The sequence below is a fragment of the Lolium perenne genome, chromosome 7, assembly GCF_019359855.2.
Source record: "Lolium perenne isolate Kyuss_39 chromosome 7, Kyuss_2.0, whole genome shotgun sequence".
NCBI classification, from domain to species: domain Eukaryota; kingdom Viridiplantae; phylum Streptophyta; class Magnoliopsida; order Poales; family Poaceae; genus Lolium; species Lolium perenne.
In genome coordinates this window covers 246,452,743-246,524,831 of record NC_067250.2, presented here as the reverse complement: position 1 = coordinate 246,524,831, position 72,089 = coordinate 246,452,743, and the positions used below count along the sequence as shown (strand labels likewise).

At 42.5% G+C, this 72,089-nt stretch overlaps 2 protein-coding genes and 2 long non-coding RNA genes across 4 annotated transcripts; 2 read left to right on the top strand and 2 right to left on the bottom strand.

Moving 5' to 3' along the window:
• Positions 1 to 29,047: 29,047 nt before the first annotated feature.
• LOC139833243 (uncharacterized) lies at positions 29,048 to 31,130 on the bottom strand. Its single transcript, XR_011748649.1, has 2 exons — positions 29,873 to 31,130; positions 29,048 to 29,423 (listed from the first exon to the last, which is right to left on the bottom strand). It is a non-coding gene; the product is annotated as an uncharacterized lncRNA (long non-coding RNA).
• A 61-nt stretch (positions 31,131 to 31,191) lies between these two features.
• Positions 31,192 to 32,285, bottom strand: LOC127313181 (uncharacterized). Its single transcript, XR_011749715.1, has 3 exons — positions 32,140 to 32,285; positions 31,512 to 31,682; positions 31,192 to 31,421 (listed from the first exon to the last, which is right to left on the bottom strand). It is a non-coding gene; the product is annotated as an uncharacterized lncRNA (long non-coding RNA).
• A 4,712-nt stretch (positions 32,286 to 36,997) lies between these two features.
• LOC127313180 (protein NDL1) lies at positions 36,998 to 41,146 on the top strand. Its single transcript, XM_051343733.2, has 11 exons — positions 36,998 to 37,169; positions 39,043 to 39,142; positions 39,272 to 39,369; positions 39,467 to 39,555; positions 39,637 to 39,697; positions 39,772 to 39,858; positions 39,949 to 40,026; positions 40,128 to 40,184; positions 40,277 to 40,332; positions 40,416 to 40,551; positions 40,633 to 41,146. Exons 1-11 carry the CDS (start codon positions 37,107 to 37,109, stop codon positions 40,852 to 40,854), a joined length of 1,047 nt encoding a protein of 348 aa, XP_051199693.1. The 5' UTR covers positions 36,998 to 37,106; the 3' UTR covers positions 40,855 to 41,146.
• A 2,959-nt stretch (positions 41,147 to 44,105) lies between these two features.
• On the top strand, positions 44,106 to 59,021 carry LOC127313179 (protein SHORT ROOT IN SALT MEDIUM 1). Its single transcript, XM_051343732.2, has 23 exons — positions 44,106 to 44,254; positions 44,361 to 44,502; positions 44,600 to 44,710; positions 45,662 to 45,958; positions 46,047 to 46,067; positions 46,155 to 46,213; positions 46,485 to 47,246; positions 47,342 to 47,387; positions 47,857 to 47,949; positions 48,070 to 48,125; positions 48,242 to 48,350; positions 49,544 to 49,758; positions 49,827 to 49,890; positions 50,511 to 50,684; positions 50,774 to 50,804; positions 50,897 to 51,900; positions 51,979 to 52,053; positions 52,304 to 52,378; positions 56,553 to 57,008; positions 57,552 to 57,809; positions 57,909 to 57,950; positions 58,043 to 58,105; positions 58,677 to 59,021. The coding sequence occupies exons 2-23, from the start codon at positions 44,425 to 44,427 to the stop codon at positions 58,764 to 58,766; spliced, it is 4,179 nt and encodes a 1,392-aa protein (XP_051199692.1). The 5' UTR covers positions 44,106 to 44,254; positions 44,361 to 44,424; the 3' UTR covers positions 58,767 to 59,021.
• The last annotated feature ends 13,068 nt before the right edge of the window (positions 59,022 to 72,089 follow it).

The following is a 72,089-nucleotide window of genomic DNA, read 5'->3' as shown; positions in this document are numbered from 1 at the left end:
GGTTTGTGGGCGTTGATGCTCTTGTTATCTTTAGTTTGAGTACTTTGCATCTTTATGGCATAGTGGGATGAAGCGGCTCGGACTAACTTTACATGACCGCGTTCATGAGACTTGTTCCTCGTTCGACATGCAACTTGTATTGCATAAGAGGCTTTGCGGGTGTCTGTCTCTCCTACTATAGTAAAGATTCAATTTACTCTTCTATTGAAAACATTAGTATCAACGTTGTGGTTCATGTTCGTAGGTAGATTAGATCTCTCTCGAAAACCCTAAACCACGTAAAATATGCAAACCAAATTAGAGACGTCTAACTTGTTTTTGCAGGGTTTGGTGATGTGATATGGCCATAATGTGATGATGAATATGTATGAGATGATCATTATTGTATTGTGGCAACCGGCAGGAGCCTTATGGTTGTCTTTAAATTTCATGTTGAGTAGTATTTCAAAGTAGTTGTAATAGTTGCTACATGGAGGACAATCATGAAGACGGCGCCATTGACCTTGGTGCTACGCCGACGATGATGGAGATCATGCCCGAAGATGATGGAGATCATGTCCGTGCTTTGGAGATGAAGATCAAAGGCGCAAAGACAAAAAGGGCCATATCATATCACATATGAACTGCATGTGATGTTAATCCTTTTTATGCATCTTATTTTGCTTAGATCGCGACGGTAGCATTATAAGATGATCCCTCACTAAAATCTCAAGATAATAAAGTGTTCATCCTTAGTAGCACCGTTGCCAAGACTTGTCGTTTAGAAGCATCTCGTGATGATCGGGTGTGATAGAATCAACAAGTGCATACAACGGGTGCAAGACAGTTTTGCACATGCAGATACTAAGGTGGCCTTGACGAGCCTAGCATGTACAGACATGGTCTCGGAACACGTGATACCGAAAGGTAGAGCATGAATCATATGGTTGATATGATGAACACTTTGAGTGTTCGCCATTGAAATCACACCTTGTCTCGTGATGATCGGACATAGGTGCGGTGGATTTGGTTCGTGTGATCACTAAGACAATGCGAGGGATATTGTTTTGAGTGGGAGTTCACCTAGGTTTTTAATTATGTTGAATTAAAATTTGAACTCAATTTGTCATAAACTTAGTCTAAACTATTGCAAATATATGTTGTAGAGATGGCGTCCCCAATCAATTTTAATCAGTTCCTAGAGAAAGAGAAACTTAAGAGCAACGGTAGCAACTTCACCGATTTGGTTCCGTCATGTGAGGATCTTCCTCTACGGCGGAAATCTGCAATTTGTGCTTGATGCACCGCTAGGTGACCCTCTGCAGAAGATGAATCCGATGAAGTAAAAGCTATTTACGCGACTCGGAAAACTCGGTACTCTCAAGTTCAGTGTGCCATCTGTGCGATGCGGAATCCGATCTTCAAAAACGTTTTGAGCACCATGATCCTCATGAGTTGATGAATGAGCTGAAAGCTATATTCGAGACTCATGCGGCGATGGAATGCTATGAAGCATCGAAACATTTCTTGGTGTATGATGGAAGAAGGCAGCTCCGTTAGTGAGCACATGCTCGCCATGACCGGGCATGCGAAGAAACTCAGTGACTTGGGAATAGTGATTCCTAACAGACTGGGGATTAATCGTGTCCTTCAATCACTGCCACCAAGTTACAAGAACTTTGTGATGAACTACAATATGTAGAACATGAACAAGGAGTTACCTGAACTCTTTGGCATGCTAAAAGCTGCTGAGATTGAGATCAAGAAAGAGCACCAAGTGTTGATGGTCAACAAGACCACCAGTTTCAAGAAACAGGGCAAGTCTAAGGGAAAATTCAAGAAGGGTGGCAAGAAAGCAGCCACGCCTCCTATGAAACCTAAGAACGGCCCTAAACCTGATGCTGAGTGCTATTCGCAAGGAGAAGGGACACTGGAAGCGTAATTGCTCCAAGTATCTCGGCTGATCCGAAGAGCGGCCTTGTCAAGAAGAAGAAAGAAGGTATATACGATATACATGTTATAGATGTTTATCTCACCGGTTCTCGTACACAGGTATTTGATCTTGGTTCGGTTGCTCATATTTGTAACTCGAAAACAGGAACTAAAGAATAAACGAAGACTACCGAAAGATGAAGTGACGATGCGCGTTGGAAATGGATCCAAAGTCGATGTGATCATTGTCGGCACACTTCCTCTACATCTACCTTCGGGATTAGTTTTAAGCCTAAATAATTGTTATTTTGTACCCGCGTTGAGCATGAACATTATATCTGGATCTTGTTTAATGCAAGACGGTTATTCATTCAAGTCTGAGAATAATGGTTGTTCTATTTTTATGAATAATATCTTTTATGGTCGAGCACCACAAAAGAATGGCTTATTTCTGTTAGATCTCGATAGTAGTGATACGCATATACATAACATTGATGCTAAGCGAATTAAACTTAATGATAATTCTACTTATATGTGGCACTGTCGTCTTGGTCATATTGGAGTGAAACGCATGAAGAAACTCCATACAGATGGATTACTTGAATCACTTGACTTTGAGTCACTTGATAGATGCGAAGCATGTCTAATGGGAAAAATGACAAAGACTCCATTTTCTGGTATGATGGAGCGAGCCATCGACTTATGGGAAATCATACATACCGATGTATGTGGACCAATGAGCGTAGCATCGCGCGGTGGTTATCGTTATGTTCTAACCTTCACAGATGATCTGAGTAGATATGGGTATATCTATTTCATGAAACATAAATCCGAAACTTTCGAGAAGTTTAAGGAATTTCAAAGTGAAGTAGAAAATCAACGTAACAAGAAGATCAAATTTCTACGATCTGATCGTGGAGGTGAATATCTGAGTTATGAGTTTGGCATGCATTTAAAGAAATGCGGAATACTTTCACAATTGACACCGCCGGGAACACCTCAACGAAACGGTGTGTCCGAACGTCGTAATCGAACTCTCTTAGATATGGTTCGTAGTATGATGTCTCTTACTGATTTGCCGTTATCATTTTGGAGTTATGCATTAGAGACAGCCGCATTCACTTTAAATAGAGCACCATCAAAATCCGTAGAAACGACACCGTATGAATTATGGTTTAATAAGAAACCTAAGCTGTCGTTCTGAAAGTTTGGGGTTGCGAAGCCTATGTAAAGAAGTTACAACCGGACAAGCTAGAACCCAAAGCGGAGAAATGCGTCTTCATAGGTTACCCTAAGGAAACTATAGGGTACACTTTCTATCACAGATCCGAAGGCAAAATCTTTGTTGCTAAGAACGGAACCTTTCTTGAGAAAGAATTTCTCACTAAAGAAGTGACTGGAAGAAAAGTAGAACTTCGATGAGATTGATGAATCTATACTCGTTGATCGAGTAGCGCGATCCGGAAATTGTACTGCACCGCCTACACTGGCAACGAGAGGAAGCTTATGATAATGATCATGAAACTTCGAACGAGGAAACTATCGAACCTCGCAGATCGACAAGGGAACGTGCCACTCTGATTGGTATGATCCTTGTCTAAATGTCATGATTGTAGATAACAATGATGAGGACCACACGACGTATGAAGAAGCGATGATGAGCCCGAGATTCCAACAAATGGCAAGAAGCCATGAAATCCGAAATGGGATCCATGTATGATAACAAAGTATGGACTTTGGTAGACTTACCTGATAGCCGAAAGGCTGTCGAGAATAAATGGATCTTCAAGAGAAAAACAGATGTTGATGGTAATATTACTGTCTATAAAGCTCGACTTGTCGCAAAGGGTTTCCGACAAATTCAAGGAGTTGACTACGATGAGACTTTCTCACCTGTAGCGAAGCTAAAATCTGTGAGGATTTTGTTAGCAATAGCTGCATTTTTCGATTATGAGATTTGGCAGATGGATGTCAAAATGGCGTTCCTTAATGGAGACATTGAGGAAGAGTTGTATATGGTACAACCCAAAGGTTTTGTCGATCCTAAAAATGCTGACAAAGTATGCAAACTTCAGCGTTCAATCTATGGACTGAAGCAAGCATCGAGAAGTTGGAACCGACGCTTTGATAAGGTGATCAAAGACTTCGGGTTTATACAGTGTCATGGAGAGGCCTGTATTTACAAGAAAGTGAGTGGGAGCTACGTAGCATTCCCGATATTATATGTAGATGACATATTATTGATCGGGAATGATATAGAACTATTAAGCAGTGTTAAGGGTTATTTGAATAATAGTTTTTCAATGAAAGACCTTGGTGAAGCATCATATATATTAGGCATCAAGATTTATAGAGATAGATCAAGACGCCTAATAGGGCTATCACAGAGTACATATCTGGACAAGATTCTAAAGAAGTTTAGAATGGACGAAAGTAAGAAAGGGTTCTTACCTATGTTACCAGGCAAGGTATTGAGTAAAACTCAAGGACCGGCTACGGTAGAAGAAAGAGAAAGGATGAGTAACATCCCCTATGCCTCGGCGCAGGATCTATCATGTATGCCATGCTATGTACTAGACCGGATATAGCACATGCTTTGTTAGTTTGACTAGCAGATATCAAAGTGATCCGGGAATGGAACATCGGACAGCGGTCAAGAATATCCTGAAGTACTTAAAAAGAACTAAGGATATGTTTCTTTGTTATGGAGGTGACCAAGAGCTCGTTGTAAACGGTTACACCGATGCAAGTTGGAACACTGATCCTGATGACTCTAAGTCACAATCTGGGTACGTGTTTATATTGAATGGTGCTGCGATGGCTGGGCAAGCTCGAAGCGGTGCACGGTGGCGAAGTCTTCAACAGAATCGAGTACATAGCGGCTTCAGAGGCTTCATCAGAAGCGGTATGGATGAAGAGGTTCATTGTAGAGCTCGGTGTGGTTCCTAGTGCATTGGACCCATTAATCATTTACTGTGATAACATGGGTGCCATCGCCAATGCACAAGAGCCAAGGTCACACAAGAGGCTAAAGCATATCAAGCTGCGTTACCACTCGATTCGCGAGTACATCGAAGATGGAGAAGTAAAGATTTGCAAAGTACACACTGATCTGAATGTAGCAGATCCGTTGACTAAAGCTCTCCCTAGGGCAAAGCATGACCAACACCAGAATGCAATGGGTGTTAGGTATATTACAATGTAATCTAGATTATTGACTCTAGTGCAAGTGGGAGACTGAAGGAGATATGCCCTAGAGGCAATAATAAAGTGGTTATTATTTATATCTTTATGTTTATGATAAATGTTTATATATCATGCTAGAATTGTATTAACCGAAACATTAGTACATGTGTGATATGTAGACAAACAAGAAGTCCCTAGTATGCCTCTTAAACTAGCTTGTTGATTAATGGATGATTAGTTTCATAATCATGAACATTGGATGTTATTAATAACAAGGTTATGTCATTGTGTGAATGATATAATGGACACACCCATTTAAGCGTAGCATAAGATCTCGTCATTAAGTTATTTGCTATAAGCTTTCGATACATAGTTACCTAGTCCTTATGACCATGAGATCATGTAAATCACTTATACCGGAAAGGTACTTTGATTACACCAAACACCACTGCGTAAATGGATGGCTATAAAGGTGGGATTAAGTATCCGGAAAGTATGAGTTGAGGCATATGGATCAACAGTGGGATTTGTCCATCCCGATGACGGATAGATATACTCTGGGCCCTCTCGGTGGAATGTCGTCTAATGTCTTGCAAGCATATGAATGAGTTCATAAGAGACCACATACCACGGTACGAGTAAAGAGTACTTGTCAGGAGACGAGGTTGAACAAGGTATAGAGTGATACCGAAGATCAAACCTCGGACAAGTAAAATATCGCGAGACAAAGGGAATTGGTAATGTATGTGAATGGTTCATTCGATCACTAAAGTCATCGTTGAATATGTGGGAGCCATTATGGATCTCCAGATCCCGCTATTGGTTATTGGTCGGAGTGAGTACTCAACCATGTCCGCATAGTTCTCGAACCGTAGGGTGACACACTTAAAGTTGGATGTTGAAATGGTAGTACTTGAATTATGGAATGGAGTTCGAATATTTGTTCGGAGTCCCGGATGAGATCCCGGACATCACGAGGAGTTCCGGAATGGTCCGGAGAATAAGATTCATATATAGGATGTCATTTTATGTGAAATAAAATGTCGCGGAAGGTTCTATGGAAGGTTCTAGAAGGTTCTAGAAAAGTCCGGAAGAAACCACCAAGGAAGGTGGAGTCCACAAGGGACTCCACCACCATGGCCGGCCAGCCCTAGATGGGGTGGAGTCCCAAGTGGACTCCACCATAGGGGGCCGGCCACCCCCCACATGGGAGGTGGGAATCCCACCTTTGGGTGGGAGTCCTAGTTGGGCTAGGTTTGCCCCCTCCTATGGAAGGTTTTGGTTTCGGGTCTTATTCGAAGACTTGGACACCAACACTTGGGATCCACCTATATAATGAGGGGCCAAGGGAGGGGGCCGGCCACCCCCAAGACCATAGCTTGGCCGCCCCCTTGAGTGGCCGGCCACCCCCTCCCAAACCCTAGCTTTGCTCCTCCACTCCATATTGCCCGCGTAGCTTAGCGAAGCTCCGCCGGACTTCTACACCGCCACCGACACCACGCCGTCGTGCTGTCGGATTCAAGAGGAGCTACTACTTCCGCTGCCCGCTGGAACGGGGAGGTGGACGTCGTCTTCATCAACAACCGAACGTGTGACCGAGTACGGAGGTGCTGCCCGTTCGTGGCGCCGGAACCGATCGTGATCAAGATCTTCTACGCGCTTTTGCAAGCGGCAAGTGATCGTCTACCGCAGCAACAAGAGCCTCCTCTTGTAGGCTTTGGAATCTCTTCAAGGGTGAGACTCGATACCCCCTCGTTGCTACCGTCTTCTAGATTGCATCTTGGCTTGGATTGCGTGTTCGCGGTAGGAAAATTTTTGTTTTCTATGCAACGTTATCCTACAGAAACTAACCTTGTTCTTAATTGGGAGAAATGCCACTTTATGGTTAATGAAGGAATTGTATTGGGACATAAAATTTCTGAGAAAGGTATTGAAGTTGATAGAGCTAAAGTTGAAGCAATTGAGAAGATGCCCTATCCGAGGGACGTTAAAGGTATTCGTAGTGTTCTTGGTCATGCTGGGTTTTATAGGAGATTTATTAAAGATTTCTCTAAGATTTCAAAGCCTCTTACTAATCTTCTTCAAAAAGATGTACCATTTGTTTTTGATGATGATTGTAAGGAAGCTTTTGATACTCTTAAGAAAGCCTTAACAACTGCTCCTATAGTTGAACCTCCTGATTGGAACTTACCCTTTGAGATTATGTGTGATGCTAGTGATTTTGCTGTAGGCGCTGTTCTTGGACAGCGAGTAAATAAAAAACTGAATGTTATTCATTATGCTAGTAAAACTCTTGATGCTGCTCAAAGAAATTATGCTACAACTGAAAAGGAATTATTAGCTGTAGTTTTTGCTTGTGATAAATTTAGATCTTATATTGTTGATTCAAAAGTTACTATTCATACTGATCATGCTGCAATTAGATACCTAATGACAAAGAAAGATGCTAAGCCGAGGCTTATTAGATGGGTACTTCTTTTGCAAGAATTTGATTTACATATTGTAGATAGGAAAGGTCTTGATAATCCTGTTCTTGATAATTTGTCTAGATTGGAAAATATTGCTTATGATCCTGTTCCTGTTAATAATAGTTTTCCAAATGAACAATTGGCTGTAATAAAGGTGAGCTCGCGAGACAGGTCCTTGGTATCTTGATTATGCTAACTTTATTGTTTCCAAGTACTTGCCTCCAACCTTTTCAGCTCAGCAAAGGAGGAAATTCTTTTACGATTTGAGGCATTATTTCTGGGATGACCCACACTTATATAAAGAAGGAGTGGATGGTATTATGCGAAGATGTGTACCCGAATATGAACAACAGGAGATATTGAGTAAATGTCATGGTAGTGCTTATGGAGGACATCACACCGGAGAAAGAACCGCGCAAAAGGTTCTACAATCAGGTTTTTATTGGCCAACTCTCTTCAAGGATGCGAGAAAGTTTATTTTATCTTGTGATGAATGCCAAAGGGTTGGTAATATCTCCAGACGCAATGAAATGCCAATGAATTATACTCTTGTTATTGAACCGTTTGATTGTTGGGGATTTGACTTCATGGGACCTTTTAGTCTTGAAGGTAACACTCATATACTTGTTGCTGTTGATTATGTTACTAAATGGGTGGAAGCTATACCTACAAAAAGTGCTGATGGTGAGACCTCTTTAAGAATGCTTTTAGATATTATTTTTCCTAGATTTGGAGTACCTAGATATATTATGACTGATGGAGGTTCTCATTTTATTCATGGAGGTTTTAGAAAAACTCTTGCTAAGTATGGTATTAATCATAGAATTGCTTCCGCTTATCATCCTCAAACTAGTGGGCAAGTAGAATTATCAAATAGAGAGATTAAATCTATCTTGCAAAAGACCGTTAATAAAACTAGAAAGAATTGGGCTAGTAAATTAAAGGATGCACTATGGGCTTATAGAACTGCTTATAAAAATCCCATGGGAATGTCACCTTATAAAATGGTTTATGGGAAAGCTTGTCATTTACCTTTAGAACTAGGGCACAAAGCTTATTGGGCTGTTAGAGAATTAAATAAAGATCCTAAACTTGCCGGTGATAAGAGGTTGTTGCAATTGAGTTCTCTGGATGAATGGAGAAGTGAAGCGTATGAAAATGCTAAACTCTTTAAAGAGAAAGTTAAAAAATGGCATGATAGGAGGATTATCAAAAGAGAATTTAATATTGGGGATAAAGTCCTATTGTATCGGTCTCGTCTCAGATTCTTTGCAGGGAAATTACTCTCGAAATGGGAAGGACCATATGTTGTCGAGGAGGTGTATCGTTCAGGAGCAATCAAAATTAGCTCTCTCCAAGGCAATGCTACGCAAGTGGTGAATGGACAAAGACTCAAGCATTATATCTCGGGTGATTCTTATAATGTTGATGTTGATATTATTCAAGTGGAAACACCGGAAGCTTTCATCAAAGGGCAAATTGACAGTCCGCCAGAACTCGACTTTGAATAGGTAACAGTACTGGTAATGAAAAGCACGCAATTTATTTTCCGAACTATATTTTTGCTGTTTTTGGAAAATATGAGAAATTACGAGTTCGAAACGGAGTGAAAAGGAGGCACGAGGGGGTGCCACCATAGGGCGGCGCGGCCTGACCTGGGCCCGCGCCGGCCTATGGTTTGGCCGCCCCGTCGCCCCTTTTCGACTCTGGTTCGATCTGGTACTTTCCGTTTGTCGTGAAAATTTTTGCTATATAATCCCCCGGACCCCTGGAGGTCCGTATATCGTGTTTTCGACGTGTTTTGTTTCGAGCTGTTTCTGCCAGGATCTGTTTTCGGTTTAGAAGCACCATGGTCTCCAAGAACAAGGGCAAGGAGTTTCCGGATGAATATGATCGAGATCTTGGGTGGAAAGAGGAAGACAAGGACGTCAAGGAAGAAGATGAAGAAGAGGTGGAGGAAGACTCGCGCGCACGCCCGCGTGCTACCATCGCAAGCATCAAGGTGGTGGACAACCCTTTTAGTGCAAACAAGAGCGCAAGAATTCACACTGGAGGAGCGGTCCCACGTCATTACCTAGCTCCGAAAACATCTCCATTAGGCACTCATCACCCCTTCCACAATCTAATTTTCAATAATCAAATTGAAGGGACTCCCAAGGCAGCATTGCCTAGCCAGTGGGATATAGATCGTTCTAACACTGCAGGAGAGAAGGAGCCTGAGGCTAAAGAGTGGGGAAATAACTCCAAGAGCTGGGACTCGCCATCAGACAGACTCTTTAACCGCGTCGAGCACAACTCAGAGATGATTCGCAATCTCATACACAGGATTGACGAGCTTCAGGAGCTTATTGAGAAGCTTGTCAGGAATTCATCACCACCATCGCCAAAGGAGTAATGCATCATCGGTATTGGCATCCCCTTGGTTTGTTCCAAGCTTGGGGGAGTGCCGCGGTATCACATTATCACTACCTTTTACTTTTATTGTCAAGTAGCGTCATATCATGAGTAGGGAAGTTATCATATAAGATGGGTTGCGTTTGGAAGTATCTCTCCTTTAGTTGGTTGTCTATGTATCCCTTGGTGTGAGTTATCGTTATGGAATATTAATGAGAAGTCTTATCATTTACATATTGCACATCTTATTTTAGTTTGCAATCTCTACTATATGATTCACCTTGTTGATAGTATTGGTATCACTTTGGGAGCATTGAATAAATCTATTTGGTTTTGGCAAACTTAGCATTGGTCAATAGCAACAACACTTTGAAGTTTAAATAGAAAAGAGAAATACATGTAGATGTTTCATTGTCTTTCTTGTTAGCTCATAGCTTATTATTCTGAAGTTAAAATTGTTTGCGTTTGCAAGGAAGATGCATGATTGTTTCTATCATATGTATATTTGTTTGTTTCCCTCGACTCTTATGCTTGCTAATTAACCTTGCTAGCCAAAGACCTGTACTGAGAGGGATTACTTCTCGTGCATCCAAACCTTAACCCAAACCTATGCCATTTGTGTCCACCATACCTACCTACTACATGGTATTTTCTGCCATTCCAAGTAAATACTTCATGTGCTACCTTTAAACAATTCAAAAACTTAGTATCTCTTATTTGTGTCAATGTTTCATAGCTCATGAGGAAGTATGTGGTGTTTTATCTTTCAATCTTGTTGGGCAACTTCCACCAATGGACTAGTGGCTTCATCCGCTTATCCAATAACTTTGCAAAAAGAGCTGGCAATGGGATTCCCAGTCCCAAATTAATTAAATTAAATAGACACTCCTCCATGGTATGTGATTGATGGACGGCACCCGAAGGATTCGGTTAGCCATGGCTTGTGTAAGCAAAGGTTGGGGGGAGTGTCATTATCATAATAAAACTAAAATAAAAAGGCACTCCTTCATGGTATGAGATTGTTGGCAGGCACCCGAGGATTCGGTTAGCCATGGTTTGTGAAAGAAAGGTTGGAAGGAGTGCCACACAAAATGAAAATAATATGGGAGCCGCTCTTAGGAGGTTGTCTGGCAAGGGGGTTAGAGTACCCGCTACCAGTCGTTGACAACAACAAACACCTCTCAAAATGTTACTTTTTATTACCTCTATATGATTGCAAAACTGAAAAAGCTCTAGCACATGATTTAATCCCTGCTTCCCTCTGCGAAGGGCCTGTCTTTTACTTTATGTTGAGTCAGTAAACCTATTTCCCTCCATCTCAAGCAAGCATTTGAGTAGTTGTGATCAAACCATTATATTGTGATTTGCTACATCATGTCTTTTATTCTTCCTTGTTTAGTACAAGTTTTATCTGAATGAATATAGCTTTGCAAGTTATCAATGATTATGAGAAGACCATTATGATTGAGTATGCAAGTTGTGCCTTATAAACTCTAACATGAGAGCGCTGCTCAATAGGATAAATATAATCTGTTAATTGTTCTCTGACCAAGAACGAAGTTTGCCATCACCAATCATGATTTCTCATGCACCTTTACTTGTGATTACCTTATACTTGTTTCAATATGAGTTATAAGAGGTTGTTTACTATAATGTCCTGTGTGAATGAATATGATGCTTCTTGTCCGTATTTTATTTATCGACTCTTCACTCCATAAACATGTGGTCATGTCTATCGAGTTCAGTTTCGCTTGGGGACAAGCGAAGTCTAAGCTTGGGGGGAGTTGATACGTCCAATTTGCATCACTATTTTATATCATAATTTGCTGTTATTCATTGATATATTTCATATTGGGACACAATACTTATGTTATTTCATCTATTTTGCATGTTTCATCATTATTGGAGGATCAAGCACCGGAGCTAGGATTCTGCTGTAAAAAGCACCGTCAGAACTCAATATTTCGGAAGATCAACTCTGGAAGGAAATTATACCAAAAATCCTATTTTTCAAGATGACGAAGGAAGCCAGAAGGAGGAGCCAGGAGGAGCCAGGGTGGGCCCACACCCTAGGGCGGCGCGGCCCAGGCCCTGGCCGCGCCGGCCTATGGTGCAGGGGCCCACGACCCTTTTCGCCTCCTTTTCTTCGCCAAACCCTTCGTCCCGAAGACCTAAGCCACGAGAGGGTACCTCGCGAAGAGTTCTGACCGCCTCTGCGGGCGGAGAACACCGAGAGAGAAAAGAGCTCTCCGGTGGGCGGGGAATCACGGGGAAATTCCCTCCGGGAGGGGAAATCGACGCCATCGTCACCGTCATCGAGCTGGACATCATCGCCATCACCATCATCATCATCTCCACCATCATCACCGCCGTCATCACCGCTGGACACCGTCACCGCCGTAGCAATTTGGGTTTGATCTTGATTGTTTGATAGGGGAAACTCTCCCGGTATCGATTTCTACTTGTTGTTGATGCTATTGAGTGAAACCATTGAACCAAGTTTATGTTCAGATTGTTATTCATCATCATATCACCTCTGATCATGTTCCATATGATGTCTCGTGAGTAGTTCGTTTAGTTCTTGAGGACATGGGTGAAGTCTAAATGTTAGTAGTGAACTATGGTTGAGTAATATTCAATGGTGTGATATTTAAGTTGTGGTGTTATTCTTCTAGTGGTGTCATGTGAACGTCGACTACATGACACTTCACCATTTATGGGCCTAGGGGAATGCATCTTGTATTCGTTTGCCAATTGCGGGGTTGCGGAGTGACGAAACCTAAACCCCGCTGGTATATCGATGCGGGGAGGGATCGCAGGATCTCAGAGTTTAAGGCTGTGGTTAGATTTAATTCTTAATTACTTTCTTGTAGTTGCGGATGCTTGCAAGGGGTATAATCACAAGTATGTATTAGTCCTAGGAAGGGCGGTACATTAGCATAGGTTCACCCACACAACACTTATCATAACAATGAAGATTATTTAGCCGTATGTAGCGAAAGCACTAGACTAAAATCCCGTGTGTCCTCGAGAACGTTTGGTAATTATAAGTAAACAAACCGGCTTGTCCTTTGTGCTAAAAAGGATTGGGCCACTCGCTGCAATTGTTACTCTCGCACTTTACATACTCGTACTTTATTCAACTGTTATATCAAAACCCCCTGAATACTTGTCTGTGAGCATTTACAGTGAATCCTTCATCGAAACTGCTTGTCAACACCTTCTGCTCCTCGTTGGGATCGACATTCTTACTTATCGAAAATACTACGATACACCCCCTATACTTGTGGGTCATCAGTGTTGTGTGGGTGAACCTATGCTAATGTACCGCCCTTCGTAGGACTAATACATACTTGTGATTATACCCCTTGCAAGCATCCGCAACTACAAGAAAGTAATTAAGATAAATCTAATCACAGCCTTAAACTCTGAGATCCTGCGATCCCTCCTGCATCGATATACCAACGGGGGTTTAGGTTTCTGTCACTCCGGCAACCCCGCAATTGGCAAACGAGTACAAGATGTATTCCCCTAGGCCCATAAATGGTGAAGTGTCATGTAGTCGACGTTCACATGACACCACTAGAAGAATAACACCACAACTTAAATATCATACCATTGAATATTACTCAACCATAGTTCACTACTAACATTTAGACTTCACCCATGTCCTCAAGAACTAAATGAACTACTCACGAGACATCATATGGAACATGATCAGACGTGATATGATGATGAATAACAATCTGAACATAAACTTGGTTCAATGGTTTCACTCAATAGCATCAACAACAAGTAGAGATCGATACCGGGAGAGTTTCCCCTATCAAACAATCAAGATCAAACCCAAATTGCTACGGCGGTGACGGTGTCCAGCGATGGAGACGGCGGTGATGATGGTGGAGATGATGATGATGGTGATGGAGATGATGTCCAGCTCGATGACGGTGACGATGGCGTCGATTTCCCCCTCCGGGAGGGAATTTCCCCGGCGGATTCACACTGCGGAGAGCTCTTTTCTCTCTGGTGTTCTCCGCCCCGCAGAGGCGGCTGTAACTCTTCGCGAGGTACCCTCTGTGGCTTAGGTTTTCGGGACGAAGGGTTTCGCGAAGAAAAGGAGGCGAAAGGGGCTGTGGGGCCCCCACACCACATGGTGGCGCGGCCAGGCCATGGGCCGCGCCGCCCTATGGTCTGGGCCCACCTTGGGTCCAGATGGCTCCTCCTTCTGGCTTCCTTCGTCATCTTGAAAAATAGGATTTTTGGTATAATTTCCTTCCACAGTTGATCTTCCGAAATATTGCGTTCTGACGGTGCTTTTTCCAGCAGAATCCTGGCTCCGGTGCTTGATCCTCCAATAATGATGAAACATGCAAAATAGATGAAATAACATAAGTATTGTATCCAAATATGAAATATATCAATGAATAACAGCAAATTATGATATAAAATAGTGATGCAAATTGGACGTATCAACTCCCCCCAAACTTAGACTTCGCTTGTCCCCAAGCGAAACTGAGCTCGGTAAACAGGACCACATGTTTATGGAGTGAAGAGTCGATAAATAAAATACGGACAAGAAGCATCATATTCATTCACACAAGATATTATAGTAAACAACTTCCTCATATAACTCAACTTGAAACAAGTATAAGGTAATCACAAATAAAGGTGCATAAGAAATCATAGTTGGTGATGGCAAACTTCGTTCTTGGTCAGAGAACAATTAACAGATTATATTTATCTCATTGAGCAGTGCTCTCATGTTAAAGTTTATATGGCACAACTTGCATACTCAATCATAATGGTCTCCTCATAATCATTGATAACTTGCAAAGTTATATTCATTCAGATAAAACTTGTACTAAACAAAGAAGAATAAAAGACATGATGAAGCAAATCACAATATAATGGTTTGATCACAACTACTCAAATGCTTGCTTGAGATGGAGGGAAATAGGTTTACGGACTCAACATAAAGTAAAAGACAGGCCCTTCGCAGAGGGAAGCAGGGATTAAATCATGTGCTAGAGCTTTTTCAGTTTTGAAATCATATAAAGAGAATAAAAGTAACATTTTGAGAGGTGTCTGTTGTTGTCAACGACTGGTAGCGGGTACTCTAACCCCCTTGCCAGACAAACTTCAAAGAGCGGCTCCCATATTATTTTCATTTTATGTGGCACTCCTTCCAACCTTTCTTTCACAAACCATGGCTAACCGAATCCTCGGGTGCCTGCCAACAATCTCATACCATGAAGAAGTGCCTTTTTATTTTAGTTTTATTATGATGATGACACTCCCCCCAACCTTTGCTTACACAGGCCATGGCTAACCGAATCCTTCGGGTGCCGTCCATCAATCACATACCATGGAGGAGTGTCTATTTAGTTTAATTAATTTGGGACTGGGAATCCCATTGCCAGCTCTTTTTGCAAAATTATTGGATAAGCGGATGAAGCCACTAGTCCATTGGTGAAAGTTGCCCAACAAGATTGAAAGATAAAACACCACATACTTCCTCATGAGCTATAAAACATTGACACAAATAAGAGATACTAAGTTTTGAATTGTTTAAAGGTAGCACATGAAGTATTTACTTGGAATGGCAGAAAATACCATGTAGTAGGTAGGTATGGTGGACACAAATGGCATAGGTTTGGGCTAAGGTTTGGATGCACGAGAAGTATTCCCTCTCAGTACAGGTCTTTGGCTAGCAAGGTTAATTAGCAAGCATAAGAGTCGAGGGAAACAAACAAATATACATGTGATAGAAACAATCATGCATCTTCCTTGTAAGCACAAACAATTTTAACTTCAGAATAATAAGCTATGAGCTAACAAGAAAGAAAGACAATGAAACAACTACATGTATTTCTCTTTTCTATTTAAACCTCAAAGTGTTGTTGCTATTGACCAATGCTAAGCTTGCCAAAACCAAATAGATTTATTTAATGCTCCCAAAGTGATACCAATACTAACAACAAGGTAAATCATATAATAGAGATTGCAAACTAAAATAAGATGTGCAATATGTAAATGATAAGACTTCTCATTAATATTCCATAACGATAACTCACACCAAGGGATACATAGATAACCAACTAAAGGAGAGATACTTCCAAACTGCAACCCATCTTATATGATAACTTCCCTACTCATGATATGACACTACTTGACAATAAAAAGTAAAAGGTAGTGATGATGTGATACCGCGGCACTCCCCCAAGCTTGGAACAAACCAAGGGGATGCCAATACCGATGATGAATTACTCCTTCGGCGATGGTGGTGATGAATTCCTGACAAGCTTCTCAATAAGCTCCTGAAGCTCATCAATCTTGTATGTGAGATTGCGAATCATCTCCGAATTGTGCTCGACGCGGTTAAGAAGTCTGTCCGACGGCGAGTCCCAACTCTTGGAGTTATTCCCCCACTCTTCACCCTCAGGCTTCTTCCCTCCTGCAGTGTTAGAGCGATCTATATCCCACTGGCTAGGCAATGCTGCCTTTGGAGTCCCTTCAATTTGATTATTGAAAATTAGATTGTGGAAGGGATGGTGAATGCCTGATAGAGATGTTTTCGGAGCTAGGTAATGACGTGGAACCGCTCCTCCAGTGCGAATTCTTGCGCTCTTGTTTGCACTAAAAGGGTTGTCCACCACCTTGATGCTTGCGATGGTAGCACGCGGGTGTGCGCGCGAATCTTCCTCCACCTCTTCTTCATCCTCTTCCTTGACGTCCTTGTCTTCCTCTTTCCACCCAAGATCTTGATTATCTTCATCCGGAAACTCCTTGCCCTTGTTCTTGGAGACCATGGTGCTTCTAAACTGAAAACAGATCCTGGCAGAAACAGCTCGAAACAAAACACGTCGAGAAAACGATATACGGACCTCCAGGGGTCCGGGGAATTATATAGCAAAAATTTTCACGATAAACGGAAAGTACCAGATCGAACTAGAGTCGGAAAGGGGCGACGAGGCGGCCAGACCATAGGTCGGCGCGGGCCCAGGTCAGGCCGCGCCGGCCTATGGTGGCACGCCCTCGTGCGTCCTTTCCACTCCATTTCGAACTCGTAATTTTTCATATTTTCCAAAAATAGCAAAAATATTGTTCGGAAAGTAAATTGCGTACTTTTCATTACCAATACTGTTACCTATTCAAAGTCGAGTTCTGGCGGACTGTCAATTTGCCCTTTGATGAAAGCCTCCGGTGTTTCCACTTGAATAATATCAACATCAACATTATAAGAATCACCCGAGATATAATGCTTGAGTCTTTGTCCATTCACCACTTGCGTGGCATTGCCTTGGAGAGAGCTAATTTTAATTGCTCCTGAACGATACACCTCCTCAACAACATATGGTCCTTCCCATTTCGAGAGTAATTTCCCTGCAAAGAGTCTGAGACGAGACCGATACAATAGGACTTTATCCCCAATATTAAATTCTCTTTTAATAATCCTTCTATCATGCCATTTTTTAACTTTCTCTTTAAAGAGTTTAGCATTTTCATAAGCTTCACTTCTCCATTCATCTAGAGAACTCAATTGCAACAACCTCTTATTACCGGCAAGTTTAGGATCTTTATTTAATTCTCTAACAGCCCAATAAGCTTTGTGCTCTAGTTCTAAAGGTAAATGACAAGCTTTCCCATAAACCATTTTATAAGGTGACATTCCCATGGGATTTTTATAAGCAGTTCTATAAGCCCATAGTGCATCCTTCAATCTACTAGCCCAATTCTTTCTAGTTTTATTAACAGTCTTTCCCAAAATAGATTTAATCTCTCTATTTGATAATTCTACTTGACCACTAGTTTGAGGATGATAAGCGGAAGCAATTCTATGATTAATACCATACCTAGCAAGAGTTTTTCTAAAACCTCCATGAATAAAATGAGAACCTCCATCAGTCATAATATATCTAGGCACTCCAAATCTAGGAAAAATAATGTCTAAAAGCATTCTTAAAGAGGTCTCACCATCAGCACTTTTTGTAGGTATGGCTTCCACCCATTTAGTAACATAATCAACAGCAACAAGTATATGAGTGTTACCTTCTGAAGACGGAAAAGGTCCCATGAAGTCAAATCCCCAACAATCAAACGGTTCAATAACAAGAGTATAATTCATAGGTATTTCATTACGTCTGGAGATATTACCAACCCTTTGGCATTCATCACAAGATAAAATAAACTTTCTCGCATCCTTGAAGAGAGTTGGCCAATAAAAACCTGATTGTAGAACCTTTTGCGCGGTTCTTTCTCCGGCGTGATGTCCTCCATAAGCACTACCATGACATTTACTCAATATCTCTTGTTGTTCATATTCGGGAACACATCTTCGCATAATACCATCCACTCCTTCTTTATATAAGTGTGGGTCATCCCAGAAATAGTGCCTCAAGTCATAAAAGAATTTCCTCCTTTGCTGAGCTGAAAAGGTTGGAGGCAAGTACTTGGAAACAATAAAGTTAGCATAATCAGCATACCAAGGACTGTCTCGCGAGCTCACCTTTATTACAGCCAATTGTTCATTTGGAAAACTATCATTAACAGGAACAGGATCATAAGCAATATTTTCCAATCTAGACAAATTATCAGCAACAGGATTTTCAGCACCTTTCCTATCTACAATATGTAAATCAAATTCTTGCAAAAGAAGTACCCATCTAATAAGCCTCGGCTTAGCATCTTTCTTAGTCATAAGGTATCTAATTGCTGCATGATCAGTATGAATCGTAACTTTTGAATCAACAATATAAGATCTAAACTTATCGCAAGCAAAGACTACAGCTAATAATTCTTTTTCAGTAGTAGCATAATTTCTTTGAGCAGCATCAAGAGTTTTACTAGAATAATGAATAACATTCAAATTTTTGTTTACCCGTTGTCCAAGAACAGCACCTACAGCAAAATCACTAGCATCACACATAATTTCAAATGGTAAGTTCCAATCAGGAGGTTCAACTATAGGAGCAGTTGTTAAGGCTTTCTTAAGAGTTTCAAAAGCTTCCTTACAATCGTCATCAAAAACAAAAGGTACGTCTTTTTGAAGAAGATTAGTAAGAGGCTTTGAAATCTTGGAGAAATCTTTAATAAATCTCCTATAAAACCCAGCATGACCAAGAACACTATGAATACCTTTAACATCCCTCGGATAGGGCATCTTCTCAATTGCTTCAACTTTAGCTCTATCAACTTCAATACCTCTCTCAGAAATTTTATGTCCCAATACAATTCCTTCATTAACCATAAAGTGGCATTTCTCCCAATTAAGAACAAGGTTAGTTTCTTCACATCTCTGCAAAACTTTATCAAGGTTTCGCAAGCAACTATCAAAAGAATTCCCATAGACGGAAAAATCATCCATGAATACCTCTACAATACTCTCACAAAAACCATGAAAAATAGCAGACATGCATCTTTGAAAAGTAGCAGGAGCATTACATAAACCAAAAGGCATACGTCTATAAGCATAAGTTCCATAGGGACAAGTAAAAGTGGTTTTCTCTTGATCTTTAGTTTTAACAGCAATTTGTGAAAATCCAGAATAACCATCAAGAAAGCAAAAATGAGTATTTTTAGACAATCTTTCTAGCATTTGATCAATAAATGGTAAAGGGTAATGATCTTTCTTAGTAACTTTATTAACTTTTTGAAAATCAATGCACATTCTATATCCTACAACTACTCTTTGAGGGATGAGCTCATCATTATCATTAGGTACAACAGTCATTCCTCCTTTCTTGGGAACGCAATGCACAGGACTAACCCATCTACTATCAGCAATAGGATATATAATACCAGCTTCAAGAAGTCTTAATACCTCATTCCTTACCACTTCCTTCATCTTCGGAATTAGACGATGCTGAGGTTCAACAACAGGCTTCGCATCATCTTCCATATTAATAGCATGTTGGCAAATAGAAGGAGAAATCCCTTTCAAATCATCAAGAGTATAGCCAATAGCTCCTCGGTGTTTCTTCAATATTTCCAATAACCTTTCTTCTTCAAACTCTGTAAGCTTAGAACTAATAATAACAGGATATATTTTCTTATCATCAATATGAGCATATTTAAGATTATCAGGCAAAGGCTTTAATTCAAAAACAGGATCTTCCTTTGGTGGCGGTGTTGTACCCAAATCTTCCACCGGTAAATCATGCTTGAGAATAGGTTGGCGGAGAAAAATTTCCTCAAGCTCATCTCTTTCTTTCCTAAAAACTTCACTCTCGCTATCCTCCAAATGTTGCTGCAAAGGATTGTTAGGAACAAGAACAATAGATGCACATTGCTCCATTTTAAAATCATCACTAGGCAAATCAGCTTTATAAGGAGTTTTGGTAAATTTAGAGAAGTTAAACTCATAAGATTCACCAGCAAATTTAGTCAAAATTTTCTCTTTCTTGCAATCTATAATAGCTCCACAAGTATTTAGAAAAGGTCTACCAAAAATAATAGGACAATAATCACTAGCAACGAGAACCAAGTACCAAAAAGTCAGTAGGATATTTAATCTTACCACATAGAACTTCCACATCTCGAACAATACCAATTGGAGAAATAGTTTCTCTATTAGCCAGCTGAATAACCACATCAATATCTTCAAGTTCACAAGAATCAATTTCGTGCATAATCTCCGTGTAAAGCTCATAAGGAATAGCACTAACGCTTGCACCAATATCACATAATCCATAATAGCAATGATCACCAATTCTAACAGATAGCATAGGAATACTAACTTGTTTGGGTTTATTAGGATGTGAAACAATATTAGAAGCATCTTCGCAGAAAATAATATGACCATCCTCCACATTTTTGAGTCACAAGATCTTTAACTATTGCAACAAAGAGTTCAACTTTTATTTGTTCTTCGGGTTCTACGGGTTTCTTTTCACTTTTATGAACCGCACTATTTATAACAGAGTACTCCTTCATTTTAGCGAGGAAAGGAGTTTTTTCAATATAAGCTTCAGGAATAACATGATCAGCGGTTTCAACTACAACGCATTTATTAATAGATGAATCAATTTTATCTTTATAAGGTTCATGATACTTATCAAAATTCTTCTTTGGCAATTCATAATGAGAGGCAAAAGCTTTATAAAGATTTGCAGCAACTTGAGAATCAAGACCATATGTAGCACTCATATTACGAAATTTATCAGTATCCATAAAAGCTTCAATGCATTTATAATCATAAATTATACCTGATTCTCTATCCTTGTCGTTCTCCCAACCTTCAGTATTTTCTTGGATCCGATCAAGAAGGTCCCTTTTAAACTCTTCTTTGTTGCGTGTAAATGATCCAGAACAAGAAGTATCTAGCAAGGTCTTGTCTTGAAAAGAAAGTCTTGCATAGAAATTATCAATAATAACATTACCAGGAAGCTCATGAATGGGGCATTTGAGCATTAAAGACTTCAATCTCCCCCAAGCTTGGGCAATACTCTCTCCATCATGAGGCCAAAAATTATATATGCGATTCCGATCCTTGTGAATTTCACTTGGAGGATAGAACTTAGAATAAAACCGGGGCACAATATCATTCCATTCAAGAGAATCCCCATTATCCAGTAATTTATACCAATGCGCCGCCTTACCAGACAGCGATAAAGAGAATAGTTTCTTCCTCACTTCATCCATATCAATACATTCAAACTTCAATAAACCGCATAATTCATGTAAGAACAATAAATGATCTCCAGGGTGGATAGTTCCATCCCCTTCATAGCGGTTATCCATAACACGTTCAATAATTTTCATAGGTATTTTATATGGTATCACTTCCTCACCTGGCGCCTCATCCACTACCGTTGCAGTAGTAGTAGATTTCCCAAATAGAAATTGAAGAGAAGATCTCTCCATAATGACTTATAGCGAGCAGAAATAAAATTAGCACAAACAGTAAAGGTTTTCCTTACCAATTCCACTTACCAATAGCGCTTCACTCCCCGGCAACGGCGCCAGAAAATAGTCTTGATGACCCACAAGTATAGGGGGTGTATCGTAGTATTTTCGATAAGTAAGAATGTCGATCCCAACGAGGCGCAGAAGGTGTTGACAAGCAGTTTCGATGAAGGATTCACTGTAAATGCTCACAGACAAGTATTCAGGGGGTTTTGATGTAACAGTTGAATAAAGTACGAGTAAGTAAAGTGCGAGAGTAACAATTGCAGCGAGTGGCCCAATCCTTTTTAGCACAAAGGACAAGCCGGTTTGTTTACTTATAATGACCAAACGTTCTCGAGGACACACGGGATTTTAGTCTAGTGCTTTCGCTACATACGACTAAATAATCTTCATTGTTATGATAAGTGTTGTGTGGGTGAACCTATGCTAATGTACCGCCCTTCCTAGGACTAATACATACTTGTGATAATACCCCTTGCAAGCATCCGCAACTACAAGAAAGTAATTAAGATAAATCTAACCCACGACCTTAAACTCGAGATCCTGCGATCCCTCCTGCATCGATATACCAACGGGGGTTTAGGTTTCTGTCACTCCGGCAACCCCGCAATTGGCAAACGAGTACAAGATGTATTCCCCTAGGCCCATAAATGGTGAAGTGTCATGTAGTCGACGTTCACATGACACCACTAGAAGAATAACACCACAACTTAAATATCATACCATTGAATATTACTCAACCATAGTTCACTACTAACATTTAGACTTCACCCATGTCCTCAAGAACTAAACGAACTACTCACGAGACATCATATGGAACATGATCAGAGGTGATATGATGATGAATAACAATCTGAACATAAACTTGGTTCAATGGTTTCACTCAATAGCATCAACAACAAGTAGAGATCGATACCGGGAGAGTTTCCCCTATCAAACAATCAAGATCAAACCCAAATTGCTACGGCGGTGACGGTGTCCAGCGATGGAGACGGCGGTGATGATGGTGGAGATGATGATGATGGTGATGGAGATGATGTCCAGCTCGATGACGGTGATGATGGCGTCGATTTCCCCCTCCGGGAGGGAATTTCCCCGGCGGATTCCTGCCCGCCGGAGAGCTCTTTTCTCTCTGGTGTTCTCCGCCCCGCAGAGGTGGCTGTAACTCTTCGCGAGGTACCCTCTGTGGCTTAGGTTTTTGGGACGAAGGGTTTCGCGAAGAAAAGGAGGCGAAAGGGGCTGTGGGGCCCCCACACCACATGGTGGCGCGGCCAGGCCATGGGCCGCGCCGCCCTATGGTCTGGGCCCACCTTGGGTCCAGCTGGCTCCTCCTTCTGGCTTCCTTCGTCATCTTGAAAAATAGGATTTTTGGTATAATTTCCTTCCACAGTTGATCTTCCGAAATATTGCGTTCTGACGGTGCTTTTTCCAGCAGAATCCTGGCTCCGGTGCTTGATCCTCCAATAATGATGAAACATGCAAAATAGATGAAATAACATAAGTATTGTATCCAAATATGAAATATATCAATGAATAACAGCAAATTATGATATAAAATAGTGATGCAAATTGGACGTATCAGGTAGTATAACCCAAATTTATTGATTCGACACAAGGGGAGGTAAAGAATACTTATAAGACTTAACAACTGAGTTGTCAATTCAGCTGCACCTGGAAAAGCACTAGCAACAGGGGTGATGTGAAAGTAGCAGTAATATGAGAGCAGTAGTAACAAGATAACACGGCAGATAATAGCAATATGAGAGCGATGGCACCGGAAAATAGTTGATACTACTTCCAATGACATAGAGAACAAGTATATTATGATGAGAGATGGACCGGGGTTCCCAGCGATCTACACTAGTGGTAACTCTCCAATAAGTGACAAGTGTTGGGTGAACAAATTACAGTTGGGCAATTGATAGGAATCAAAGCATTAAGATAGAACATCCAGATTATTAATTATGTAGGCATGTTCTCCATATATAGTCGTACGTGCTCGCAATGAGAAACTTGCACAACATCTTTTGTCCTACCAGCCGATGGCAGCCGGGCCTCTAGGGAAACTACTGGATATTAAGGTACTCCTTTTAATAGAGTACCGGAGCAAAGCATTAACACACCGTGAAAACATGTGTCCCTCACATCACCGCCATCCCCTCCGGTTGTCCCGATTCTTGTCACTTCGGGGCCTTTGGTTCCGGACAGTGACATGTGCATACAACTTGTAGATACAATCTAAGCAACAATATAGAGCTTAAATCTAAGATCATGCCACTCGGGCCCTAGTGACAAGCATTAAGAATAACAAGATTGCAGCAACAATAACTTCACAAACTTTATAGATAGACTAATCATAATGTATCATCCATCGGATCCCAACAAACACAACACCGATTACATCAGATGAATCTCAATCATGTAAGGCAGCTCATGAGACCATTGTATTGAAGTACATGGGGGAGAGTATACCGACATAGCTACTGCTAGAACCCGTAGTCCATGGGGGAACTACTCACGGAGCATGGCGGAGGCGGTGGCGTTGATGGAGATGGCTTCCGGGGGCACTTCCCCGTCCCGGCAGGGTGCCGGAACAGAGACTTCTGTCCCCCGAATTGGAGTTTCGCGATGGCGGCGGCGCCCCTGGAGTTTTTCTGGAGTTTCGTCAATTGGTACGGTGTTTTTAGGTCGAAAGGGATTTTATAGGCGAAGAGGCGGCGCAGGGGGGCACCTGGGGGCTCCACACCATAGGGTGGCGCGGGCCCAGGCCAGGCCGCGCCGCCTTATGGTCTGGTGGCCCTCTGGCCCCTCTCCGACTGTTTTCGGTGTTCTGGAGCCTTCCGGGAAAAATAGGAGGTTTGGCGTTGATTTCGTCCAATTCCGAGAATATTGCCCGAACAACCTTTCTGGAACCAAAAACAGCAGAAAACAGGAACTGGCACTGTGGCATCTTGTTAATAGGTTAGTTCCGGAAAATGCATGAAATCATCATAAAGTGCAAGCAAAACATGTAAGTATTGTCATAAAACAAGCATGGAACGACAGAAATTATGGATACGTCGGGGACGTATCAGGCTTTTTTTTTTTTTTTGACAATCAATACCACATATACTTATAGTAACAAATAGTACATGATAATGAGACACTGATATGTCGCAAACGTATCTATAATTTTTTATGCTTCATGCTTGTTTTACACCAATTACAATATGTTTTATTTACATTTTGTTGCACTTTTGTACATTTTCTGGCACTAACCTATTAATAAGACGCCACAGTGTCAGTTCCCTATTTTCTGCTATTTTGTATTTCAAAAATGTTGTACAGAAAATATTCTCGGAATTGGACGAAACAAAAACCGAAGTCAATATTTTACCGTAACGAAGACAAAGTCCAGAGGGGGGACGAGGAGTCGCCACAGGGCGGCCAGACCACCCCATGGCGCGGCCAGGGGGTGGCCCGCGCCAAGGTGTACTGTGGGCCCCCAGGTGGCCACCGACCTCGCCCTTTCGCCTATTTATTCACAATCTCAGGAAAACCCTAAACACCCGAGCCTCCATCCACGAAAAGTTCTGTCGCGGCCGCCATCGCCGGCCCTAGCTCGGGAGTGTTCTGAAGCTCTTCTTGACATCCTGCCGGAGAGGGAGATCATCACCGGATGCCTCTACATCGCCATGTCCGCCTCCGAAGTGATGCGTGAGTTGTTCATCCCTAGACTATGGGTCAATAGCAGTAGCTAGATGGTTGTCTCCTCCAATTTGTGCTTCATGTTTAGATCTTGTGAGTTGCCTATCATGATCAAGATCATCATTATGTAATGCTATATGTTGTGTTCGTTGGGATCCGATGAATATGGAATACTATGTTGAGATCGATTATATATTTGTCATATGTTATTTGTGATCTTCCATGCTCTCCGTTGCTAGTAGATACTCTGGCCAAGTAAATGCTTGTGACTCCAAAAGGGAGTGTATTTATGCTTGATAGTTGGTTCATGCCTCTAGTTTTTTGGAAGACTGGTAAGATCGTAGATGTGATGTTGCTACTAGGGAGAAAACGTACAACAATGTTTTATCCAAGGGTAATTCTATTATTTACTTTACACACATTGCTTAATGCGATAATTTGTTGCTTGCAACTTAATACTGAAAGGGGTTCAGATGATAACCAGAAGGTGGATTATTAGTCAGACACATTTGGATTACGGTCTATGTATTATGTTGTAATGCCCAAACGAATCTCATAGTAATCATCTTATCATGTATGATCTTTATTCTGTCAATTGCTCAGCTGTAATTTGTTTACCCAACATGTTATTTATCTTTATGGAGAGACACCTTTAGTAAACTGGGGACCATGATCCTTTCTTTTACACTAATAAAATTATCATGTTCTATTTTATTGCCAACTCTCACGGCAATAGCTCTTTTCCTATCATTCACACACTGTTCTTTATTTCATCGCAAACAAACTTTTATTTCCACACTATACGGTTAATTCTTTGTGTTCAGCAAAACTGATGAGATTGAAAACTTCACTGTAACGTTGGGACAAAGTATTTTGGTTGTGTTGTGTACAAGTTCCATATTGTTGCTGACGCCAGTAGTGTGTCCTGCCAGAAGTCAGCTAGCAACATCTTCACAAGTTACGCCTTTCTCTCACCGATCGATTAAATCTTGATTTCTTACTGAGTGAAAACTTACTACTGTGTTCATCATACCTTCCTCTTGGGGTTCCCCAGCAGTGTACAACTTGCGCTCATCATACACCAGCTGACTTCAACTATTACAAGAAAAAGTATGAAAGAAACCAACAATCTCTCTGTTTTCAAACTATTTTCTTCTTCCATGACGTAATCTTGTACTTTTCTTGAGGCAGCCAAAGATAGAAACCAAATCACATACCTGAAAATACCAATGAAGGTACTTCCATAATTTTAGTTTCAGCAACAATGCTAAAGCTACGTGCACGCGCACAACCATTGAAATAGTCAATCACCATCGGTAAGAGTACCAACACCAGTATGCCAGAGAAAAGCAATCGAACAGCTTGGTCGACGTCGTCGGGAACCCGAGAGTACGAATCGCCATTTTCGAGGATGTAGCAGCCGAGAAAAATATTGCGAGGACAAACATCCTCGTGGCAAGCATGAGAAAAGATTCTAATCGATCCGGCGAAGCAAGATTCGAAGAACCATACCCTGAAAACTTTAATCTTCCAACAACACCATTAAAATTTATTAAGAAGTATTTTAAGTTTTGATCCATGTATTCATTTCGTTTAGTTTGCGAATATAAATATTTCTTAATGACATTCGGTGTACATAGTCATAGTTTAAAATAGCCGGCTATAGCCCACTATAGTCTTTCCCGTATGGTACGGCTAACTGCATTAACCTACTAAAATGTGTCAAAGTCATTAAATAGCCGGCTATAGCCATGCTATAGCCTGGCTATAGCTGTTTTAGGAGGCCATGGCTATATCCTGTAGCCGGCTATTTTAAAGATTGAAACATAGTTCACATTTATCTGAATATGTGATTTCTTTTTAAATGTCTAAGCTCCAGAAAGGTGGTTTTGTTAATTTTTAGAGTCTAAGATTCATGTGCAGTTTTTGTCGTAACCTGGTATCTTGGCTCAACAAGCTCTTATTATTTCCACAAGATATCGGACCTTCAGGCACATGTCATGTAGCAAACATTAGCATTTCAACAAGCTCTTATTATTTCCACTAGATATCGGACCTCCAGACATATGTCATGTAGCAAACATTAGCATTGGTTTTAATGGACAAAAATCCTACTACCTCTATCTATAAATAGACGTCGCAAGTTTATCTAAATTTAGATATACTTAAACATTCTTTAGTGTATAGATACATTCTAATTCAGACAAATATCCAACATTATTTTATAAACGGAGGGAGTAGTACTAATTTATTTTAATAGAATCACATTTGATAATGTCTCCAAGCTTGGAACGGATCTTCTATTGTGCGTCATTTATTTAGGAGGGTGGAATACTACTTCCTCTATGTCGTTTTTAAAGAAAAAACTTAAATAATTAAGTTCCAATCTTATAATTTGTGTGGCTTATTTTTTTAATTTTTAACCAAACCCGTCAAAGTAAGACAATATGTTTTGGCTCGTTTATTAAGGCTGACCATAGTGCTAGTATCATAGGTAGTATCATGCATACTAGGCCCACAAAAAAGATGATGTGGCATGCAATTAAGAAAGAGAGATACTAGAATTAGAGTAACATAGGTAGATACTGTATCATAGCGCATGTTACGAGAAAAATAAATGTCAAATTGATCTTGTACATAGATTTACATTGAGATTCTACAAAACAATAAATTTAGAAATTTATGATACTACTCTATAATACCACCCACTATAGAGATGGTATCATAGACAAGTATCATATGCATGATACTAGTATATAACTAGATTTAGTTGTGCGCCTTGGCGCACGATCCCGTTGAATCCACACTGAATTACATTGTATATAACGGTGATAAAAATCAGGTGGGAGATGATAACATATGTAAATTTGAAGACTAAGCAATTCGTGGTATAATGGAACCAGATGTATACACGTGTAAGGTCTGGATACCATAAATCTGCGTCTCATGAGTACAAAATGCAATACCTTCACATTGAGGAAGTATATGTGATAGACATTTACAGAACTAAGCATAATTGTTCTCATCTTCTATAGTAGAAAGACATTCAGTGTCCAAAACATTTAAGCCACTCATATAATAGCGATTATCCAACTATGTGCTTGGAGTATCTTGAAGTAAATAACTGAAATTGAACTATAATTGGAGTCTTTGGTGACACCACACAAAATGTTATAGGCAAAAGAAATATTGCAGCAGTATTGCAATCCAAGAAGAGTGGTAAATCAGGAGCAATATTTCACTTATATATAGCATAACATGAAACTCAGTCTGATTGAGACCATCTAAATCTCACATTTCTATGCAGACTTTGTCACTGACAAAAGTAAGAGCCAGTGAACAAAGTAGTGAAGTAAAAGCTCAACGTCAACTAACAATCCTACACTGCATCCTTTTAGGCTGAAGAAAATAATAAGAACAGCTTAACGCAGTTTCAAGAAAATAATAAGAACATCTTCCCCAAGTCGTCCTAACTACTCTTGAATACAACGGAGGAACTCCGGATTGACCATATCTATAGGTCACAAAACATAGCAGTACAAAGGTAAACAAAAAACACTTGGCAAACTGAATTTCTGCAATGTAATCTTAATCACGCTCCGATGCAAAATCCTACAGGTCTTCCATCTCCAGTAAAAACAGCCAAAAAATAAGAGAAAAAATGGAGGCATCTTCGATGTTGTTGCTCTTTTACTTTTTTGAGCTGTCGTTGTTCTACTACTGACTAAATGGTTACACAAGAAATTCAACATCAATGACAAGTGACTTTGAGTTGCAGTTTCTGAAAGAGACTCTTGCAAATGGTGCGATTGATATTGGCGAATCACACAAGTTCACCACATCATAAAATCCCTCACCAAGGTTTGACCTCTGTTGTTGTATGAAAAATAAAATGGAGAGCATCAGATAGGACGAATAGAGCACTCCCTTTGCTTACATCTATGGATGGTTACTAAACTGGCATCAGTCACGATTTCCAAGCAGTGTAATACAAACCACATGAATTCTCCTATTGAATTTGAACTTCTTATTCGACAAATGGTAGGTGTATGGAATTTAGATGACACAATGTGGCATCTTACAAAATTATTCATGCTAGCATTTATTACATAGGGTCTACGAATGGCTACATCAGAGACAAATTTCAAGCAGTATAACACAGTACAAAGTGATAGCATGCTAATAAACTTAATGATCACATACAGGAAGAAACAAGGCATATAATTTGATCAACCATATTTGCTTAGGCCAATATAACAGATGTATCATCTGGTAGGATAAAAGCATAGACCACTGATAGACATGTGAAAGAAACTTACAAGCACTCCAAGTGAATATTCAGACATGGATTCTCCTCCCTCGGGGAGATCATCAGAGCCTTCAATAATTTGACCATGTGTCACTTCTGTAGGATCATAGGGTAGAAAATAATCTGCAAAAAACAAGTGCATATTACATAAAATAGGGCACAAGGAAATAAAGAAGTGAAGTGTTTCACTAAGTAAAAGGGCAGTCTTCAGAAATCAGAACCCGGTGCCAATGTGTTGGCTCATCTTCGGGAGCTGTGGACAACACAACTATGGTATCCAATCCTCGACTCATGCAACATGGAACCTATGAAATGATCGAAACCTGCAGAATATCAGAAGTTCGGAAATAAGTTAATTTAGAATATTGTATTTCTTTCCGGGAAAAAAGGCAGTCACAAAGGAGCAGAATCATAAGAAAAGAGTTGAGTTTTTTTATCCAGGATAAATAAGTAGTAGACAACAGAAGATATGGCCACCCACTAACTCAACATACAAGAAACCTTATGACAAACCAAACAATTTTTTACCCAGGCAGGTGAATCTTTGTGCTACACATGACGGATTTTAAATTAAAGAGCTGCGATCAGCGGAGTTAATCTTGTTACCACTGCCTAGTGCCTACCCAACTTACATGTTAACAATTGCTATTTGAAGGAAGAGTTCAGTTCTAAAGTTGCTGCTCATTTTCCGGGCATTCTTATATTGGGAATCGATATAATTTTAGTATATTTGGCTAGGGATATCAAAGAGCTTATATTTGTCTAACAGTATAATTTAATAGTATTTGGCTAACAAAGAGCTTATATTGAGACTTCAAGCCCATAAATTCTAACAAATATAAATGGTTTGCTATTTCTCAAAAGAAATTGAAAATTAAAGTAAGCAAGCCCTAATTTACATACCATTATTATAGCTGAATGCACAATAGAGTTTTTGTTAGGTTAGGCCTAAATATCAACATGTAAAAATGCAAGCGAGCAAGAACAAATAACATGTAATTCTTGCTCAACCTGTTCTGTTGTAACCTAAAATTAATAAGCAGGAGAATGTCAACAATAGAATAAAGAGACCCACCAGGATGCAACACACTGTGTTAAAGGACTAACATGTGTGCAGTAAAGAGAATCATAAATTTTATTATACAGATCCTACCATGTGGGGTAAAAGCAATGCTTCGGAGGGATAGAGGCAACTGGAAGAACTGAATGTTATTACTGTTGCTTGAATTATGCAGCACCAAAATAGGTAGATCGTGGATACGTATACGTATAATACATTAGAACATAAAAATAGAGTTATATCACCGCTGAGACTAAGAATGGCACCAGGTGTAATCAACGGAACAGTTTTAATATAAAGAAGTTTCATGGAGGTTAATTAATTAGGTTATATCACCGCTGAGACTAAGAATGGCAAAAATATATGATACTAACTATATATGAGTTGTGTCTACCCCATGATAATCCACATAATATCATATAGGAACTGAAGAATTATTTAACTCACCAGTGACATAGGCATTGATGTGGTGAGAAGATTGCTCATGATCAGTTGCAACCTAATGGAGACAAAATAAAGTATGAAAATTTTAATGTAGAGATGATCAATGATCCAGAGATGCAGAAATTAAAGAATGGTAGAAGCTCACCATAAGCATCGGAGGCCAACGCGCATGTAAGCTCGTAAAGATCGGACTGCCAAGGGTGGTGCCCTCAATTTTAGTCGATGGGTGCGCCCTTGCCACTAGTGGGCAGCCACACGACACCGAGTCAGTGTTGTTTCAGGGACACCATTCTCTGTTTCACGACTATTGGGTGCCCTGCACAGAAAATCGTAGGTTCTATAAATTGAGGTATCCTTAATTATATAAGAATCCTGATGATCTCAAACAGGCAAACTAACTTCCCATCTATACTCAAATTTTTGTAATGCCAATAAGGAAACTGTAATCCTAATTGTCCCTTTGTTCCTCCTTTCTTTAAGGCAGTTAAACAAAAGATCACCAATAATCTCATCAGGAAACAAACTTTCAGTAACTCGGAACTTCTGCTAGTTGCAAGAGAACAGGCCCAATTTACCATTTCAAAAAGGAATGGCATAAATAGACAACCTGACAGAGAGTTAAGCTAACCTTATCAGAGCTATGGATTTGCAAAAATAACATTATTAAGGGGATATAGATGTTCTCCCGCTCCTTTACGCACAAATAATAGCTGATTTGCAAAAAAAATACTCTAGAACTAAATCAAACAGGAGTAGCTTGCCTCCGCTCTTACCTCAGCCTCCAGGAGATCTCCCTTCACAGGAGGTTCTTGAACGGGAGATAGAGAGAGATGCAGATAGAAAAGAGAGTGCACCTAAGCCTGTGAGGAAAAGATGGACCACAACTGCTGCTCCCGGTGGACCACCACCACGCGCTGCCACTTCCTATCAACAATAATATTAGCTAGAGTTTTCATCAAACACCTTGTGAGCTTAACAAAAACGGATCTGCACCAACATATAAAGTTGAGATTTTCTCTGTTCCTTTGAGAGAGAGAGAGGAGAGAAAGAGATGGAGAGGAGATAACCTGCTGCACGTGGATGATGGATAAAAATGTAATAAGTTGAAAAAAGTTTTTGCCGCAGATAAATACTAATTATCAAGCAAGTGTTCCAAATATATGAACAAGCGAAGGTGACAAATACCAAAGGACAGGAATGCTGAGAGGGCACACTTTTATCAGGTCCATTACATTCACAGTCATGAAGAAAGATAATATACATGTGAGCAAGCTACAAACATGTGCTAATACAAAATGGGCGAGAGATCACTACACGGCAAACAAGGAAGTACCAAAGAGCAGCTCGCCTCAAGAACACCTCGCAGCATCAGTCAATCTGAAACAGACAAGAACGCCAAACCGCACATTAGAACTGAAACATACACACATCCAGGATAGTCCACTATTGTCAACACGACGGCAGTACAAGTTGATTATCCATAGCCAAATGGTAGCCCTGAAGAGGGGAACTTGGAATAACTAAAATAGAAGAGAAAGAGTGCAGGTTCATTATCATAGAGACAAGAGAGAGGCAGTAGAATATTCTTTGACACATAATCAACAAACAGGTAATTCCTGGAACAATAAATCCAGCTAAAAAAGTACGCTACATGTTACAAACAGAAGAAATAAGCTAATTACATATCAGTTGACACCACACTGACTCACTAAGAGTATCTACACAACCACCAGCACTAATAGGAGACACAACACCACCTAACCGAAGTACCGAAACTGCAAGAACCATTCGCAGAATGGGTGAGGTCCCTATAAGCTCGCATTCCCTCGTAGTTGAAGTCACGATCACAAACCCATACAGACGTTGTAGGAAGCAAACGGCTTGCAAGGCCGATTCCTCGAATGGGCATTGCAAAGTACACGACATGGCTGACCAAAAAAACTCCAACAAATCGTCGCCCACCTCACGTAGGTAGGCATGGTACGAGCGGTCTCAAGGTCCACGCCTCCAAGGACGGAATCATTGCCGCCCACCTCACGCAGGTAGGCATGGTACAACAAGCGATAATGGGAAGCAACCAACTCCAACAAATGCAGAGGAGAATATGAGAGGACGAGCATCCTGTGGCACAAAGAAAATAAATGCACAAAGAAGACACACACCAAAGCAAGGGTAGAACCCATAGGAGGCACTTTTATCAGGAACATAGACACATTATTCAGTAACAAGAATAAAATGCACGTAAGCACAAGAGATAAGCATGCACTGATACCAAATAGGCAAAGATGGGTACCTGACAAACAAGGAGTCCAAGCAGAACGTCACGGACACTCCAGCAACAACCCACAACAGCAAATAATCTGGAGCACACAACAATGACGAACAAAATATTAGGACCGAGAACCAACACATGGTAAGAAAAGCAGGCACATGAAAGAACTAATACGCATCGTCTGCAAGAGTACAGCGAAACGAGAAGAAACTAAACTGAGCTAAAGCAAGACAAGAGAAAACCAAGGTCGCCTATCTAGACAGCAGGGAAATTTCATCTATATAGGCAAGACCAAACGCAGAGGTAAGAAAAGCGCCACTAGATTAACAAACTCAAGAAACATGGCTACACCGCGAGGCCAATCCAGTGTCACCCAAAACCACACAGCTGCTTCCAGCAGACTATTTTAGATGACCAAGGCTCTGGATCTGTACCTCAACTACTCAGCCTGAATTAAAGGCAAGCCCAGCTTAATGAATTGTTCACGGCGGTGGTTCAAGTTCAGGCGCGCGCACACACACGCCTCTTGCCTGATATATATCTCTCCCAGATGTGGTTCCGTAACATTCCAACCATTATTTTTATAATCCACCCTATGTCGTAAACTGTATATATATACATGGTAATGATGTTTAACTCTGTACCGCTAAATACTTCATGTTGCGTACTTATCCTAATGCTCCTTTTTATACGGGCAACTGTAGGTCATGTCGATATTTAAGTTCTTAGCTGTGGACATAATTTAACTTATGTGAACTACTTGGATGCAGGGAAGTCTAGGTTCTTAATCTTTTTAGAGCATATGTGCAATCTATTAGGATCCATGTAGCTAGCTAAAATTAACTCACATGTCCTAGTAGACAACGACGAAGCTACCAGTCCTGAATCCTACACACCAATAAGGAAGGAAAACAGGTTCTACCACTCCTTCACACAGATAAGGAAGGGAAACATGCTCTAGCTTCCCCACCTGACAGTGGCAGCATCAGAGATACAACCGAACAAGAGAAGAACAAATAGAAATTACATGCTGGAAACAAAAAAATTGCACCCTCTTCCTCTCTCCCTCTCTTCCTACACCTCTATCCATGCTCTGCACAGCCTGATGGAAACTAAGAGATGGGTAATCTGCTTTCTGATTAGGGGAAGAAATACATAGTATTCAGCGTACTAATTAGAATATTTAGTAGATTAATCTGAATATCCAGTGGACCAATTATTAGAATTACTACGGTGGATCTTGAAATCTGTGTTTTTTTTTTCAGATCATACCAAAGGCACAAGCTGACTTTTTCCTGGCTCTACCACACATACACAGACACAGGCAGCTGCACCACTAAATAAGAGGATGGAAAAGAGCAGGCTTACCAAGGTTGGAACCGAACAAAGAAAGCCGACGAAAACAAAGACGATTTAAAATAGCCGCGGTCACCCGACGCGGCAATCCCAGTAGCGCGACGACCTGCAAATGAATCCAAAAGAAAACAGGGCAGGGGTAGGCTTTGAGAACAAGATGAAGAAGAGGTAGGCAAATCTAGGCGGAAGAACAAGATGGGAAAAGGAAGGCAAATCACCCGTCCCCGTGCGCCCGCCCGCCTCGTGCGCCTCCTCGCCGGCGCTCTCCCGCCCGCCCAGCCATCTCCGCCGTCCGCCGGTCGCCGCCGTCCGCCGCTGCCGGCTGCTCTCCCCGGCCGCCGGTCTTCGCTGCCCCGTCCCGCAGCTTCGTCGAGTTCCGCTGCTTCGAGGCCGGCGCCATTGAACCGCTGTGGAGATGGGGTGATGGGGAAAGGAGCAGATGAGCAGGAAGGGGTAGGGCGCGATGGGCGGGTGAGCGGGAAGGGGCAGGGGCGCCATGGTTGGCGGCCGCGGGAGCGACTGGCGGCTAGGGTTTCTCCATGGCGCGTGAGGGGATTAGAGGAGGAGGAGGTGCAGGAGGGGATTGGAGGAGGAGGAGGCGCGCCAGGGATTGGTGGAGGTCTAGCGAGACAACGGGCCGAGCGGGGCTTTTTGCGACCCATGGATAAAAAGTAGGTCTGCGGGAGGGCCTCAGCGCCCTGGACGAACGGTCGGCTGAGATCGCGCCACGTCAGCTCGATCGGACGGCCCAAAATTCAAACGCCTGTGAGAGCTCCATGGGGGTGCAGCAATCATACCGTGAGATACTATGCACTATGACCAGCCTAAGGGCAGTTCATCAACAGCAAGAGTTTTCAAATGTGCCCCTATTAATTTGGTAGTACTAATCAACTCCTCGATTATCTCCTTGCATGGCGCTCGTCCGCAGAATCCAGTCCACCAATAAATGTCTCCTGTTTTTTGAGCAAGACATAAATGCATGCCAAGAATAATTTTGGGAGATAGGAGAAGATAGCACCCTCCCTGCGCCTTGTTTTGTGATGGCAGATTGTAAAAAAGAATCAAGGGAACGAAGGAAGTGTTTTAAAAGTATTTCAGCAATACTATAGTTTCTTAAAATAGCTTAGTTTTAAATACTTTAATGTGTTTGGCTGTGTCAAAAAACTGTCATATTAATACTTCAACATCTCTCAAAACGTGCTATTTTTGAAGTACCGGAAAAATATGTTTGGACCTAATTTTTTCTGAAACTGAAGTACTGCTAGCCCAAGCAGTTAAATAGGAGCACTAGTTTTGTAATACTCCCTCCATACCGGATTAATAGGCTAATACACACTTCAAGAAATAAGTTTGACTACTAATTTGGTCAACACAATATAAGATAAATATCACAAAAATTATATTATTGGAAATATTTTTTAAATACGAATCCAGTGGTAATTTTTGTGGCATATATCTTACATTGTTGACTAAATTTGTAGTTAAACTTATTTCTCGAAGTGTGCAATTGCCCATTAATCCGGTATGGAGGGAGTACTTCAGTTTTAAAAAAAAGTTTTGTTGCCAAATTAAGCTTAAGCATTGGAATTCCTTTTATACATGTAGAATGGAACTATTGGGCAGCATACAAAATGCAACGATATTTTTATTTCTTCACTTAAAGAAAAGGAATATCGTATATGATTAAAATAAAATGAATAAGAACAAGGTAGCAGGGTGTCTGCTTGTGAGACTGACCAACCGCAGACACCCAATGGACTCGTCTGGCCTTGACCTGCCGTCTTCTTCGTGTCACGCTCTTTTTTTTAGCCGGTTTCTTATTAGGAAAGAAACCGCCTAATTATTCCCTACTAATCTAATCTGGACTGGTTTGCAATAACCGTCAAGTTGCAGGGTGCGGAACACAGTACAGGTGGAGAGTTGCGGCGCTTGGTTTATAGCGGAGCGGAGGGCCAAGAACTCCAAGAAGCGCAGGTGGAGCAGCAGCGTCGGCAGCGGGGCATCTTCGAGGGAGGAAGAGAGGCGCCGGGGCGCAGGCGAGGTAGGAGAGGGAAGCGGGGAGGGCCGGTTAGCTCGTCCTTTTTTGGCGGAGGCGGTTGCTGGCCCGCCGGGATGGGCGACTCCGGCGGCTCCGTCGTGTCCGTGGACATCGACCGCATCTCCTTCGGCGGCAAGGTCCGTGCTTCCGCCACTGCTACTTCTCCCTTTCTTACTCGAATCCGCAAAATTTCGTGCTGGCGTGGCTGATTTCTGCTGGTACCGGGGAGATTTGGTTGGCGGCATTGGAGCTGCCTGGCAGGAGGAGGATTGAAAGGTCTGTGCGCCGGGCAGAAGGTGCGGCGTCACTGGCGATAGTGGAGTTTAGCTGGGCTGGGTTCTCATATTTTGGGTTCGATTGGATACAGCTGTGTTACCGTGTTGGATTGTTTGGAGGTCCAAAGAAAAAAAAAAGGGGGGTCATTTCTTCAGTGTTGCCAAATGTGCTGTTCTCCTATATCTCGAATTTACCAAGTTCTTCTGAAGTTATGTTGGTTTCAGAACTAATCCCTGTTTTGTTCCACTAGAGTTCTGGTTCTCTGGGCTAGCAAATTTGTTTGTTCTACTGGTTCCTTGTTCAGAATTCTGTTTTATCCCAATTTGAATCGAAGTGTTTGGGTATCTGAATCATAGCAAGGGGTTTCCCTTGCTCCTTGATTCATGAGGATATATTTTGTCAGGTTATAAGTCCGATTTGGAGTTTCCCTCTGAACGCCGCTCCTTTCCACATCCACCAGCGCTCGCCATCTGCGTCGTGTAGTATCGAAGTGGTACTTTTTTTAGGGGTGCCTCCTGTGGTGCTGGCCTCTACCTACCTTCGTCCAGGCGGATTTCTTTTATCGGTCCCTGCTCTGTGTGTGGCAGCGTGCTAGTTAATCTAACTAATCAAATCAGTCGCCTGCTTTGTTTGTGCTTATCGCTTGATCATCAAAAAAGAGAAGGAAAGAAACCAGAAAGATTCGATTATGACGCTTTTGGGTGGTAGCTTGGGTGTCCTAACTGTCACTTTTCCTCTTCAATTCTGCAACACCACTTTGCTTAGTTGTGCTTCCATTCCGAGCACAAGTTTCCTTGCCAGATCCTTCCTTTCTGTTTGCGGATGTTGCCATAGTTGGGATTGTAATGCAGTTGGATTTTGTTCTTTCATATGAATATGGTACAAATAGCTAATAAGTGATCTCCAAGAGATAAAAATAAATTTTGATTGGTAAGGCAAAATAATTAGTGTACAAAATCCTAAAGTTGCTGCATTGTACAATAAGAAAAGGCCAATGACAGCTTCCTCTTCACTAAGTGGACTGTTCCCAAATAATCACCCAGGTCAAGCCAATCAAATCAAAGATCCTAAAGTGGGGTTGATGGGTGAATGGTTTGTATCGAATGTGCAGGTTTACCTTATTGCCTGCTTTCTTGTTAAATATTGGTAATGCAGCTTACAAGCCTCCTTCCTGACAAAGTTATCGTCACACATATTCTTCCTGTGATATAACAGAACAGCTAATTTTATTGCCTAGCGTATGGTTGTTCTGACAAGTATGCTTTAATCTATTTGCTTGTGAGATGGTGGAGGAATCACTTCTGGGTGGTTCTTGTTCTTTGTTTCCCCTTATTTTCCTTGGCCTAGGAGATGGTCTAGGAATTTATCACTTTAGCACCACACGTCGTGATGGAACTGTTATTATTCTTTCTTGTCAGCACCTTACCAACTTAGTTTTAGTATAACAGGCACCAAGCAGAGAACCCTTCAGTTGTGATTTCTGAACCTTTGCTTCATTTTTGGGAAATTCCTTGCTTCAAGCATCTGTTAGCAGTGCTAGTTTTAATGATTTATTTGGCTCAAACATGAAGTTTTTTAATGATTTATTTGGCTCAAACATAGATTTTTTTTTTGCTGCTCGCAGTTATCCAATTATAGAATTACTCCAATTATGCAACCATGAGTATCATTTATCAAATGTCATGCCATCTTGACCCGTGTTTGTATAACACTTTTTTGTACTGCTTTCTTCAGGAGCATCATATACAGACAAAACATGGACCTGTATCTGTCGCGGTGTATGGCGACCATGATAAGCATGCCCTTATTACTTATCCAGATATTGCTTTGAACCGTAAGTTTTACTATTGATTTAATAGTGTCCGAAACCGTTTGAAGTGCACACTTGTGAAGCATACCCTATATCCATTAGGTTATTTATGAATTTTGCAGTAAATAGGCTTACATTCATTTTGTTGATCAGATATGTCTTGCTTCCAAGGACTACTTTTCTGCCCAGAAGCGGCTTCCCTGCTGCTTCATAATTTTTGCATTTACCATATCAGCCCCCCTGGACATGAGGTTCTTAGCAAATTTATTTCTTACAATTTTTTTTTGCTATTTTGTTATCTTTATATGATACTTTTGTTCTTTACTGTCCTTTGCAACAATTGTGCAGTTAGGAGCCACTCCTATTTCACCAAGCAGTCCTGTACAATCGGTTGATGAGTTAGCTGATCAGGTTGCAGAAGTACTTGATTTCTTCGGGTACAGATTCTCAATTTTTTTTGGTAATAGTCAGATGATTTTATCAACGTCTTTGAACTAATGTCTTTGTGGCTTTTCCAGATTGGGTTCTGTAATGTGCTTAGGTGTCAGCGCTGGTGCATACATTCTTACTCTCTTCGCAGTATGTGTCTCTATAGAAGTGGTTTATTTTCTACTGCTTGCACTATTAATAGCTATCTATATCCTTTCTTGCAGACAAAGTATAGGGAGCGAGTACTAGGTCTTATCCTTGTTTCACCTCTATATAAAACTCCCTCGTGGACTGAGTGGTTTTATAATAAGGTAGCTATTCAGTATATAGCCACTAGTACTCTGTTTTTGTCTTACAGAACAATAAGGTATAAGGTTGTACTGACAAATTCATTTTCTCAGTTGATGTCAAATTTGTTGTATTATTACGGGATGTGTGACATGGTGAAGGACTGTTTGTTGCAGCGGTATTTTGGCAAGGTACGAATATTCACGGCATATGATTTATTACATATTTTTAGACCATCTGCTATTCACTAAGTTGCATATTGAACGTTTCTGTTGTAATTTCTTATCCTCAGAGAGTGCGGGGAGGCTCTGTTGTGCCAGAATCTGATATTATGCAGGCGTGTAGAAGTGTATGTACTGTGCAATTTTGTTTCCTCCATTATCAACTATTATACCTCTGTAAATTTATTGTGCTGATTTCTCCTGTCTTTAATTCATGAAGTTTCTAGATCAACGACAAAGCATGAATATATGGCGGTTTATCCAAACAATCAATCAGTATGTACCCTTTTCTTGTACAATTCTTGCTTGACCAACTTGCACTTGAGCTGATGGAATCAAAACGCTGTGGCGCCTTGCAGAAGGCATGACTTGACAGAAAGCCTGAAGCAGCTGCAGTGCAGAACGCTGATATTTGTCGGTGAGAACTCCCAGTTCCACACTGAAGCTGTCCACATGACTGCAAAGCTTGATAAGAGATACAGTGCTCTCGTTGAGGTATCTATCTATTTACCCAACAGTTCGATATTCAAAATTTCTTCCGTCCTTTTCGAAGTACTGAGTCTGGTGTTTTAACAGGTGCAAGCGTGCGGGTCGGTTGTGACGGAGGAGCAACCTCATGCGATGCTTATACCGATGGAGTACTTCCTCATGGGATATGGCTTGTTCAGGCCGAGCCATGTAAGCTCCAGCCCTCGCAGCCCTCTGAACCCGTTCTGTATATCCCCTGACCTCCTCTCGCCCGAGAGCATGGGTGTGAAGCTGAAGCCGATCAAGACACGGGCCAATCTCGGAGTGTAGGTACAGGAGAAGAAAATGTGGGAGTGTTGGAGGGCTTAGGTTAACCGGGGGGTCGGCATATTGATGGTGTGTCAGCCTATAGTTTTGTTGTTGAAAATGGGACAGATGTTGTAACTGTGATGTAGATAGAGAAAAGTTTTAGGCTTGGTGAGGCTGGTTGTTGAGGGGTTCTATTCCATTGATTCGTAGTAGTATTAAACAGTTGTAAATTGTCACAGATTATTGTTTGTCAAAGCAAAAGGAATAATAACAATAATGGAAGCTGATGAGCTGCTGTCCGATTAGGTGTGCACATTGTTGTCTCTTGTCCAACTTCGCCAGTACCTTGGTTTCTTTTTATGAGCTAGAGACTGGTGAGGCATTGTTGTCTCCTGAAGCAAACTTGTGTTCGACCATCGTTGTCTGTAGATAGGCCAGGTTGGCCAGGTCCCAGTGCGACCCGATTTTTCCTGGTCCAGGATCAAGTTATGTGGCATAAAACTGGCCCAGGAAATAATAAAATAAAATGGACGTTGCATTTGGGTTTTCTAATTAAAAAAAGGTTTTACTCGAAATCTCCCGTCCTTTTAGGTGGATTCTGAGTTTCTGACCCAGCAACAGGCAATGCCATGGCAGAAATTCACGGTCACGTGCTGAAATGGGTGTGTGGTGTATCTATCGGTGCTCGAGTGTTGGTGCTTGACGTACCCCTGGTATTTGTAAAAACAAAGATACTCCAGAATTTTGCCAACTTCTTTGTTTTAAGCCAAAGAAGGCCGATATGTGTTCCAACTTCCAAGTGTCAGGCTTTTTTTAACTTTATCGTTAGCCATGCTAAATACAAAGCCTTTAAGTCTCCCATTTGGTTTGGTTTTATGAGTCAAGTGACACATGACAGAAGCGGCTTTATTTGTAGTACAATACAAGGTGCTTAGACAGATGCTTACGAAAAAAACAGATTATTGTACATACACCTCCCTAAGCACTTTTGAGTTGTACATGTCCCAACCACCTGTTTGGAAAAGGCTTATGATGGCATCTTCTTTTCTTCTTCTAGAAACTGATGCTAACTCTGAAATACATTGATTGTAGTTTGTAGAATGAAAAGAAGCAATCAACAACAAAAAAGATGCAAGGAGAAACATTGAGTGATCACATGGTCTCTACTTCGTATCTCAGTTTATGTTACTTGATCTTAGTTTGTTTGAGAGTGACTAGTGTAAAATCTCGCATTGTATGACCTTGTAACCAAAGTCAATCACTTCTCAAATTCATGAGTTGAAATGAATTTTTCATTAATAACATGAATATGATCTCAAATAACCAAAATGTTGTCACCCACTACCGTGAAGCTTGTGTTTACCGAATGTGCTTGATCAATCTCAATGTTATCTAAAGATAATTATTTGAACATTAAAAAAATTCGTACATGTCATACAAACTTTATTTGCAATGTACAAGCCATAGTAAGCGCACAAACCCAAGGATAGAGCCAGGAATTAATGGGGCAAGCTTAGTACAAAGGAGGGATAAACTAGCTAAAATCATGTAAACTAGGAGGTGTGATAGCTAATGTTCTAACGAAAATAATGAGCATGGGGGGAGTAGCCCTCTTGGTCCCCCTTTGTCTCCTTCCCTGCACACCCCGAGCATGCTGGAAAATTACACAGATCGTGCCTACATCCATCATCCAGTTATAACTAGGCATTGTTCAGGACGAGCCAGGCTTCGGGCCGAGCCTAACAAAGCCCGACGTAAAAAACCTAGTCGGGTCTAAAATTTCGGCCCAAATCTAGCCCATCACATCAAATACCCATCGGGCCTCGGGCAGGGCCTCTTTCCTATTTGACGCATTTCTCAAGCCCAGGCCTAGCCCGACCATCAAGCCTAAATCTTTGGCCCAGGCCCGGCCCACAAGCATTCTCAGGTTGGCCCAAGCCCGTGAATTTTGGGCCAGGCCGGGCTTCACATGGGCAGGTATACATCCAACATATTCGCCAAAAAAAGGTATACATCCAACCAACTCATGTGAGTGGAGTGAAAGAGAAAACTTCGGTCTCATATATGAATGTTTTTTTTCTGAGGACGATGTGACATGTTCATTAACTTCATAGCTGGATTACATCACCATACATGGGACTCTCGGTAGAGAAATAGAGGGGGGGGGGGGGGGGGGAATTGTTGTGGCACGCAAACTCAACAAAATATTAGACAAAAAAACATTGAAGTTCAGTTGCCAAGCTAAATCTTTTCTCGCCGCCTACCGTCGACGCCATCAAAGCGACCACCGGATGAGAGTAAGACAGACACCACATGTCTAAGAGTCATTAGAGCACCATGGCATCTTTGATTTTTGAACCAAAGAAAGCACTGCCGTGGATGACATAACAGATATTGATGTGGTGCGTCGACCTGGTCCACTCCCGTAAGCCTCTCCCCTCCAGTAAAGAAATTCAACGAATATGTATATATCCACCTTGTAACACTCCAAATCAAAGCTGGGGACGCCATCCTTTGTAAGCTGTCGCCACCACCAGAAGCAGCATCCGCCAACGAATCCATGCACATTATGATATCTACATGCTCACGATGCCTCCTGCGGAAGAAACACTCCAATAACTTGTTTTCGAACGAATCATACAATATTTGTTAATATCCACAAACTTTGGGGTTGATTTTTTTTTCCATTACCACATCTGAGATTTTTTTAAGAAGTTAAGCCATGAATCGGAATAATGAAAGATTTTGAACAACATGAGTGAAAATTGCAAGACATTCAGTCATACCCGAGCAAAATCATTTAAAATATCGGATGAACGCATTTTTTCTTCTATTCTGAACTTGAATAAATGCCTGAAAAAAAATGCGCGACCTGTTTTCTTCTAAAATCATAGATGATAGTGACAAAAATCTATTTCCAAAGCTTGTTTCGTAACCATTTGAGAAGTTCACAAGATAACTTGTTTTCATGGCGTCTAACATCACGGGGCCATGTTCTATAGCTTGGTGCCGTGATGTGCGGTGCCATGAAAAAATGATGTTTCATGAATTGATTTTTATCGTAAGCTAAATTTTCAAGATAAAGTTTATTTTAGGGACTTTCTTTTCGAGACAAGGTAATTTCTGCTGATTTCATCGAAATTGTATGCCTAGGCTATAGGCCTATAGCCGCAGTAGCACATCCACTGACGAACTGATATACCTGTGTTGGCCTGTGGGAACGAGTCCCCCGAAATGGACACTTCTCGTTCAGTCGGAACCCCTAGATAAATAGGCGACCCAACGCAACCCGCTCCTACGGAGTCCTACCTCGCCGCCGCCGCCGCCGCTCACCTTCCACCGGAGTCCCACCGAGCTTCCCCACCCCCGAATTCTCCGGCCGGGAGCTCGCCCCTCCAGCGCCGCATCTTCAACCCCACCGGTAAGCCCTAGCACATGGCGCGGGCACAAATCTCGTGACTCCAGCTCCGCATCCACGTCTCGCCTGGATTGGTCCAGTCCCCTGATCTCCAGTCTTTGTCTCGCAGGGGCCGGGGTTCGGTCGGTTCCGGCGACCCCGCGCGCGGCAATCCCTAGGCGGGCGCGTCCGCCATGTTTCCGCCCAAGGGGCCCAATCCCTACGGGCAGCAGCCGCCCTACGGCGGGCAGCAATCCTACGGCGGCCAAATTGTACGTCTCTCAAAAAATCCTCTGATCTGGTGCCTAGCTACCGTGTTCAGATGTGTGGCAGGTTCTCATCATGTATTGTCCGTCTTTGTGTGTGCAGCCTGGTGGTAGCAGTGGATTTGGGGCCTCCGCAGCGGCAGGTGCCCGGGCCGGACAGGGGGCTGCTGGGCAGTATGGAGGGCCTTATGCGTCGGTGTATGGCACACAGCAGGTGGCTAACTAACTATAGTTTGTCAACATTTTTCGAAACTGGTCCTGCCTATGCCTGTGCAATTGTATTGGCCTCCTAATGCAGTTTCAGTACTGCTACCTGTGTTAATTGCTGAAGTTGCTCTGTAGGATTATTGGTTCCCGCTCAAATAGATTTGCTCTCTGAACCCAAGTAAAACTAAGGAATCCTCCTGGGCCTTAAAAATCTTTGTTTATCCTTTACCTTATCCACATGAAGAGCGCTTAGTATCATGGCTTTCTGGAATGCGTGCCCACATTTTTACGGAAGGTTCAGAAGCTCACAGGTTCTGTAGAGTGAACTAAATGGAAGTCTAAATAAAATCTAGGAATCGATAATGCCCCCGTGGGACAGTCGTAAAAAAATGAAAATCAGACTGTACACTCTAGACAAGCTGCACTTTCTGAAAGAAAAATATTAAGCTGCAGAATCACAGTTCCTATGTCTATAACCCAACGTTTAGCGCATATGCCAATGATGCTATCGACCACCATGATCCCTTGATCCACACCATAACATTGCTCTGAAACTAGCTGTTCCTGGTCACTTTTGGGCTTGCCAGGTAGTTTAAACAAGCTGTTAATATGAGCTGATTGATCTTGTGTTGTCTGAAAGTAAATATATTTGCTTTCACGTATTATTTGTTGTATTTTGTGCATTTTTCATATTTAATACATTAAGCCATTTCAGCAGCAGTTTGTAGTTCATACCATGAAGACGGTAGGAAGTAATTTTGGTCAACCATTCATATATTTTTTAGGCCTCGTCTCAATGTCAGCTCAAGTCTTTGTTTCAACTGTCTTGTATGTTTATTACTTTTTTCTATGGCTGGAGCTTCCTTTGCACCGTCTTTTTAGTTCCCAAGTGCGGTGACTGCTTCATGAGATTTTCGCATGATATCTTGACTGAATATCAATTTAATACCTTTTACAGGTTGGTGGACTTGGTGGCAAAGGTCCGGATTCTTCTAGTCATCCTAGCCTGCCAGCTCATCCAACTTCACTCTCTCAGGCATCCAAGTTCTCATCTGGACCTGCAGGGTCCAACCTGGCAAGACCAAACGATGACTATATGGCTGTGCGCGGATATGCACAGAAGTTAGACCAGTATGGTACTGATTACACATCAGAGAGAAGAATGTATGGTGAACACTCAACTAATCTCGGCAGGAGAGATGGCCTTACTGATTTGGATAGAAGATATCCTGATCATATACCTGCAGGCCATCAGGTATATCACATATGCTCACTTTTTTTTGGCCCTTTTCTCTTTATTTATTTGACAAACTCATTTGTATGACCAACTTCTTTTACCACAGATTCATGACCGTGTGGAGCAGGTAGAGTTTCTTTTCTTCTTAAAAAACTACATTCTGTCCCATTATAATGCCCTCTGTAATAGCTTATCGACGCTGTTAATTTTTTAGGGTTCAACTATGCGCCATCCACCACTCCTGAAAGCGCAGCTACCTGTGTCTGATATGAGGTATGTTAGCTCACAGTCTGCTCATATAGGTTAATTTGTTCAGATTTTTGGTCCATATATGGTAGGCCATAATTACTCTCACTTTAAAAAGCGCATCTAATGAACGACTATGTGCATGTTCCAAGCATCTCTTCTTATGACTTCAGTTTTGTTAATTACTTTTGTATTCCACTGGTACTTCTAGAAAGCTAGGTCAGTAGTGATCCTTTGCGCGTTTATCACTACAACAAAACATAGCACATGCACTGAGTAAAGTATGCATTTCTGGCAGACAAGCCGATTACTTTGCAGGAAGGTCCGCTACAATCCATCAAGAATCTCAGGAACTTGGTTCATACGGAAGGGCTGAAGCTGATCATCGCAACTTGTCCATTCTTGGGAATGTTCCATATGGAGGACAACAGACATCTTCATTGTTGGCAGGAGCCCCTAGGACAAACATTGATAGCCTTGGCTATGGACAAGGATCATCAGGCAGTGGGTATGGGATGAGTCTGCCCCCTGGGCGTGACTATGCCTCGGGGAAAGGCCTTCTCCATCCATCTTCAGATTCTGATTACCGCGACAGCATCTTACCCCGTGGACGTCCAGGCATATCCATGGTCGATGAACGTGCAATTGACCGGGTTGGTTATCGTCGTGAGCTGGAGCTAAGGGATGAGGAACGTCGAAGGGATCTCTTGCTGGAAAGGGAAAAGGAGCTTGAACGGGAACGCGAACGGGACTTGCGAGACCTTCGAGACCGTGAAAGAGAAAGAGACCGTGAAAGAGAAAGAGAGCGTGAAAGGGAAAGGGACCGTGAAAGAATAAGGGAACGTGAAAGAGAAAGGGAGCGGGAGCGTGAAAGGGAACGCGAAAGAGAACGTCTTCGTGAACGCCGCGAGAAGGAGAGGGAGCGGAACAAGAAGCATGTAGCTGATTCAAGGCGAGAGCGCACTCCACCTAGAACCTCTGGCGATCGACGGCGTTCTTCTTCTGTTAGGTCTGAGAAGCCTTTGCGGCGACCTTCACCTCGGCGTGATGCTGTGCATAGGTGTCTCTATGTTCTCTATAGCTTTGTGGATACAATAGGATGCTGCTTCGTCTTTGCAGCCTTTTAAACTAACGCTTTGGTTTGTTGTCCTGAAGGCATCGTTCACCTATTAAAGAAATAAAGAGAGAATATATATGCAAGGTAAACGAACGGTTGTGTTTGTCACAGTGTTCTTGCAAAATCAATGATGATAATATAAATCCTTTACATGCCTACCTGATACACTCTGGTCTTCCTTTTCTCTTGTCTATCCGTGCTCTTTGCAAACTTATATGCCCAAACTACACTCTGGTCTTCCTTGACTCTTGTCTATCCGTACTCTTTGCAAACTTATATGTCCAAACTCGGTGCTAGTATATCAGAGAAATTCCGCGTTCCACTTGTTCATCCATCTACACCAATCCTTGTTTTTGCCTTTCTAGCCATTTTCTCTTCTTTAGCACTTGCCTGGAGGTCTCTGGTGCCTTATTATTCTGATATGAAAGCTTGAAGACCATTCACACCTCTCTACCCCCTTTATATGCAGATCTCATTATATCATGCTAGATATGCAGTAGTTTTAGTTTGATGCCCAATAGGAATTCTATGCTAATTGGATTTTCTTTTGCAGGTTTTGCCATTTCGTTTGGTGGATGACGAGAGAGACTGTTTATCTTTGACAAAAAGATATCCTAGGCTATCAGTTATTCCAGATTTTTCTAAGGTTGATATTCTATTCATGGCTGTTGCTGGTCAAAAGTTCAAAAATCAATGTTGAACAGTGGGCATTATAGATTGTTCTTGTTCATTTCATTGCCTTATTTGTGGCTTACTTGTTTTGTAGATTGTACTAAATTGGGCTAAAGAAAGCCTGAATCTGTCTCTGCACACACCAGTGAGGTACTTGTTATTGGGATTACATAAGTAGATTTATGTAGTGTTATAGTTTTCTTGCTAAAATGTTCCTGTGCTTCCTATTAATGCTATTATTTTACTATGTTGCTGCTACAAAACAGTCTAGAGCATGCCATCTGTGAAGAGGATGATAAGACTGATGAAAGCGCATTGGTATCTTCTGTGGAAACATCAATCACGAAGACCTCCGAAACCATTTGGAATGCAAAGGTGTTTTTCTAGAGTTGTGTTTATTTTAAGTACTCCCTCCGTCCATAAATAGATGCCAAAGATTTGTCTAAATTCGGATGTATCTATACACTAAATTGTGGCTAGATACATTCAAATTTAGACAAACTTTTGGCATCTATTTATGGACAGTGGTAGTATTATTATGAGTAGGAGCTCTGGTGATAAGTTTAGAGAGTGACAGTTTGATTGACTCGTGTTGTTGCGTAGTTTATTGAGTTGCACATGTTGTATGAATTATGCCATGTATTATATTAAGTTGTAGCCGTTTCGAGTAGTTGAGTGTTAATTTGAGTGACTTGTGTCATTATACATGGTTGTCAATCTCCTTAGAAATGTGGTACTCCCTCCGGTTCATATTAATTGACTCTAATATGGATGTATCTACACACATTTCAGTTCTAGATACATCCATATTGGAGTCAATTAATATGAATCGGAGGGTATATTGTTTTAGGCACTAGTACTCATGTTTGTTGAAAGTTTTGCTTGCAAGTATATAAAATGCAATCTTTTCTGCTGTCCTGTGCTATCCAAGGGTGCTCTGATGGTCTTCCCCTGGGTCATGCTTGCCACTTGAGTAAATATTTTGGTTGGATAAGTTTGAATTGCGTGGAAAATATGTTCCATTGTGTGGAAAAAATGTTTGCATTGCATTGCGACACTCAGACATTCCAGAAGATCAAATTTATGCATATGTAGAAAGTGTTGCATTACCATGATTTATATGTCTGCATGTAGTCTGATGCTGTGCCAGGATCATAGTACCAACCGCTAATCTTTGCAACACCTTTTACATATGCAACACTTCTTTGTTGGTAACCGTGGATAAAAATTACCTGATATTGATGCCATGGTTGAGTATTTTGCTTATCCAACATTGTGAAAGATCACAAGTCTTCATTGGATAGACATTGACATGTTTTTTGTGTTGTACACTTTTAAGTAATTCAAAAAACATTACAAAGAAAAAGACCATCTTAAGTTGGTTGGACATAGAAGCACTTCAGTTATGCTGTCTGTACCTCCTGTAATATAAGATGTTACAATCAATTACAATATAAATTGCTTGTAATCATAACATCTTATATTATGGGTCAGAGGGAGCAACTCTTAACATTTTGAAATGATTTTCAGCTGTGTGTTTACATATATGGTCATGTACTTATGTGCAGGTACTTCTGATGAGTGGTATGAGCAGTGGTGCCTTTGCTGACATAACGTCAATGAGAAGTACCGAGGAAAGAGTGGTGCACTTGAACAATATCTTAAAATTTGCTGTATTCAAGAAGGACCGTTCACTTCTTGCTATTGGTGGCCCTTGGAATGCAGCACTTGATGGTGGAGATCCATTGGTTGATTGTTCTTGCTTGATTCAAACCGCCATCAGGTCTGCCTTATCATTAAGTAAGTTACCATGGATAACTTGCAACTCTACTAACTCTACTTCTTGGACAGACATGTGAAGGAACTGGTTCAAGTTGATTTATCTAATTGTACCAGTTGGAATCGTTTTCTCGAGGTAACATCTGAATCTATCTCTCAACACTTGCTAGGAACTGTATTTGTTGAAATTCTTTTGAAGGAAAACAGCATCCTTTCATCAGGTTCCTTTTATTTAAGTGATCATTACTGGATGTATTTCTGGAAAGGAAAAGTGCAAAACACATCTATTCCTATTTACTTGGTTGTGGTCTCGCCAAATTGGTGTTCTGGATCTGATATTTTAAATCCGAAACAATGTTTGGAGTCCATAACGCCCAGGAGAAAGCGTCGGTGATAAAAGAACTAGTCCCTCCTGGTTGTGGGGTTTGCTATTTTTCGAGGCTTCTTCCTAATTTCTTTGATTTTTCTAGCTATTTGTGCTTTAAAGTCCCCCTCTGATCCCACATGTCATAAAGGGTATGTTTGCTAACTGGCGGAATATCAGACTTTGTGACTGGTACTGACCAGTTGCAAGTGCGATATCAATATCTGTCGTGTTGGCTCTTCTGTCGGATAAGATGATAGCATTTACCCCAATAATAAAGCCCATTCGCTTGACAATACATGTTCCCTGAAATATTATTGCTGAAGTCATCATCATAATGTTATTTTTGATGTAGTCATCATCATAATGTAAGACATGTATTAATACTGCAGGTCCATTACAACAGATATGGCAATGATGGACTGTTCAGTCACAAAGAAATTACTGTACTGTTTGTGCCAAACCTGTCGGAATGCGTGCCTTCAGTGGATATATGGAAGAACAATTGGATTGCATACCGAAAATCAAAGACAGAAAGGGAGCAGCTGACTATGAAGAAAGAAAAGGTAAATTTGTGGTTACTATTACATACAACATACATTGTATTCTGCTTAATCAGCAGCACTAGAAGTTCTGACTTCCTGTTGCTCTTCAGAACCCAGATGATCCAAAGGAGCAGAAGCAAGGTGTGAATGATGCTCACTTATCTTTTAGTACCTTCTCCTTGTATGATGATGCACAAATAAATTGATCCTTATTTATTTCTCAATAATATTAGGGGAGCCAAGCGAGGCTAAAAGTTCAAATGACGATCAATTGAAGGATGGTGATATTGCTGCCAAAATTGAGAAAGTTGATGCTGATATGGAACAGCAGGGCAAAGATGGAGATACCAATCTTGCTGGTAATGATGGGGAGAATCTTGATAAAGTTGGAGAGCAAGTTGAGAAGATGGTGGGGGTTGTTGAAGGAAACACTTCTGGCGACGCTTCTGTTGACCATGTTACTGAGGATAAAAAGCCCATGAAAAAGAAAATAATAAAAAAAGTTGTGAAAGTTGTTCGAAAAAAGCCAGCTGGTGAGACTTCGGTGGATAAATCGCCTCAGGTTGGCAAGGATGCTGTAGCAGAAACTCCAGGTGAAACCGCTGAAAAACACATTGAACCGAAGATTGAGGATGTTGGGAAAGAGCAGGCCGGGTCTGGCATCAGTCAGCAGCCTGAGGCCAAGAAATCTGGTAAGAAGAAGGTAATTCGAAGGGTTATTAAAAGAAAAGTACCTGCTTCAGCGTCCGAGTCAACTGCCCTTGCTGCACCTGCTGAAACAAGTAAACAAGAAGTAGAAGTTCAACCGGAGAAGAATGATGAAGACCTCACTGATGCTGGGAATTCACAGACTAAGCTGGAAGAGGGATTGAAAACTCCTCCTGAAGATATCTCAAATCAGAAGAAAGAAGAAGGATTGAAAACTCCTGTTGAAGATACCTCAAATCAGAAGAAAGAACAGGAGCTGGAGGTGAAGGGACACATATTGACTGATGATCAAAAGTCAAATGTAGATACAGTCAACCAGCAGGAAGCTGTGGACCAAAAAGATGCAAAAGTTGATGAAAAAAATGGAAAGAATGACAAGAAAAAGGATGATAATGAAAAAAAGGATACAGACCAGAAGGTGGACTCAAAGAAAAAGTCAGCCAATGACATCAAAGAAAAGAAGAAGTCCGACGAACCTCCGAAGCATCCAGGATTTATTCTTCAGGCCAAAAAGAGCAAAGAATATAAAGTATGCTTACTGTGCTATAACTCAAACATGGTCTTATTAGTTGCCGATGAGATCTTATTGAATGATTTTTATTTGCAGCTCCGTTCAACATCCCTTTCATTGGATGGCCTCCTGGACTACACCGCCAATGATACAGAGGAGTCGGTATTTGAGGTCCATATTCTGCTCTGGCTTTTGTAATCATCATTTGCTAATTATCATTACAAAGGATTGCTACCTCTGTGCTTTTGTACTTTTCATTACTACTCCTTCCGTCTTGTAATATATAAGATATTTTACAACCAATTACATCTATATTGGGACCATAACACTTTTCAAAGAATTCTTAATGAATTCATTGCTTTCAAGGTAGTGTTCATCTGACACTGATGATTGATCTGTTATTCTTTTTTTTCTTTTTCAGCTTTCTTTGTTTGCTGAATCATTCAGTGAAATGCTTCAATACAGAATGGGTTGTGTGATATTGTCTTTTCTTGAGGTAAACTCCTTGAGCTGTATCTATGCGTTGTTAGTTTAGAGTGTTTTTATTTCTGCTTTTCTCATTTGGAACTATCTTCTGACACCACTTTTGTTGATTTTCTCATTCAAATGTATACTCCTTTGAGTTGTAGTCTAGTATATCCTTAACCCCTCTACCACTGGTTCCCAAAAGTAAGTCAACTTCCATCTAACTTTGAAATTTGGTATCAGAGTATGCTTGCAAGAAAATGTGCAGTAATGGTCATAAACTGAGAATCCAACTTCATTATGCTGATTTTCTTGCCAAACTTAGGACAATTGTTCGCTGGTAATGGTCCAAATTTTGATTGGAAGTTGTAGCTCGATAGGTCATGGTAATTCTGTCTTTCCCTTGTTTTGGTTATGGGTGGAAACGGATCGGATGCGGATCGGATAGTGCTCTTCCCATTTCCGTTTCCATATTTTCGAAACGAATACGGATACGAATACGGATGTTGTCGAATACGAATGCGGATCGGATGTTAGTCGAATGCGGATGCGGATCGGATGTTTTCTCAATTCGGAACGGATACGAATATCCTACAACTTTAGCGATAAACTTTATCTAACAAATATTTTAGAGGGATACATCCACAAACTATATAGATCAATAACATGTAATGAATCTGAGTGATATAATTTAAAGATTCAATAATAATATACTGGTAAGACCAAAATAAATATGTTCCATGTTCTGAAGTACTACTAGCAAATGGATATAATTCGAAGCACTTGTCCGATCATTCAAGCGATAAAATAACCTAGTGTAGATGTAGAAACAACCATATGTTCAGTTGTTCCAGCCACACAAATAACTAGATATGGAGACAACAGCCATATAGAATATAACTGTCGTGAACATTCTCCAACTATCCATCAATCTCTCATGCCATCTACGTTGTGTTTGGATCGTCCCTAGTGTTGGAACCACCTGCGACACAAAAAGTAATATTTATTAATTTGTATTAAAGTATATGAGGATATCTGGAAATTATATGAAGAATGGCTCTTCACCTCGTTCTTGTACATCTTCATCTTCTATGTCTGTTTCAGCTACTTCATGTGCATCAATAACAGCTAAATCTTCTACTATTGAAGCTACATCCTTTTTGTCTGGCTAAATATACAAATAAATTAGTATTGCCTAAAAAATAATAGAACTAAAACAACTGCTTACTTTTATGCGTTTACCTTTTCTGGAGGCTCTTATCCAATCTTTGGTGCAAATCAAAGCCTCGACCACTTCAGGGTCCAAACGACTGCGATATTTGTCAACCACTCGTCCTCCCGCACTGAAGGCGGATTCAGATGCAACTGTCGATGCAGGAATAGCCAAAACATCTCTTGCAACCATGGCAAGGACAGGATACTGTGAACCGTGAGTCTTCCACCAAGACAAAATGTCAAAATTTTCACCTTCGGGCCACCTTAACAATGGCTCGCTGCAATATTTCTCCAAGTCAGACTTGTCTTGGTCTACTTCACTTATATCATTAAGAAAGGCACTCAGCTTTCTCTTTTGTGACCCAACATTAGTACTCCTATTGACGTTATAATCCTCCTGTGCAGGCTGTGTAGTGCCAATTGCAGGATTGTAAAGAGACGCATAAGAATCAAATAACTCTTGAACAACATTTCTAAATCTTGTTATCTCTATTACTCCGGAGTTGGCTGACATTTCCTTGTAGTAAAACTCAACCACCTTCATCTTGTACCGAGGATCTAACATGCATGCAACGGCTAGCGCAACATTACTCATGTCCCAGTACTTGTCAAATTTATCTTTCATAGCCTTTGCCATGGCAGAAATGAAACCATTATTTCCCGTGGTGTTAATCCACTCCATGAGCTGAATATTAATCTCAGAGAATTCTCCAAAGAATAGGTTAGCAGTAGGGTAGGAAGATCCAGACAAAATAGTAGTCACATTGTAAAACATCTTCAAGGATGAGCATACTACACTTGCCTTATCCCACTCGTCATTACTAGGAGCATGTTTGCGATATTTATCAGGATGCAAAATAGCAAGCCTTTGGAAAACCTTTTTATAGTGGATGGCAGCATCTAGCATCAAGTAGGTTGAGTTCCACCTAGTTGACACGTCTTGAGAAACTCCCTTTTTTGTGCATATTCCCATGGCTGTAGCTTGCTTCATAAATATCTCCAACTGCAGAGTGGAGCTCCTGACAATAAGAACTGATGCACGGATGTTATCTATAGCAGCTGCAATTGTGTTCACACCATCCCTAGCAATGAGATTAATTATATGTGCAGCACACCGCACATGAAAGAACTTGCCATGGCATAATAGAGAATCATGATTTTCAAGGGTCGAAACGATAGTGTTCACACAAACATCATTTGAAGAAGCATTGTCTAATGTCAAAGCAAACAACTTATGATCAATATTCCATGCAGCCATTTCACCCATGAAAGCAGTGCTCATATTCACTCCTGTATGTCTTCCTTCCAGATGCAAGAAGTTTATAATATGCTTCTGAATTTTCCAATCAGTGTCAATGAAATGACAGGTAACACATAGATAACCCTTATTTTGGTTAGAGGTCCACATATCCATTGTGCAACTGAATCGGCAGTTCAAAGAAGATAATTTATCAAAAATCTTGAGCTTCTCTTTGCGATAAATTTCCATTATCTTTGACTTAGTAGTCTTGCGGCACCTTATGGGAAATGAAGGGCATAATGATCTGATGAAGTCATTGGTGTATTCATGCTGAGAAAAGTTAAATGGATATTCATGCATGATAATTGCAATATGATACTTATCAACGCTTGCTGCCTCATCATACTTCCAAGTATTTAGATTAGCATCTCCTCCTAATGTGGTCTGATTAAGTTGTGTCTGATTCTTGCTTAGTTCATGTTTTGCCTTAAAATGATTCCATAAACGTGATGTACCTTGCTTACTACCAGCTTCAAGAACAGTTTTACAGAACTTGCATTCTGCCTTAACAACCTTGACGACCTTGTCATCTACCTTTTCTTCATCTATAATCTCAGTGTAGTGTGCCCAAACTTTTGAGGTTTTCTTTTTCTTGTTTCCTTCCTTCACCTTCAGACCTCTCTGTGCTGCCGCTTTTCCTTGTACTTTTGCAGCAGTGCCACCTCGGCTACCATCCTGATCGACCCCATTGCTTCCATTCGGTCCATTTTCAATTGCAGCTCTAGATGGTCCTGCAATCTGTCATAACATAAAATTAATATACATATCGAGATCTACAAGTGTACACACCCACGCATGAAAATTTCATTCAACTACCTGTGCATTTACAGCTTTCTTTGAAGATTTAGCAACCATGGTCGATCTACTTAATCTTTTCACCCAGAACTGCAAGATTGGTTGGAAAAATTAACAGCCGTAGCCGACGTATGTACAACTAAGCAGCAGTCAACTTACGTATGGATGAACAACGGAGTGCAGGTTACCGGCGGTCGGCGTGGAGAAGCAACACTCGAGAAATCGCCGTCGTGACGAGAGCAGCACACAGATGCGTGATGCGATCTGCCTCTGGAGCTAGCTAAGGCGGCAGGCGTAGTTCACGTAAACTACCATTCTCCTCCTAGGGTATTGTTTAATACGTTTTTGGTTGGGCCTAATTGTTATTGGATTATTAGTGGGCTGTACATGTGAGTTGACGAGAAAGCTAAGAAGCCTGAGATGAGATGCTGCCTAGCGATACCTGCATCGGATACGGATACATCCGAATTCGTATCCGGATCCGGCTGGATTTTCTCTACCATTTTCGTTTCCACATTCAATCAATTGCTTCGGATAGTACCCGGATACGGATATGCTAAGCGTTCGGATGCGGATATTCGCTTGCCGTATTAGCGTTTTCTCGAATACGGATGTCGAATAATATGGACTATCCGCTACCAATTTCCACCCATAGTTTTGGTGGAGTGTGTAACGAGTAGAATAATAAAATTGCAAAAAAGGAGAACTAATTAAAAAGATTTTATTTTTATTTTCCCACATGGCCTTTCTATCTTTCTAATCGAATTTTAGGATTCAAAAGAAAACGGCTAGAATTTACTTCTAGTATATATACTCCTATAGAAGCAGCCACATCCAGAGGTTTTGGCAGTGATCTGTTTTCACTTTTCTCATTTACTTTGTTTTGTCTTCACAGAAACTTTACAGGCAGTATGTTATGAAGAGGAACCAACGTAAGCGCGAAAGAGAGGAAGATTTAAAGAAGGAATCTGCAGAGAAGCGACTCAAGACAACTGATGATAACCTAACTGGGAGTACATCAGTGAATCCAGGTAAAAATGATGAAATAACAAAGGAGGGTGGTGAAAAGATAATTACAGACAATGCAGTAGCTGCCCATGAGGGACAGATAAAAGAGGGTGACAAGAAGATGAGTACAGATCACCCAGAGGCTTCCCCTGACGAACTGATAAAAGAGGGCGAGGAAAAGACTGGCACAGACCATTCAGCAGCTGCCCGTGATGAACCTGAAGCTGATGTGAAAATGGAGGATGAGGATCCTGAATATGAAGAAGACCCTGAAGAAGTAGAAATGTATGAAGGCGATGAGGACATGGATGAAGCTAGTGCTGAAGGGCTGGTAGAAGCACAGGTTATATTCTATACGCTTTTCACCATGCATAATTTCATTCATAACAGTAGGAATGCTTGTCGGTTCGTTGTCCATCTTCCATCTCACGCAAAATTTACTTAGGCTTAACCACTAGTTTTCAAAAAATTATATTTTCAATTATGGAAGTATAGCTTTGTACGCGTCATTCATATCCAGTTAGTTTCAACAGAAGTAAATGGGTAATGGGAAAACGTGAACAAACTTCTCTAACTATGCCCCTAACTATTTAAGTATTGGATTTGTCAAGTGAAAGTAGTATCATACGAATTTCCATGAAAAGTATTTTCTAATATTATAATTTTGTATCATTTTACTAATGTCTTATGATTAAACTTGTATCTGTATGTTGGAAGCTGCACATGTCCAAAACAGCACCTATTTGTGACAGGGTGTACTAGTGGGATGAAAAGTTTTCCCTTGTTTTCACATGCAACTTTCAGTTTTATTTAATGATTTATGTGATGTGAAACTAATTATATGCAAACTGTGCTTATTGTGGCACTTAATTTTCCTCTTCTGCAGAATGAGGATAAGTCGAATGAAAGAGAAACCAAGCCAGAAGATGTAAGTCCAAAAGATGATGGAAACAGGACAACAGAGAATCTAAAGTTGGAAAATGTGGATGAAAAATCTGCTTTAGGAGAGGACAAACAGTCTGTAGCAGAGAAAGGAGATTTGAAAGAAGTTGGAGAAAAGTCACTTGGGAAGGAGGGAAAGACGTCTGTATCACAAAAGGGAGATTCAGCAAAACATGAGGTGGTTGATAAGGACCTGTTGCAGGTATTTTTGCTGCTGTATAGAAGTGGTTAAATGAGTTAATACTCTGTCTGTTACATGCATACGTTTATTGCTAACATATGATCTTTTCTTTGTCTTTAGGCTTTTAGGTACTTTGACCAAAACAGAGTTGGTTATATAAAGGTATTGTAACAAGCAACACCATTGTTCTTTTGAAAGTGATTCCTCAATTATGTACATGAGGTTGCATTATTCTTAATCTTTTACAAACGCAGGTGGATGATTTAAGGTGCATCCTTCACAACTTGGGGAAATTTTTATCCAATAGGGATGTGAAGGTCAGTTGCTTCATTTTGTCAACTGAATTACATACTATTTGTTGTAATCATATCTTCTGGAGCTTGTTATTTATCTATTCTGAACTGGTCTTTTGAAGTTCCACCATTACATCTGCCACCTCTTGCCCATATGAATTGCATTGATGTCCTTAAAGATACGAAGGTTCATATACCATTTACCAGTCCTATTCTCGGCTCCATGTGGATACTCTTTAAATTTGGTTTGCCCGCTGGAGGTAGGCAAGCTTAGCTTGATATTGCACGGCCACACCCTCGGTTTGTTATAGGTTACTAATAACGAGATTAGAATGGGAATAAAGGGAAGGTGTATTTGTCAATTCAGTATACCTGCACCTTTTGCATAAAAGCACCGTGAGCTTAACATTTAGTGCTTCATTTGTAAGACTTGAGCTTCTGGTCAAATACTTGTTGCGGCTGTATTGTTGCATAGACGATATAGTTTTCACCTATTGAAAAAATCACCAACTATTCCTGTTGTGATGGCATATGCTCATTGGTTGGATATTTCTCATGGGTGTCTGAACGCTGGTGTGTTGTATGCTGTGTGCAGGACATGGTTCAAATTGCTCTTGCTGAGAGCAATTCTGCAAGGGATGGTCGCATTATCTACACAAAGCTTGTGAAGAAAGTTGACTCCTGATCTGGACCTGGATTGACCCTGGCAGCCCGTTGAGATGATGGAACTTATTCTCGAGACTTCTTGACGATGATGAGTGGAAAGTCAGCCATGGTGAATAGTAGTAGTGATTTACTTAGTTACTTCCATTTTGTTTGAATGGTTACCTGATCATGAACCTAGCAACATAGTATTGTTTGTATGTTGACCTACTAGGGAATTTTCATTAGACTTCTTGCGCACAACATGACTTGGAAATAAAAGTTTGTTCGTACTCTATTTTCGATTTTGTCTTGCATCTCACGTTAAATCTTTCATCTACTGTGGTAGAGTCCTCAGGAATAGCGCGTCATAGGCCTCGGGCCGTTGCATGAGACTTGTTCTAGTCATCTTGGTTAATTTCCTTCACCCTAAATAGACTGCTTCGCAGACCAAGTAGTGCCCTCTTATGTTGTGCATGGTCCACCACCATTCACCGATGGATGTTTAGGCTGGTGCCAACGCAGGCCTGAGTGAGGGCGGTAGCGGTGGCGTCGGGGCGAGAGGCGGGCGGGAGTGGGGCGAGAGGCCAGCGCGGGGCGGTGGCGCGGGCGCCCGGCGGTAGCGCCTACTACCGCCCGGCTGTCGCCCGCGTTGGGGGCGATAGGGGGGCGAGAGGCAGGCGGGAGCGGGGCGAGAGCGTTGGCGGGAGCGGGCGAGAGGCGGGGCGAGAGTGAGGGGTAACGGCTAGCTGAGGTGGCGCGATCTGATTCGTCCACCTCAGCTAGCCGTTGGGGTTCAAAAAATCCGGAAAAATGCCAAAACCCCCTATAAATACCTCCCATATGGTTTCACTCATTTCACACCTCACTTCATCAGCTCCACTCTCCATTTCCACTCCTCTCAACGCCATGTCTTCGTCTAGCAGCAGTTCGAGCGACGGAATGGAGGGTGATATGATCGAGCAGTTCCAGGCGGAGTATGAGGAGGAGATGCTCAACGAGGAGGTGGTGCCAAGACGGCGACGCCGCCGGGAGTTCATCAGGCGTGATCGTCTGAGTGCCCACGATCGGCTCTTCGAGAACTACTTCACCGACGACTGCAATTATCCTCCGAGCTACTTTCGGCGAAGGTATCGGATGAGGCGATCCCTTTTTCTGCGCATTGTGGATAGATTGGGTGAATACTCTCCGTATTTCACCCAAAGAGTTGATGCTCTCAACCGTGCTGGTTTTTCTCCCCTACAAAAGTGTACTGCGGCTTTGCGTCTGTTAGCTTATGGAGCCGCTGCAGATACGATAGATGAGTGACTTAAGTTAGCTAGACAAACTTCATCAGATTGTCTAGATAGATTCTGTGAAGGCATCATTGACTGTTACGGGGAGACGTTTTGCCGTCGCCCAACTGTGGAGGATACTCAGCGTCTGTTAGCGAAAGCCGAGGAGCGTGACTTTCCGGGCATGTTAGGGAGCATCGATTGCATGCATTGGCAGTGGAGGAACTGCCCACTGGCTCATGCTGGTCAATTCACAAGGGGAGACATCAAACACCCTACCATAATCTTAGAAGCCGTTGCGTCGTATGATCGTTGGATCTGGCATGCCTTTTTTGGAGTGGCCGGGTCCAACAACGACATCAATGTACTCAACCAGTCGCCGTTGTTCACTGATGTGCTTAGGGGAGAAGCACCCGTAGTGAACTTCACGGTGAATGGACACGAGTACCACTATGGTTACTACCTTGCTGACGGCATCTACCCCTCCTGGCCGGTGTTCATGAAAGGTGTTACTCTTCCACAAAGTGAAAAGCATCGAGTGTTCACTGCTCCTCAATCAGCGCATCGCAAAGATGTCGAGTGTGCCTTTGGAGTGTTGAAGGCTAGGTTCAACATTCTAGCAGTTCCGGGACGCTCCTACTCGAGGCGTACTCTTGGATTGATCATGCGTGCATTCTACACAACATGATCATCGACGATGAGCATGGTACAAATTTGGACAACATCTATGAGACAGTTGCTTCAAATGTCGGCCCTGCAATACACCACCATGCACCACCAAGCCTAGCAGCCAGGATTCAGATGGACACCGAAATGAGGGAGTCACCGATGTATACACAGCTCCAGCATGATTTGATTGAGCATGTGTGGGCTAATTCCTAGATTATGTAATTGTTTCAAATTTTTATGTAATCTTTTCAAATTTTTATGTAATTTTTTTATGATGTAATCGGTAACAATTTTAGTTCAATAAAATAATTTCCTTGCATTATTTATATTATTGTAATCTGAAAAAGAAATGCTGATGTCGAGGAGAGAGAAAAGCTGACGTGGAGGAAAGAGAAGTGAGAGCTGACACTATAGCCTGTGCATTGGCACCGTGAGGTGAGAGCGGGGTGAGAGTGAGGAAAAAATCTAACAGTGGTGCATTGGCACCACTGTTAGCCGAATAGGAAACAGTACGAATTTTGTCCTTGTTCCGTGTTAGGCCAGCCACATCTCTCTAGGCCGTCTGTTGTGAAAATCAAAATAAAATAAGAGCATGGAATAACATGTACGGAGTAATATCAATCTGTATCCTATTTGGGATATGTGTAATAATAACTTAACTATATAAAAGAAGATAGCAACAAACAAGTTTAGAATGTTTGGCACATGGGTACCAATGTTCGGTTCACTTTTACATTTTCAAAAATTTTAAAACCTCATGCTTCTATGTCTTCAAAAATTATGACGCTAAATATATAGAGAGAGATATGAGTGTGGATTTTGTACACGCTAGTATGGGTACACAAGTTATCATACCGTCCAAAATGTACATATAGATTCGTGCACTTCAAAGCAAAGTAGAGAGCAGCTCTCTCATCACCCTGTTCTCTCTCTATACCATCATGTTCCTGGACAGAGGTAATGTGACTGCTATGCGTATTAAAAAAATTGTTTGCCCACACCGTTCGTCTCCAATTATCCATTCTCTTTCCTCACAGGCACTTCTTCCTCACTTCGCTCTCCGCAGTTCTGTCTTTTTTCAGTTCAATTACCAATTTTCATTAGCGGTGGCTGAATTTCAGGAAATAAACAAGAAAAACAGCGGAAGAGGAGAGATGGAAGAGGAGAGCTTTGGTCGGTCCGGCGGGGATCCTCCCTGACTCTCGGCGGCGCTCCTCCCTCGTTCTTCTACACCGTGGAGGCGGCGACTCTCGGCTGCTCGTAGACGGGTCTCCGCGGTGGCGGCACTCTGCTCGGAGTCGGGTCTCCACGGCGGTGGCGCTTGGCTGCTCAGAGCTGCGTCTACGCGCGCAAAGCCCTTCTTTTCGCCACCATTCTGTCCGCCCCTGCATGCGCCGCCAGCTTGCTACGCTGGCGCGGCTGCTACACCAACACGGCTGGCCGAGCTGACGAAGGAGCAGAGCATCCCTCCGCGGCCTCAGCTCGCCCTACGTCCTGTGATGCCTGGGCTCCGTGTCGGCGGACGGGAGCCGCATATACGACCTACTGGTGGAGCTCGCGCTCGCGGGTCGCTGGCCGACGAGATCAAGCCCCGCAGCGGCGATGCGAGGAGGCCCCGATGAGGCCCCTAGCTGCGCGCCCATCGCTCCGGCCTGGCGACGCCCGTGCAGCCCGCGGGCCGTACCCGTGACACCCCGCCGCGGCCACGCCCGTCGCCTCCCCGGCCGCGCCCGTGACTACACGACCCGGCCTCGCCCGCCGAACTGCGTGTGGCGGACGAGCAGCTGCATTGCCGACGATAGTCTGATGGGAGGCGGCGGCACGCCGGCGTTCATGGCGCCTGAGGCCGCGTGGGGAGGCGGGACTGTGTGGCCGAACAGGGAGACGATGACGCACGGTGGGGCGCGCCAGCGAGGCGGGAGCCGGTGGGCGTCCGTTATGAGGTGTGCCGGCCGCGCGTGGGTGCGATGGGTCACGCGCGAGGTGGCAAGCGGAGCGGTTGGTCGGGGCGGTCGGGGGCGAGCACGAGCAGGAGCGTCGAGGCGAGGCACGAGCGGAGCATGCGCTGGCAGCTGAGCCAAGGCGAGCTGGGGCAGGTGCACGTGCGAAGGTGACGAGGTGGCGGCGGCTTGGTCTTGGACCGGTAGGAGCGGGAGGAGGCGCAGCGAGCACGAGTTCCGGCACCACATGCGGTGGCCACGGCGCGCGCTACGAAGTGGAGGTCGAGCGAGGTGCCCTCCTCCTGCCGGCGACAGCTCCTCGAGCAAGCGGTCCAACGCTAGTTTCGCCAGGTCGAGATGCGGGCGGCGGCTGCTCCTTCGTACCTGTCGCGGACTCACCGTGAAGGTGGAGTCTGTGACCAGCACCCGCTCGGCTATCAGCAGCAGCAGCAGCATCAGCTTTTGCCCATGGATGAGAAGAATGGGTGAAAACATTACACGCCACAGTGATCTTTCCCGTCAACGAACAGTCACTTTATGGCATGTCTCCTAGTCACATCAATATTTTATAACTTTCAACAACTGATACTTTGGGTGTGTTTGGTAGCCTGGGAGAGGTGAGAATCTCTCTTCTCAGCCGAGATTTGCAATCGATCCGGTGTTTGTTAGACCGGTTCTTCACATCCCCACCTTCTCAGCAGATACAGAAAACGCCCCAGAGCCTGGTTGAGGAGCGAAGCCCAAATCGAGCTTCGCTCCTCATCCCGGGCGAGCTCATCCCGCGATGATTCTTGTGCACGGGCCCGTGTACCCCGAGACCCCAGCCCCGCTCGCTCATTTGCCCCGTTTTCTCCTCTCGCTCCCGTCTACGGGCTGCCTCCTCGTACCTCGCTCCTCCTCTCACCTCGCTCTTGGCTCCTCCTCTCGCCCGAGCGCCGCCCGTCGATCGCCCGCGCGCCCGTCGATCGCCCCGCGCCGCCGTCGCCCTCCGCCGTCGCATGGACCGGCGCCGTCTCCAACCTACCTCGCGCCGCCCGTCGACCTCGCGCCGCAGCCTCCGTCGACCAGCGGCCGTGGCCACGGGACTCCGCCTCCAGCGACGGAACGGCGACTCCGGCGCCGGCACCGGCGACTCCGCGCCTCCTAGCGCCGGCAGCGCCGGCTTCTCGCGCCGGCAGCGACTCCGGCGACCTCTAGGACTTGATTGCTTTTTTTTCCATCTATCTAGGGAGCCGATTGCTTTTTTATTTTCTGTACAAGGACCTCTTTGTAAAAATAACGTGGGAGAAACTCTCTGTCCAGATTGTTTCACCAAACAACATCTGAGCACAACTTGGTTCATCACATCCGGACTAACAAACAAAGGCTAAAATCTACACTGAGCTTGTATGAGGGCAACATGTATGAGTGGAGAGAGTGATTCTCTGATGCCCCAGTCTACCAAACACGCCCTTTCTCCAGATCTCAAAGCAACATGCTGCATTCAACGGTAACGATTACTTCCTCACCCATACCTGCGTGTACAAAGTTATTTCCGGAGAGATATACATAAGTGTATGCAAAAAAAATTCCCATTAATTCTTTTTGTATTTTCCAAAATTTAAAGTACTTTTTAACAGAAATTTGTTGCCTACACTCCTCCTATACATATTTGTCTATATATTTAAGGCCATAAATTTTTTTTTTTGAAACGTAAGGCCATAATTTTAGAGACATAGAAGTGTGAGGTTTTGGATTTTTTATAAAAATCTAAAAGTGAAGGGAGCATTGGTGCTCATGGACACCAAATCCCGTCTCCAAACAAATTCCATATTTTAATACAGTCAGTTGGAAAAACCGAGCTGCCAACTGTGAGGACCTGTTTGGTTATTTCTCTCCCCAAGAGGGTTAGAGTAGATTGGACGGGATTAGGAAATGTTGACTTGCGGGGGATCCAATCCACGCCAATTTCTTTTGTTCTTTTTTTAAAAATAAATTTTGATCCCTTTCAACCCTCTCTAAACCGAAGCCTGATAGGATTTGCTACCCACGGGGTTCGTTCCCCACCGGATTCCGGCCGTTCGAATTATCTTTTGAACACACTGAGCGAGTCAGTTGGCCATAATAGGTACATATGCAAACAGTGATGGTTGTACGATTCTGAGGCATGGGCAGTATTACGATGTACCCCAATGCCGGGCAATGTTTATGCTTTCTTTTAGCTCGCGTTGTTGTTTGAACAATCTATAGTGCTTAGTGGTAGGGTATCTTGGTTGGTTGCACAAATCAATGATCTGGAAATTACACACATTGAATATGGCTGGTTGCACAAATCAACAATCTGCAACTCAGATAAAAAAGTGCATCCACGAGAAAAGTGAGACAATAACAAGGAAGACCATACACTAAACCGAAGAACAATAAAAAATATATACTAGAAAATGTTGGATAATTAGGTACAATTTTCATGATTAATTCCAGAATATTAAGCATGACGATAGTAACTACTAACATGTGAAACTCGAACATACTGGATGCATTGATCAACATAAACAGTAGCAGAGCAAACAGTACAACATTCATCGCTAAACAAATCGAGTTATGTCGCACGTATCGATCTAGTGGAGGTGGCGGTGAAGGTGTAGCAGACGATGTCGCAGCAGTAACATTGTTGATGATAACGTTGTTGATGACAGGGACGACGGGTCGAAGTAGACAGCGTTGAAGACGACGGTAGGCAGCACCGTCCGACTTGGACGGAAGACCCGTGATGAAGAGCTTGAGCAGTCGCGTAGAGCGCTTCCCAAAAACCTAATTCGCCCTCTCCCATATAGGATCGCAAGGACGAGCGGTTACGGAGTCCTTCTCTCCCGTTCGCCGATGCACGTCGGCGCGCGGGATGGAGTAGGCTACGATGGCGGCGCAAGCAGAGAGAGGTGGAAACCCTAACTCGTGTATTAGATATGATTCTGCGGTAGCCGGGCAGGAAATTATATAGGCTCAGGAAACACTAGTAAGTGACGTGTCGTGTCGTGTCGAGTCGAGTCGAGACGAGACGAGCGAGGAGGAGGAGGAGCGCGCGTGAACCACTCATATTCTTACTCACTTACTAGTGGTGGAACAACCCACCTTATAAGGTGGTCTAACTTCCTTCCAACTTTCCATGTGGGACTAAATTTCCCACCTCTTGCCACTCCCTAGTGAGCTGCCACCAACTTGAGCTCAAACTCACAAGGCTGCCAATATGTGGGCTTTGAGATTTATAGAGAAATCTGAAATCTAGTATGGGCCAATGTGTATGGGCCCAATATTTCAACAATCCCCCACCAGATCTCAAATCCCCATTTAGAGATTTACCAATACTCGTTGCTTGTTTATATACCAGTGTTTCAGCGGAGACTGTTAAGTTGAACTTCCGCCTAGAACCTTGAGCTACATCCATTCACACTTGAACAATGGACTAAGCCTTGAATTGCAAGTTTTGAGTGAACATGATTTCACTCAAAGTCATAACCAGTACATGGCTGCCAGTAGCCTACCCCGCGGGTGAAGCATATGCGTCATACTTCCTGGTCTCTTCATGAGTTTACTAGAGATCACCCAAATCTCATAGATTGCGGCGTTTAACAATCAGACTCATATAGGTGTGTTATTTCAAGAATGCTCTGTAGGACAGAATCTTTGCTAAAATAGCCAACATAAACACATTAAGGCTTGTTGCCAACCTGCCTTACAGCAATTGAGAGTTGTGCATCTTCACATAGAGAGGGCTACATAATATTCTCCTCAATTAAACCACTAGTTTGTTCTTCCCAGGTCCTAATTCACGGGATCTCCGATCACAAAGGTTGGGTTACCACTATGGTGTAACATCAACGGGTCTCAAACCCATCTCCCTCGATGCACTTTCTATCACATTACGTGATAGTCCCTTTGTAAAGGGATCTGCCAGGTTTTTGTCTGTTTGAATATATGTAACAGTTATTACTCCGAAGTTTCGCAATTTCCTGACAGACTTCAAACGTATTTTGACGTTTCTTGATGACTTCGCGTTCTCCTTAGAGTTCTTCACTTTGACAATTACAGTATGATTGTCACAATTCAAAAGGATTGCCGGTACAGGTTTTTCAACCACAGGCAAGTCCATCAAGAGCTCACGCAACCATTATGATTCAACAGTGGTTGTGTCCAAAGCAGTAAGTTCTGCTTCCATAGTTGACCTCGTCATTTGCTTACAAGATCTCCATGACACTGCGCCACCTCCAAAGGTAAATACATACCCGCTAGTGGCGTAGAGATCAGCTACATCAGAGATCCAATTTGAATCACTATATCCTTCAAGCACAGCTGGGTGCCCTGAATAGTGAATCCCATAACTCATTGTACCACATAGGTAGCGCATGACCCTATCAAGTGCATGCCAATGATCAGTACCCGAGTTTGACATGAACCTACTCAACTTGCTAACAGCAAAAGAGATGTCAAGTCTAGTCGCGCTCGCTAAGTACATGAGTGAGCCAACGATCTGAGAATATCTCAATTGATCTACGGCAATCCTCCGGTTCTTGCGTAATGTCACACTGGGATCATAAGGTGTTGGAGAAGACTTGCTATCAATATAGCCGAACCGGCTCAAGATCTTCTCAACATAATGGGATTGCGTTAGAGTAATCCCACTCTCGTTCTTAATAAGCTTGATATTCATAATCACATCAGCTTCTCCCAAATCTTTCATATCAAAACACTTTGACAAGAAAGACTTGACCTCGTGTATTACTTTCATGTTTGTACCAAATATGAGAATATCATCTACATACAAACACAATATAACACCTTCGCCCCCACCATGGCGATAGTAAACGCACTTGTCAGCCTCATTGACAACAAAGCCTACAGAAGTTAAAGTTCGGTCAAACTTCTCATGCCATTGCTTAGGTGCTTGTTTTAGGCCATATAAAGATTTCAACAACTTGCACACCTTTCTCGCTTCACCTTTTACTACAAAACCATCAGGCTGATCCATATAAATTTCCTCTTCCAACTCTCCATTAAGGAAAGTTGTCTTTACGTCCATTTGATGAACGATAAGACCATAGGAGGCAGCCATGGACAGTAGTACTCGAATGGTGGTAAGTCTAGCGACAGGTGAATAGGTGTCGAACTAATTTTCGCCTTCTCTCTGTGTGTAGCCTTTAGCTACAAGCCGCGCCTTGTACTTCTCAATAGTACCATCAGGTCTTAGCTTCTTCTTGAACACCCATTTGCAGCCCACAGGCTTGCATCCATGGGGTCGTTCTGATAGCTCCCAAGTTCCATTAGAAAGAATCGAGTCCATCTCATTATGGACAGCTCCTTTCCAGTCATCTGCATCTGGAGATGCATATGCCTCTGCAATGGACGTGGGAGTATGATCCACAGGGTACACAATGAAATCATCACCAAAGGATTTCTCAATCCTCCGTCTCTTGCTCCATTTAGGAGCTTCATTGTCATCCTTCTCAGTAACATTCTCATGTGATTGTTCAAAATACTCATTAGATGGACTAGACTCAGGAATTATTTCAGTAGAAATTCTAGAAATGCTATGCATATCTTTCATAGGAAACATATTCTCAAAAAATGTTGCATCACGAGATTCCATAACAGTATGAACATGCATATCAGGTACCTCGGATTGAACTACTAAAAATCTATAACCTACACTCCGCGGAGCATAACCTAGAAAGATACAATCCACTGTCTTTGGTCCGAGTTTGCGCTTCTTGGTGATTGGAATATTGACTTTCGCCAAACATCCCCATGTGCGCAAATACGAAAGTGATGGTTTTCTTCCAGCCCACTCCTCGTAAGGGGTTTTATCTTTATTTTTGTTAGAAACTCTATACAGGACATGACATAAAGTCAATAAAGCCTCCCCCCACCATGCATTTGATAAACCAGCAGTGGCTAACATGGAATTCACCAAGTCAGTCAGCGTGCGGTTTTTCCTCTCGGCAACCCCGTTTGATTGGGGTGAATAGGGAGGCGTCCTCTCATGAATAATGCTTTGTTCCTCACAGAATTCATCAAACATTTTAGGAAAATATTCACCACCACGATCCGATCTAAGACGTTTGATCTTTCTCTCTAGTTGATTTTCAACTTCGACCTTATAAATTTTAAAGTAGTCTAAAGCTTCATCTTTAGTTCGCAACAAATAAACATAGCAAAATCTAGTCGCATCATCAATCAATGTCATGAAATATCTCTTTCCACCTTTAGTCAACACACCATTCATCTCGCATAGATCAGAATGTATGAGTTCTAGAGGTGCCAAGTTTCTCTCTTCGGCCGCCTTGTGAGGCTTCCGAGGTTGCTTTGATTGCACACAACTATGGCACTTAGAACCTTTGGCAATGGTGAAATTCGGAATTAAACTTAAACTGGATAGCCGAGACATTAAACCAAAATTAATGTGACATAAATGAGAATGCCAAACACTGGTATCATCAGTAACATTGCCACAAATATGGTTCACAGACTTATTACTGAAATCAGAAAGCGAAAAGCGGAACAAGCCTCCGCACTCATAGCCTTTACCAATAAATTGTCCAAACTTGGAAACAACTACTTTATTCGACTCTAAAACAACCTTAAACCCATCTCTGCATAGAAGGGAGCCGCTAACGAGATTCTTGTTCATAGTAGGGCCATGCTGCACGTTCCTCAGCTGCACGATCTTCCCCGAAGTGAACTTCAGATCTACCGTGCCAACACCACGAACAGAAGCATGTGACCCATTCCCCATCAAGACGGAAGAATCCCGGGCGACCCATCAGCATTGCTAGCGGTCACCGTGTTGACTTGCCTTGCCTTTTTCTTACGGTCTGCCCTCTCTGGACAGTCCTTGGAAAAGTGGCCAGTCTCTCCACAGGTAAAGCAGCTCAGATCTGCTTTGTTTATCATCATTTTCTTCTTGAAGGTTGTAGTCTTCATAGGCTTATAAAAGGAGGGCTTGTTATTCCCTTTGTTCTTGTTGTAGGGTTTCTTCTGCACCATGTTGGCGCTAGACTGACCCTCTCCTTTCTCAGTATTATCCTTAGCCCGAGCTTTCTCCTCAACATCAAGAGACGCTATCATATTTTCAACTGATATCTCCTGTCTCTTGTGTTTGAGAGTTGTGGCAAAGTTCCTCCATGAAGGGGGCAACTTAGCGATGATGCATCCAGCCACAAACTTGTCAGGTAAGGCACACTTAAGGAGTTCAAGCTCTTTCGCAATGCACTGTATCTCATGAGCTTGTTCGACTACAGAACGGTTGTTTACCATCCTGATATCATGGAAGCTCTCCATGATCTACAGTTCACTGCCTGCATCGGTTGCACCGAATTTAGCATTCAGTGCATCCCAGAGCTCTTTACCATCTGTTATGTGCATGTACACATCACACAGACGATCAGCAAGAATACTCAGAACGCATCCGACGAAGAGAGTATTGTTTTCCTTGAACTTGTTCTGATCTTGGTCAGATATAGTTCCTTCAGGTAAACCATCACTAACTTCGAACACTTTCAGATGAGTAAGCAAGAGCGTGGTCTTAACCTGCCACCTCTTAAAGTGCACACCGGTAAACTTATCCGGCCTCAGTGCATCAGCAAAACCAGCCATTGTTAACTCAGGAAATTGCCTACAATTAGGTTTTTGGATTGTTGGATAATTAGGCACAATTTCCATGATTAATTCCAGAATGTTAAGCATGACGACAGTAACTACTAACATGTGAAACTTGAACATACTGGATGCATTGATCAACATGAACAGTAGCAGAGCAAACAGTACAACATCCATCGCTAAACAGATCGAGTTATGTCGCACGTACCGATCTGGTGGAGGTGGCGGTGAAGGTGTAGCAGACGATGTCGCAGCAGTAACGTTGTTGATGACAACGTTGTTGACGACAGGGACGACGGGTCGAAGTAGACAGCGTTGAAGACGACGGTAGGCAGCACCGCCCGACTTGGACGGAAGGCGACCCGTGATGAAGAGCTTGAGCAGTCGCGCAGAGCGCTTCCCAAAAATCTAATTCGCCCTCTCCCGTACAGGATCGCAAGGACGAGCGGTTCCGGAGACCTGCTCTCCCGTTCACCGATGCACGTCGGCGCGCGGGATGGAGTAGGCTACGATGGCGGCGCAAGCAGAGAGAGGTGGAAACCCTAACTCGTGTATTAGATATGATTCTGCGCTAGCCGGGCAGGAAATTACATAGGCTCAGGAAACCCTAGGGAACGTGGGTCACGCCCATGTAGCACGCACGTTTCGAGTCGGTTATAGATAGCTCACGGTCGGGGAGCGACCCGAACCGACTAACTGCGGCGCGTCCGTCTAGGACTCTATTCGTCTTTCTGAACTGCAAAAAGAAAGGAAAGTCTCGGCTCGAGGCTCAATCCACTCACCACGAGCGCGTCGAGTCGAGCGAGGAGGAGGAGGAGCGCGCGTGAACCACTCCTATTCTTACTCACTTACTAGTGGTGGAATAACCCACCTTATAAGGTGGTCTAACTTCCTTCCAACTTTCCATGTGGGACTAAACTTGTCACCTCTTGCCACTCCCTAGTGAGCTGCCACCAACTTGGATTCAAACTCACAAGGCTGCCACTATGTGGGGCTTTGAGATTTATAGAGAAATCTGAAATCTAGTATGGGCCAATGTGTATGGGCCCAATATTTCAACAGAAAATACTCGGATGATCAGGAAACCCGAGCGATTGATTAGAGATAGATCTTTTTTCGCTTTCTTCTCCATCATGGTTGTCTTGTAAATACTTTGCTCCTATAGTCCCATGTAATGAGAAAAACACAAAGAGAATGAAAACAAACAAAACATTAGAAAATGCCTACCAGAACAAACCCGTTCTAAGGCTGGTGCCAACGCACCGCCCGCCTCCTGCCCCGCCACGTCAGCTTTTGGCCCACTCTCACCCCACTCTCACCCCACTCTCACCACACGGTGCCAATGCACAGGCTATAGTGCCAGCTTTAGTTCGCTCTCCTCCACGTCAGCTTTTCTCTCTCTTCAACATGAGCATATCTTTGTTTACGTTACAACAATATAAATAATGCAAGGAAATTATTTTATTGAACTAAAATTGTTACCGATTACATCATAAAAAAAATTACATAAAAATCTGAAAAGATTACATAAAAATCTGAAAAAATTACATAATCTAGGAATTAGCCCACACGGCTAGCTGACGTGGACGAATCGCGTCGCGGCACGTCAGCTAGCCGTTAGCCACTACCGCCCCACTCCCGCCCCGCTCCCGCCCACTCTCGCCCGCATCCAGCCCGCCTCCCGCCCCACTAACGCCCGCTCTCGCCCGCCCTACCGCCCGCCTGCCTCCCGCCCCACCCCGCCATCGCGCCGCCCCGCCTCCCGCCCCTCTCCCGCCTCCCTCCCGCCGCCAACGCGGCGCCAGCCGGGCGGGAGCGGGCGCCACCGCCGGGCGCCCCCGCCGGCGCCCCTCC

What these genes read in the sequence shown, in the direction of transcription:
- LOC127313180 (XM_051343733.2), top strand. Translation starts at nt 37,107, where the DNA reads ATGGGCGACTCCGGCGGCTCCGTCGTGTCCGTGGACATCGACCGCATC. An exon ending in TCAGCCCCCCTGGACATGAG is followed by an intron (nt 39,370 to 39,466) that starts GTTCTTAGCAAA and finishes ACAATTGTGCAG; the next exon opens with TTAGGAGCCACTCCTATTTC. An exon ending in GATACAGTGCTCTCGTTGAG is followed by an intron (nt 40,552 to 40,632) that starts GTATCTATCTAT and finishes GTGTTTTAACAG; the next exon opens with GTGCAAGCGTGCGGGTCGGT.
- LOC127313179 (XM_051343732.2), top strand. Translation starts at nt 44,425, where the DNA reads ATGTTTCCGCCCAAGGGGCCCAATCCCTACGGGCAGCAGCCGCCCTAC. An exon ending in TTCATGACCGTGTGGAGCAG is followed by an intron (nt 46,068 to 46,154) that starts GTAGAGTTTCTT and finishes TTAATTTTTTAG; the next exon opens with GGTTCAACTATGCGCCATCC. An exon ending in TATCCAATAGGGATGTGAAG is followed by an intron (nt 58,106 to 58,676) that starts GTCAGTTGCTTC and finishes TGCTGTGTGCAG; the next exon opens with GACATGGTTCAAATTGCTCT.